We start from the raw sequence: 65,422 nt of genomic DNA, 5'->3' as shown, positions 1-65,422 counted from the left end.
AAAAAAACACACATATATATAAACATTTTTCTAGAAATTTAGAACAAAATTTTATCATTTATTAAGTAATTTGAAAAGAAAAAAATATATTCAACAGCGAAATTAAGATTGAATCAAACTTATTTAAGTCATGTAAATGTTCCATTAATGAGCCATGTAAATGCTCCATTAATATAGAGAGAGAAAGAGAAAGATTGTTAAAGATATTGGAGAGATGTAGGGTATTTTTGGAATAAAAGAAAATAGTAGAAAGGTGTAAAATATTTTTGAAATAAATTAAAATAGTAGGAGGTGCAAGACTCGTTTTGGGAGGTGAAGAGAGCAACATCCACCTATGAGGTAGGTTTTGTAAGGTGAAAATGATGAACCCATGCGTGCTCTTTCTAATCTACGTAACTTTCACTTAATTACGTGTTTTATTATGTTATTTTGTGAAATTCATTGCTAATATTTAATTTTAAAAAAGTACTATCTAAAATTTAAAATTAGTAATATTATTTTCAACTATATATTTTACTACAATTATTTTTTATTTTGTGAATTTTATTATGAATTTTCATAAATTTTATGAATTTGAACTTTCAACTTTATATTACCGAATAACTTAATTTCATGGGCTTTACCAATTCATTTCCTATTTTCCAAAAAAAGCTATTGTTTTAACTTTTATTAATTAATGTCTATTAATGATATCATGATTATGCTATATTGATAAGAAATTATGATTTGAGAAATATAACTTTTTTAAATAATAAATACAATATACATAATTAATGAAATTTTAGATTTCTGTAAATTTTATGATTTGACATAATTTGTATAGTTTAAATTGTTGTAAATAGTTAAGTAAAAAAAATTTAAAATAAAACTTTTTTGTAAGTTATGAATAAATTATTTTCTATTAAATATAAAAGTTCAAAAATATATTATTTTGAAAAGTTGGATTTAAGAAATGATTAATTAGATATTTCGTAAAAATGGTTGGATATCATGCTTTGATTATGGATAAGACGAAACAAATTTTAATAAAGATTGAATTTAAAATTAACTTTTTAAGATTTTAATAAGGATTGAATTTAAAGTTGATTTTTTAAGATAATATCATGTCTATCTTAATAAAGGTTATATCACCCATTATATCTTTTACTATTGGATAACTCAAACATTCAAATTCACATTGAAATATTTATCCATTTTCTTGAAGAAAAATAATTCCTATAAATATTAGTAGATAATAAATATATATTGTAACATATTCACAACTTCAATGTTTATCATATCTATAACACAATGTCATTTTTAGAACACTACATAATAGACATAACATTTGATTGGTTCATGTACTAAGTTATGATGTCTCATTTAATAAATTGAGTAATAATCTTCAATATATCGTTTCACATGTTAATATCATTCTAAATATTAACATTCTCGTAAGAGGTCACATATCAACCACACATATATAATATACTTATCTTAACTTCTCTTTCTCACTTAAAATATAAACTTTTGTTTAAATGTCCAAATTGTTGTGTCAATGATGGTAAACAATGAAATAATGAATTTTAATATCATCACATAATCTTATTCTAAAACATGCTTAAAATTATATTTTAATTTACATACAACCATAAAAAAACCCACATATGTCATTCATCTAAACAATCAACACATTAAATAAATGGTTATTAGCTCTCCTTACTTATTTATGGTGCTTACAATCTAATTTATCTTTCAATCAATTTTTACCCTAACTACATTTCTCATTTACCAAATATCAAAAGAAAAAGAAAAACCTAATATTTAGTATAATAATATAGTTTGAAATTCTATATGAAATGAAATAATATATAATAATAATAACAATAATAATTCTTTTTGTTGAATTGGGACGAAGATTACTGCCTGTATGTTAATTTTGTGTCGAACGTTTTTTTTGTTTTGTGCTCCAACCAACAGACCTGTTCAAAGGGGATGACCTGCAGAATACACTTCCATGTTAAAGTCAGAGTTTATATATAAGTCTTTAGTAATTCAATAGTGAGTCAAAATAAGTCTACCTTAAAAATAAATCCTTATTTATAAAATTTATAAGAATATGACTAATTAATTTTATCTTTTAATAATTATTAATGCAAACTTTAACCGTTTAACCTGATAGAAAAAACAAAAGTTATTATTCATTCAAAAGTTCTTCATTCTCATTATTCAACACACAAGAAAAAAATACTGTGTCATGACAATATATATAAGAAAGGACGATTCTAAAAAAATAAAAGTGTCCGCTGTAATAAAATATGCAATAAAACAAAATAATATCCTAATAAACTAACAATAAAAATAATAAATAGAATAAACAAGGATAATGGTGCCAGCTGCAATAAGAAGTAGAAAACGTGTCTTTCTCAAATGATCTTATCACATTAATTACACATTAACTTCACTCAACCTATATCGAGATTAAACAACTTACAAGATGCTTTCTAACACATTTCATAATATATATTGTTAGGCAATTTATAATTATTAAAAAAAAAACTGTAACAACTGGTAAATAGCGATGAGATTGGAACTACACACCCACACCAAACACATAATGGTCGGCGAGTTACACACACAGGACATTCTCTCACAAGATTCACTTAAGAACGAAATACCAATTCCATATCTTCTTATGTTATTATCAAATTTAACACTGTTACGAAACAAAAATATTATTAGTTTTATTGAAAATATTTAAATATTTTTATTTAATTTTATTGTGATGAATCATTTATAAAATATTTACCATAGAATATTATAAAATAAAAAGATTAAATATGTTAAGTTCCTTAACTCTTAATAAAATTGAAATTAGTTTATTTTTAAAATTTTGATCAAATTTAATTTTTTGACTTTAAAAGTACAAGATTTAATTATTAATTAATTTTTTTTATTAAGTTTAATTGATGTTTTAAATACATTTTTAGTTAATATTATCACGTGATTTAAAATGTAAAATAAATTTAAAAAATTTAATTAAAAAGATTAAATATACACAAATTTAAAATTAAAAAAATAAATTAGATTAAATTTTTGAAAAATAATTTATTTTAATTTTCATTAAAGTTAAGTAATTAAGTATATTTAACTAAAAATAAAATAAATATTTTTGTGGTAAGACAATTATCACATTATAATACAATTATTTATTTATTTATTTATTTTTATCTCTGACATGAATAAAAATGGTACGTATTTTGAGGTGTTGTGGCTATTAAAGAATACACTGGTGCGGTTGGTGCGGTTTACCTGAGACTACTAATTCAATGCTATATTCAATGAAGGCAAAGTGAAAAGAAAAGTCAAAGGGAGAAGACAAAAATATAGTCAAATTCGTGTCTGGAATTGACACTCATATTTACATAAAAACTGATAAATTAGTAGAAGGATAATGATAATTTTTTTTATAATATTTATTATTATTTATATATTATTTTGTAATTGGTTCAGTTTTATATTTATAATTTTTATTATTGATTATAAAATAATTTTGAATCAATTATATAATTATACGTATAAAAAAAATGTTACGAAAATATTATTATCTTGAATAGATTTTGTGATTTATTTTTTCAGTCCGTAATTATGATGTGAGTGCACTTTTTCAATCACTATGTGAATAAAGCAGCACCATCCTTTTTCATTCCCACCATACTAGTGGAACCTGCATTTCTAATTATACTGTATACACCTCTAAAGCTACCACTACTTTCATTTATGATTAGATTTATCATTTCTTTCCATTTTCTTTTAATTTTAAAAGGAAAATAATAGTTGAAGAATTAAATATTCAGAATAATTAAGAAATCTGATTTTTCTTCTTTATCATTTTAATTTTTATTTTTATTTTTTTAGAGACATAGATAATGAAATAAAAATAATATAAACGTTTTTATAAATGAAAATAATGATTCTTTATGTAATATCTGTGAATTATTTTTCTTAATATTTTAATTTGATTCTTTAACAAATTAAAATATTGTTTATAATTTTTATAAAATAATCATTTCATAATATGTTCTTAGTTATATTTACTTAATTCAATTATTTTATAATTGAATATATATATATATATATATATATAATTAATTAATTAATTTATCATAAGTATGTATACATGTAAACCAAACATATATCACACTAAAGTGATTAACTTTCACTAAACCAAAAATTCCTCCAACTGTAGAACAATCATATGAGTAATATGTTCATGAAAAACCTTAGATGTAAGAGTCTTATTAAAAAAATATACCATCAAGGAGTTTCTCTCTTAGTGTTTTATGTAAATTTATTCATTATGTACTCTTTTTTAACAATTGATTTCTTGTCATAGTTAATCTAAGTGGTTTTTCAATTTCTTTCATAGTACATAGTCCTATAACAAAAATCAAACATCTACCTTGATTTGATGCCTTATAAGATGTTACAAATTCTGCAATCATAGTGGATAAAGCCAAGTTTACTTGGTATTGAGCCAAGAAACCATGCCATCAGTTAACATGAAAATGTAACCTGAAATGGATCTTAAACTATTTTGCCATCCTACAAAACTGTTTCAGAATACTTAATGAACTCTAACTGGTCTGACCCTATATACGTGAGCTTATAAACCTTTGTTCTCTTGAAAAAAGTTCATAACTTTATTAGCTGCTTTCGAATGATCCATTCATGAATCACTTAAATATTTTCCTAAAATATCAACTATGCATGCTATATCTGAATGCGTACATACTTGGGCATTCATCAAACTCACTACCGTTAAAACATAGGGAATATTATGCATTTCTTAAATTTCTAAATTTCATTTTGGGCATAGATTGATATTGAACTTGTCTCCCTTAACAACTGGAGAATCTCCTTATTTACTATCCTACACGATAAAACCTTTAAGTATGTCATCATTATCAAGTCCCTTCCTTTTGAGTATAGTTTTTTTGTCATAAGACAAACTTTATACCTCTCCACATTATCATCGGGATCCCTCTTGATCTTAAATATTCATTTATTACCAATGGACTTCACACCTTCTGGTAATGGAACAAATTCCCAAACCTTCATACCTTTTGGTAATAGACAAGTTCCCAAACTTTATTGTCTTGCATAAATTTATATTTCTCATGAAGCACAGGTTTTTCAAGATCTTGAATTTGTTTTTAAAGAGATTATGAATTTGTTAGAGGTTCTAAAGTTGCTTAATGATATCACTTTCATTGATTCTTCCTCTAACCTTATTTTTCCTCCCAAACTCAATATGGTGAAAGAATATGATTATTCATATGTCATTGTAAATTTAAGAGAAAAAATCACATTGAATTTATTTAATTTATTTTAAATAAAAATTCAATTGAGTAAAAAAAATAATATAAAAATCTAATCAAAAACCTTAAATACATAAATTAAATTACTAAACCATCTATAAACACGACCTATAAACAAAAGAAATTTTTTAATACAAGTTTATGAGTTGCTTAGTGGGCATTTAAGAAAGTTAGTCATAAATAAATGGAAAACACAATTTTAAATAACTTTTCTTAATTTTAAACGACCGTTACAAACACTTCTGGTTACACAAGTAGTTTTCTAAAATCCTAAACAAGTGAGAAACATTGAAATTAGATTGTTTCAAAAACAAAAAGTAGTGAGTGAACTTACTTATCACAATCCAACCTCTTACATTTTTGTGTGCTTGTATAAAGTTGAACACAGCAAATAATACAGAAAGTTGATGCCTCCTATGAAAACCATCATCCAGTAAAAATGATCTAATTTCCCATCATTTATGTTATCAGGTAGCCAATCAGTACTCTTCTGCACTTGATCGATCAAGGCTGTGCTCAGATAAAAAGATATTCCTATAATCATTGAAATCATAGCAGTTGATGTGCTTCTGAGTGACTGAGGAAGTTGCTGGTAGTAGAATGCAACTTGTGCAGGAAAATGAAAGGATTCTCCAATGCCAACTAACACCAGAGCTGGAAGCAACCAGAGTATAGACATAGTGGTTGAAGGGTTGGAATGAACCATCTTCAGCCTCTTTGATTCAACAAGAGCAGAAGCAGCCATTCCAAGCACATTCAACACATGCCCTGTTCCAATTCTTTGGAGAGTGGTGGGAGATTTACCACTGAACTTGTTCCATGCAGGCCAAACCACCCTATCAAGAAAAGTGAGGAAAATCGATGTGGAAATTAAGGGTATAACACTAATGGAACCTGCTGGAAAATTGAAGTACTGTCCTATTTGACGATCTGTGGCTAGAGCTTGAAGAACTGTCATGCTTGCTTGAATTCCTATTGGAACTGATAGGAATATGCTTGAACTCCATAGTGGCAAGATTCCAATGATAGCTTTGAAATTTTCCACTTGCTGAACTGTGCACAGTCTCCATGGTTTCCCGATTGAACCATCTGATTGAAGGTCTCCATCAGTTATCAGAGCTGCACGATTGAAGAATCTGCATTTCCATGTACGACAATGTTGTTACTGTTGCTAGTTCAAAACTCACTTTTACAAATTAAAAAAAGTAGCATGATCTACCGAACTATTAATATTAAGGTTTTCTGTTTCAAATCTTATCTTCAAATATATAATATATTGGATACACATCAATCTTTTAGATTCATTTTACACTGTTATTTCTTACTTTTTATTATATTATTTCTTAAAAAAAATACAAAAATCATTTTACTTATACTATATTTTAAATTAATGTAAAAATATCTCATAATACTGTTACTTTATTTTGATCTACATAAAATTTTTATATTATCTTTTATTATTTCTTACTTTTTAAAAAAAAAATAAGACAAAAATTTACTTTTTCTTATATTCATTTTATCTTTATAATATATGTTAAATAAATATAAAAATATACAATCTTATCGTATTATTAAGTTTTCTTTCAAATTTTATCGATAATTTTTTCTCTTTGATTTAATATTCATAAACTTAGACATTAATAAATTATCTAATAAAATAAAACAATAAACAATAAATTTTATTAAAATAATATCTAATTTATAATTCTTATATAATAATAATAAATAAATTTTAAATTGAATTTAATTTTACAAAATTAACTTAATGTTTTCATTGTTTTATATATTATTTCTAGGTTGTAAATTGATTTTGTCTACATAAAACCTTTAACATAGTCAACAAACTTGAATAACTTAGTACCTTAATCTTTTTCCAGGAGTTGTAGCAGGTTGTATTGGAAGTGTCTCATCCTTGGCGATATAGTAATCCTTTGCTGTGGAAGAAAGCTGAGATTTCCATTTACGGATAGATGCAACAAGAACACGAGCAAGATCCAAGAACGCGCTTCCTTGAGGTTTATGAAGACGATAAAATCGGTAACCAAGTACGAGAATGATTAGGCCGATGAAGGTGGCCACACTACATATGCCAAAACCCCATGCCCAACTGATATTATCTTGGATGTAAAAAATGGCAGTGAAGGATACAACAGAAGCAATGTACAAAGTAAGAAAAAACCAGTTAAAGAATATGTCATGATGCTTTGTCTCATTAAATTGATTTGCTCCTAATGATGCTGTTGTGAAGCGTGCACCTCCAAAACCAAGTGCACACAGCGCTATGCCTCCGTATAAGATTGCATATTGAAACTTTGAAGGAGGCTTGCATGCGTTTGATCCATTGTTACAGGGTTTAGGTTTCAATGAACCTATAATTGTTGTCAAGACAAAAATAACAGTGCCCTGAAATTATAAAAAACTATTATGTTTCGTTCATTTTATTTAATACATCAATCAGTGAGTAGTATTTAAAGATCACACAAATGTCTGCCTTTATGTCACTAGTAAAAAATAGGAATTATACAGCGCACATTATGTCACGGTTCACCAGAAACCGCAGCATAATACTGCGCGGTGATAATTTTGTAAATAAATCGAACTTATATGTCGCGGTTCCCCACTTAACTAAAATGCATTACGGTTAATATTTATAAATATTTATTATTAGTTAATAATAGATATTTTAATATCTGTTTATAAAAAATAATCCAAGTATACAGCGGATGAATGCTGAAAGCATTTAAGTAGCAAACCATTTAAAGATGAGTGTTTTCTTATTCCGAGTTTTCCAAAACCTCTAGTAATACAGCTAATACGGTTATAGATTCTCTGTTCGAGCAGGAATGGAGTGAAGGAAGTTTTGAAAACTTAAAAGAAGGTCACGACAAGACGAGCCGTTTCTAATTAATGATAGGTGTTAAGTGAAAGTGCACTGATGTATGCAATTGAGGTATCTTGATAGATTGTTAGACTTGAACCTTGTTCCTACATGATCCGATTAGGCACTATTCATTCATTTTTATTGTTCAACTCTTTGACAACATGAAAAAACCCAAAATTCAGTTACTTCTCTCTATCTATCCAAGGAATGGAAGGACAATGACCTTTTAACAATATCTTTTAAATGATGGCTAGTCCAAAATGCTTAACACCAAAAAATGATTGATATTTTAATCCTATTCGACAAGAAATGAATCCTAGTTTTATAATGATTGATTTTTTTAATCAATCCATATAATGTTCTTTTTGATAGCTAGAGGAAATGCAAGTATACCACTTAGACTAATTTCATAATACTTATACATGCAAATATTTATTACGGTAAAAAATTAAAATTAAAATTTAATTTATATTTTATTAAATTAAATGTAATTAGAATGAAAATTAATTTATAATTTATTAGATTAAATTTAATTAAAATTAAGTTTTAATTTATATTATATTTTATATTTTTTTTGTAATTTTATTTTAAAAAATTATAAAATATATATTTTAAAATATTTACATAATATCATAATTTTTAAAATATTCACATATACTTTTTAAATAAATATTTGACAGATAATAAGAGAATAAGTGAAAGATGAATTTTTTGTAATATGAAATAAGAAATAGACACTAATATGTAACTGTCCGTCCATTGTTATGGTAGCAATAAATGCTACTATTAATAATAACAATAATAATCATAAACAAATAAAAATAAAAAGCTTAGTCTTTTTATTAATAGACTTATCATATGCAGTTTAATTATTGTATTCTTATAAGATTTTCATAATTTGATTGAAAGAAGTATAAGAAAATAAGATGTTTAAGGTTAAGTTTTTGGAGTATTGATATAGATGCAGAGAAGAGATTACCAGGAAAGAAAGAAAGGAAGAAAGCAAGGCAACAGAGAAAGGTCCAAAGAAAGAATCAGCCATGATAGCTGCAACAATGGGAAATAAACTGGAGCTTCCATTTGCCACGTTTCCGACCTGTGCAGCATTGATGCTCTTTACATTGAACTCACGTATCAGATACACAATCAAGTTTCCAATAATACCTGCACCACCAACTGACATGCCTGCGGTTGAACCTGTTCCAGTTTAACCATTAATTAACTAATTAATATATATATCATCGATTAATATATAATGCTCACAGTCACAGCCAAATAAAGAGAGAAGAAGACCGACCAATTATGAAGGGAAAACTTCTCCAACCACCTCTGCTCCTGTCACTGTTCATCTTCTCTGTTTCACTTACACTTCAGAATCAAACCACAAAACCCATCTGCTCTGTTTTTTATAGGACATGTTTGTCTTACACGTTTTTTCTTTTCTTTTCTTTACTTAAATTCTATTTCTTAAAATAGTTGCCATAATCGCACATGCACTACATATTTCAAACTCTCACTCACACTGCATAATCGATGCGATTTTCCTTTTTCATATTCTTAGTTTTTTTGTTTCTGTATCTCTATTTATCAGATAAAACAAATGAAAAATCATTGTCTAAGAAACATTATTGACCAAGTTTTTATAAACTTAGTTTATCACTACCTGTGATATTTATGAGACCATTGCTCCGGTGAGTTTATCACCAGCCACTATCTAGTGTATCATGAATTCGTTGTCATTCGGTGTGTTGACTTATTTCCCACCTTCGACCCCACCACTCATTTGTGGTTTTTCTCGAAGGAAAATAGTTGAGCTTATTTATGAATATCGATCATATCACATTATTAATTAAACATAAAATGGAATTATAAGTGAAGTTAAATTTCAATCCAATATATTGATCTACTTATATATTATTTTCGTGTTAATAACATTTTTTTTCAAAACTATTTTTTATTTGAATACTTTCAAACGATAGTTATATTAGTTATCATTAAAAGTCGTGTTAAATTTTCAACGAGTTTTTTTTTTTTTTTTTACTTTTTTTTTTTTTTGTTGGTTGTTCTTCTCACATGGTTTTGAAGTGCTATAAAAAGAGAAGGATGAGTGTACTTTTATGAGAAGAAGAAGAAGAAGAATGATTGTGCTTTTGCATGAAAAAGAAGAAGAAAGAATATATAGCTGGTGTTGTTGTTATAAATATTTTATTATAGTAATGAATGACAATAGTTCTTCTAAAGTAACAATTGACTCTAAAATATTTATATTAGTTTTCTAAAGTATTCCGTCTTTAATAAAATGATTAATTTATTAATATATTTTTCAGAAAGTTTTGTTTTAATTAAATAAAAGTGGATTCTTATCTCACTTAATGGGAATATTTTTGTAAAAAACTTGAGAAAAAAATTGTTTTTTAAAAAGATAGTTTCCTAAGAATATTACTTTTTGAAAGGTAAACAAAATATAAAATAGAGACGATTCTCCACTTCAGATTATCTTCTTCCATTTATCATACTTCAACCTCTAGTATGATCAATTCTAGTAATAATATTCTTTGACTAAAAATTGATATGCAATTCCAATCTCTTTATTATCTTACCACAATTTCCAGTGATACTCAAATAGGAGAAATTGGATTATATACATAAAAAATTATGTGAAATGTAAACGCACGAATTATTAATTAAATACATTAGTTATCTTAATCATTCATATATTACTTTATATTTTACTTACCCACTTTTTACCATTCATGAATATTACTTTATTGGATTTCAATCTCGAATTATATAAGCAATTAAACCTTTTTAAAAGACAATAAAATACAACCCCATACAGAAAATTTTCAAACAATTTACCTTATTCAGGAATTATTAGATAGTATAAAGTCAATAGGCCATTTTAGTAAATACCTTGCAACCAACACATAATTTCCGCTGCAAAATTATTAAAGTTGAGCATGATTGCACTCTGACCATTAAAACAATAGATAAGTTACAAGGCACAAAATCAAATCACAAATAATTTATTCAGGCAGTCAATCAATGATTATATTTAGCAATAATAGCAGATTGTTATCATTTTTATTATTCATTAAATACCTGTTAAAAAAATTATTTGTAAGTATTTTAAAACTCGTAAACACACGTAAATGCTCATAAATATTTTAAAAAAATCTTTTATAAATTTTTAAAATAAAATTATAAAAAAATATAAAATATAATATAAATATTCATATTTATCTTATTTATAAATAAATTGTTTCGGTTATGAAGTCGAGTCACTCTAAGCATCTTCACAATTTTATTTTCAAAGCCGTCCGATTTTTTTTTATCTGATATCTTCCTTTCCTTATAATGTCCCGACCTGCCAAAGGTTCTCTGCTTAACTCAGTTGACCGTCCGTTCGGGAGTTCAATAAAACAGTAATAAATGTACAGTAAACGTTCATCACCTACTTCTTACTTTTGATCTATATTTATAGTTTTCGTCATGGGCCTAAGATTAGTGAAATCTTAATCACAGCCTAATTTCGGTACAATGACTCTAATTATTTCTTATCTTAAATCTTATCCAAATATAATTACGAGTTCTCGTCAACTGTTTATCATCGACCATTCAACTAAGTTAATCTCAAGATGATTTTATGGTCGTCCAACCCATAAAATACATAAATATATTCACACATAATAAATATTCACATACACAACATACGAAAATATTTTTATCAATTTTTACAACAACATCAAAACCTCTTCTTCCCTATATTACCATAGATATTTTTAAGGAAATAATTGGAACAATAATTAAACATACAAATTATTGCTCATATAATGAACCTTAATTTCATTAGCTTCTCAGATTGAGATGTTACATGAAATGTTGATAAGGATAATTATCTACTAATGAATGGGACTTAATTAGAATTAATCACACGAAAAAAAACTTGAGAATGTGATTGGAGATTTGTCATCATTGAAGTTTTACCACAAGAGTCAAATCACACTATCAAGACTGCAAGGATAATGGATGTGGATATTTAAAAATAGGTTTCGGGAGAATATAAAAAACAACAAATAAACATGTTGCACACCAAAAATAAATTAATGTATATTACGAAGAATATGGAATATTATTAGAGCTGGCTGATAGCTTAAGCTAATGAAGAATCGAACATTATATGAGACTCACATGCATTTTTCTATCTTTCCAAGTTTCTAAAATATAATTCTTTAGCTTTACTTTTTATAATTGGTTCATATTAGGATTTAAAGCACCTGGAATTGAAAGGAAGAGGAGACAGAACATTTTAAAATAAAAGATTACTGCAAAACATCGTGTGGATGGAATGAAGGGAATATTTTTAAATAGTTAAATATTGTTATCATTTAAATAATTAATATTGATACTTTATGGACTAAAGGTTTATTTTAGAAGTCTGAGTACTCTGGAGTTAGATCATCTATGAAAATGTAATGTACTTAATTAACTGATAATTTTTCATTTAAAGTAAACTCATATTAAAAAAAAACGACAGTCTAAGAAAAATATATAAAAAACTCATTTATGTTACTAATTAAAACTAAATACTTAAGGATTGATCGTATCAATTTTTCAATACTTATATTGTCTTAGCAGAATCAAAACACCTAAATTTTATGAATTTTATAAAGGATTTTTCTATAAATAGGAATGTAACTCAAAACCACTTACAGTTAAACTCTTTACAACTTTAAACCAGATCATATTCACACGTCAATATTAATAATTTAATTATTTTTATGAGAATAAATAATTGATAGATTGAAAATTTAAATCTTTTTGAATAATGTGCTGGTATCCAGAAAAAAAAATGAAAAATTACACGTATAAAAAATGCATTTTCGGGGTTAAAATTATATATTTGAGTGTTACTTGAATTTAGGAGAAATGTGATAAAAATAAATTAAATACTTATTTCCTTTAAGTATTTCAAAATAAAACAAAAATAAAAGTTCTTGAAAAGAAAGAATGGTGTTTTACCTTGCACCTCCAAACATGAATGAAAATGAAAATCCAAAAATGCACACATTAGCTACTGAGATCCGATGCAGGCCTAGTCAGATGTAGAAATCCGATGTAAGGAGCTTCAAATATGAAAATTTGATTGACCTTTTATCTTTTGTCATGTTTAAATTATATTCTTTTATGTATGAATTAGTTGATAAATTAGTTTATAATTTTTTTAATTTTATGTATAACTTTATAATGTATTATATAATTTTTAATTATTATAAATTAATTTATATGAATTTATTAAAATTAATAAAACTATTTTTTGATAAAAATAAACTTAAGATGAGTCTATCAAATATGAAAATCCAAATCTACAAAAATGGAATGTGGATATCTGATGCTAACAACTTCATATGTCAAAAAAATCCTATTCGAGTTTAATGTTATATAAAATTTTGTTATATTACTTATTTATTATTTTATTAATTTATAATTATTTTGAAAATTATGTATGATTTTGTATAAATATATAAGGTATTGTATATGTTTTAATTAATATAATTTAATTTCTATAAATTTATTAAAATTAATAAAACTTTTTTTGAATAAAATTAAAGTCAACAATTTATAATTTAGTTAATTAATATGTAATTGTTAAAAAATAATTCATATGAATTTTTCTGATTTTTCCATGTTGTTTTATTAATATTATATAATCAGGTTTGTTTATACAAAAATTTAATAAAATGAGTTAACTTAATTTTTATAATTATTAATTTTTGTTAATATAAACAATGCATTTTAAATATTTAACTTTTATAAATTTGTAAATAGAAAATTTGATATGAAAAGACAAAGAAGAGGATGGTGTCTGTATACTTGGAGAAAGGAGACGAGACAGGGAAGCACGGAAGGGAGATAAGACGGAGAAATATAAGTGTGCGAATAATTCTCTACACGGATAGTATGATAATCTTTGACCACTTTTAATTTTTTTTTTAATATAAAACCTTTTTAATTATGGATTGTGTAGGTGTTTTAGAAAATTTTGGAGGTGTTAAATGAAAGACTTGGAGGTGCATAGTAAAATGACCAAGAAAGAATAGCATGGTCCAACAAGTAGAAGAATAGCATGGCCCAAAACCTTCTATTGCTGGACCAAAACTTTAAGTATAAAAAAAAGGGTAGAAGAAAAGTTTGAGAGGAGGTTTCTCCATGCACCTCCAAAGTTTATTTTTTTTACTTCTAAACTTTTTCTTAATGCTTAAATTATCCTTCAAGAATAAATTATTTTCCTCTTTCTTATAATTATTCTATCCACCAACCACTCACTTTTACTCCCACTTTTGTTTAGATAAACCTAATATCTTACCTCGTTTCTTTAATTAGATTTTAAAATTCAGTAAATTTTTTTTATCAAATTTTAAAATTTAATTCAGAGTTTATTAGATTTTGAAATTAGATTTAGATAATTTATTAAATTTTAAATTCAGGTAACCGGATTTTATTTTAGTATAATTTATAGTTAACTAGATTCCATTTAAGTGTAATTTAATATTTTAATATAATTTAATATATGTTAATTGGATTTTAAAATTTGATTAAAATATTTATTTAAATTTTATTTTAAATTAAATTAATTATTTAAAAAATATAATTTAGTTTCACTAATGAATTTTTTTATAATAAATAAAAATAGTAAAATTAATATATTATTATTATAATAATTAATGATGGAAAAATTATATCATTAATATTATTATTCTGATATTTATAATATCAATAAGAGTATTATATCACTTATAATACCATTAATAGTGTTATATAAGTTATAATATCATTAATAGTTTTAATAATAAATTATTTATAAATTAAACTACATAAATATATCATTTATAATTATCAAATGTCAATATCTTTGTTCATTGGATTTTGAAAGTTTGAAGAAATAAGTCTCATTTCAAAACCCAAGAGAAATAAATACTTGATTTTGAAATTCAAGACAAATAAATATCGAAATTTGAAACTTGATAAATAAATACCAAATTTTAAAATAAGATTTTTATTTCTTCGTAATTTCTATAGTTAGTATTAGTTTTTATCAAATTTCAATTCTGAAATTTGAGAACAATTAGGATTGAATTTTGAAATTATTTTAGTTTTCTAAAGGAGTTTCCAATTTTGACAAGTTTCTTATTTAAATTTTGAAATTTGATAAATATTATTGTAATATATTAAATTCTTCAATTAGATTTTAACATTTAGGGTGTTTCTCAATCAAATTTTAAAGTGAGTTTTTCAATCCAATTTTAAAATTGGATACTTTTTCAACTCAATTTTAAAAATTGAGAAGTCTTTTGTTAAATTTCGAATTTTGGTAAGTTTTTAATTGAATTTCAAAATTCGGTGAATTTCTCAACCAGATTACAAAATCTGACGAGTTCTTTAATTGAATTTTGAAATCTAGTTAGTTTCTCAATTGAATTTCAAAATTTAATGAATTCTTTAATCGGATTTCAAAATCCGATGAATTATTTAATCGAGTTTTGGAATTCGGTGAGTTCTTATGTCGGATTTTGAAATCAAATGAGTTATTCAATTGGATTTCAAAATCTAGTGAGTTCTTTAGTTAAATTTCGAAATCCAACTGAGTTTCTAGATTAAATTTCAAAATCAAAGTAATTTCCTAAAGTGAATTTTAAAATTTGGTGATTTTCTAAAATAAATTTCTAAATTTAATAATTTTATAAATTAAGTTTTGAAATTTGATACATTAGTAAATGGGTTTTGGGTAAGCTGTGACTGATCTATTTTTTTTTATATAAGGCAAAAATAATAAACATTAAATCATTTAATATGTAATTTATAATTTGTATGAGCAAAATGAAAATAAAAAAATGAGAGGGATAGAAAAAGTTAGGGGTGCATAAAGAAACAATGGAGCCCTCTACAATGCTACTGTTGGACCTAAACTTTAATAGTCTCTGTCTGAAATATTTTCTAAGTAAATTCAATATTTGCACAATAGAACACTACAACAAACTAAATTTTAAGCTTTGGTTTAAACATTTCCTTTCATCTCTTTATGATGATAAATTTCTTTTTAACGAAAAAGTGTATTCGATGTTGATAATCAACGAGTTTCTTCTTAACACCAAAATTTCATTTATTTTGTTCATATTTTATTATTATATTGTTGGTATGAAAAATTAATAAAGTATCATGCTCTTTTATTCACAAAATTTTGAATCCAATATCCTTTTTAAAAGACTTAATTCGGTATCTGTTAAACTATTTTGTTTATTATTATAATATAATGCTATAATTGTCAATATATTTGATAACAAAAGAAGTCCACTTTGTTAAACTTCATTGTTTTTTCAGTCAAATATATATCCTCATTAGACTTATTGCTTAATTTGAATATATCTAAATACTACATCGAATTATTTAAGAATAAAGAGATAAAAAAGGAACTTAATAAATAAATTGAGAAATAATAAAATATTAATTTAGAAGATTTTTATTCAGTATTTCTTAACATACTGTGTTAAAAATAAAATATTCCAGTAGATTGAAAATTAAAATTTTAATGCTACAAGAACTGAAATCAAACTTTTAATCTGCAAGGAGTAAACTGGATTTTTAATGTTATAAGAACTAAGTTTAAACTTTTAAAATTTACAGAGACTAAGATCAAACTTTTAATTTTTCAAGAAGCAAAATAAATTTAGACCCATCCCATGTAAGAGTTTTAAAGGAATAAAGTTATTTATTTTTCTTACTTTATTGCAAGATATTTTTCAATTACTTGATGTTCAAACACTGTTATGACACAGTGAAAAAAAAAATCAGAAACAACATTCAAGGGAGGACTAGTTTATAACTGAAACCTATAATTAAAAAAATAGTTAAATATGTTTTTAGTCCTTATATTTTGGGACGATTTTGGTTTTAGTCTCTCTTTCAAACTAAGGTACAGTTTAGTCTTTCAACACTCTGGTTTTATTTCTTTTTACCAAATTTTTTTAACTTTATTTGTTGTTTCAAAGGCGTTTCTCAGTTAACATTGAAGCAAAAATGTGTCAAACAATGTAAACAATCCAAATGCTATAATGAAACGTGCTTGAAATAGCAAATAAAGTTAAAAAAATTTGATGAAAATGACTAAAATCAGAGTTTTCTAAAATTGAATGACTAAATTGTACCTTAGTTTGAAAGAGAGACTAAAACCAAAATCACCCCAAAGTATAGAGACTAAAAACATATTTAACCCATTAAAAAAACAGATAATCTTGCAACATATTTCTGTTTTTTTAATAATGCCCAAATATATAGACAAATTGCTTTTTATAATAAAAAAATTTTGGAATATAAATATTTTTTACTTGTTTTACCAAATAAAATGTAAAGAATTATCTAAATTTTTGAATTTCAAATATTTCATTCTATTGAATATATTTATGGAAAGAAACAAGTAAAACTTAAAAGAAAAAACAAAACTTTTTTCTTAACTTTACCAAAATTAAAAGAATTTTTTTTTTTATCCAAATATCCAATATTTTGTTTTTCACGATTTGTAGAAAAAAGACCAAACTTGATGGTGAGGCATTGGTTTAGGTGTTGTATATCTGATATCTATAGTTTTCTTCTCTTGTGCATGGTTTTTCTTAGAATTTATCTTCCTTCTAGGTCTATTGTAACACATGAAGCCTATGAAGAAACTAACAAAAGTTGGCTAATGATTTGATGCATACCAAGCTTGATAACTTGCTGAAAATTAGGTTTTCTATATCTATATGTTGGCCATTCTTTCACTTTTGGTCTTTTGGTATACCACATGAGAGTGTTATCCTTTCATCCAAAACCATGCAAGTTTCGCACGCAAGTGCAAAACATCTATTTACTATGAGAGTATTTTATCAACACTCCCTGTTCTCTCTATTAGCCACTGTTCAATTACTCAATCATAAACATCAATTTTGACCATCAAAACCTTCTAATCTATGTCAGCTAAAATACCATCATCAATCGGTCCAAAATACTTTATTATTAGCTTATAAATAAATAAATAAACAAATGAATAATTCCAATCATGATTGGCATTGACTTTTATAATCAAGGTCATGATATCTAATTCGAAAAGAACTGGGGTTTCTTTTGATGATGAAGAAAGGAGCTTTTCACCAAACACGGTCGTGATATGAAAAGGTGACCACGTGTCTCACACACAAAGTGCCACGTCAAGATACGAATAAGGACTTAGGACAACAGGTTTGTAGAGAATCTGAAAACTTTTACAGTAAAATCAATAAAAAGAGGGTCAACAGGGAGAAATGGCATGTGGCAGTAAATAATTAAAAAAAGAAGGGCAGGAAAGGGAGCTGAAAATGGAATACTTGGAACAACAGGGACGCGTGAAGGAGAGAGAGGCAAATGCCAAAATAGCCCATCCAAACAAAGCCTTATTCTCTCTCTTTTTAAAACACACCTTGTGGTTTTCTTTACACTTTGCTCGCTCTTGCTCTCTCACCCTGCGTCTTCCTTATCGTTCCTGCGTCGCTTCTCGAACAATCTCCTCTTACCGATCTCATCACTGTAAGCTACGGACTTCCATTCCGTCGCCCTAATTTTTCGATCGAATTTTACCATCAATTATTATATAGATCCCTAATGCGTTTGAGGATTATGTTTTGCTATTGATTTCCAGGATCATTGCTGTTGTCCATCAATTTGTTATCTCTCTGCTGGTTTTCAATTTTTAAATTCATAATTTGTCTTTTTCTTTCGCTCTCGGATTTTTTCGGATTCGATTTTGTTAGCTTTGACAATTGTGATTAGGTCTTCAATTGCCAATTATTTCCTTTCTGCCTGTGTAATTTTATGCTCCGTGGTTGATGTGAGGTTTCTCAGCTGTTTACTTCAGTCTATTTACTTATTTTATTTGGATTTATGTATAAGAATTAAAGCTGTGATTTATGATTGAAGCTCACTTTCCTTATGCCACCATAGCAATTTGTATTTCGAACTTTTCATATTATCAAATGCTTCACTTTTTTTATGATATCTATTTTTTCATAGTATCTTAAAGTGACCGTGTAACAGTGCTAAAAGACGTTATTATGTTGTTGCATCAAGGGGTCGATGATAACTTGCACCATCATAGTTTTTGTTGAGTTCCTGAGGCAAAATAGTATTTAGTTTACTGAAAGTAGGCTTTTCTGCGTTTTTTAAACCACAACTCGGAAGATTTCTGGTTCAAGTTTGATCAACATTGTTTGCAGTATCATAGTGTTTGTTTGACTGTTGACAATGACTTGCCTTCCTCGGTTTGAGGATTTTTTTTTCCAGGGCAATCATGAGTGACGAAGGTGAAAGGACTTGTCCTCTCTGTGCGGAAGAGATGGATTTGACAGATCAGCAGTTGAAACCATGCAAATGTGGTTATGAGGTTCGATTCTATTACTATTATTTTGTCATTAGACAATAATCTGTAGATTTTTATATAATATCCTGTGTTCACTAGAAGAATGATTTAATTTCATAGTCAATCTGGCCACTAATTATATTCGACTATATATTTTACTCTCTGTTCATCTTTTTACATTTGGCATTCTTCAGTGTTATTGTTCTTTTCCTACTGTAGACTCTATTTATTGTTGCATTTTATTCAGCTTGTAATTCTGCCAGATGACATTGGTTATTGATTTGAGTACACCATTTGTTGCTGATTATTGGTTAGTGACTAAATACTGTGGGTTACTCTCTAACTATTACTGTATCAATGATTTTTTCTGTTTAGAATAAAGTGCCACTCATTTTTTTATACCAACATGTATTTAAGATACTGGTTCCGTTGTTTACTTTGATTCTGTTTGAAATTTTTATATCTGACTGTAATGATGAATAATGTCTTTTAATCTACACTTGACCGTAGATATGTGTCTGGTGTTGGCATCACATACTGGATATGGCTGAGAAGGATGACACAGAGGGACGATGCCCTGCGTGTCGTTCTCCGTATGATAAGGAAAAGATTGTTGGGATGGCTGCAAACTGTGAGAGGTTATTCTGTTAACAGTACATCTTTGTAGGCTTGAAATGTTGTAATGCTTTCATAAGCCTTTTTTTCCCTTTTTGTTAAGCATGTGCGCATTTGCATAACCATTCCAACACTCTAAATAAGCTATCTCTTTAATATTATGCTATATATTATGCAACATACAATATGTCCCAGTTATCTTTCGTCTTTATGATCAAACAAAAGAAAATACCAGTTATAAGAATTTTGTTTCACAAATTTCTGCCTTACTACTTCAACTTATTTAAGGTACCAAACTTGGCCATTTTGTTGAGTTTTTCTTCTTAATTAATTCTTTGCTTAGATTGGTGTCTGAAGTTCATATGGAAAAAAAGATGAAGAACCAGAAAGCAAAGTCTAAATCATCTGAAGCACGGAAGCAGCTCAGTAGTGTGCGAGTGATTCAGCGGAACCTTGTTTACATAGTGGGCTTGCCTCTCAATCTGGCTGATGAAGATGTAAAATTTTTCCTCATGTTTTCAATGCTTGTTATCCTGTGTATCTGTTTTCCGTTTTGGCCACCTTCCCCTCGCATTGTCAATTTTTCTTATTCTATATGTGAGTTTACTGATATTTTATCAATGTGCAGCTTCTCCAGCAGCGAGAATATTTTGGTCAGTATGGGAAGGTCTTAAAAGTCTCAATGTCTCGTACAGCTTCTGGTGTTGTTCAGCAGTTTCCAAACAGTACATGCAGTGTGTAAGTTTGTGCTGTCCTCAACTTTGTAGCTTAGCTTTTTTTCCTTAGTGGTACTTTGCTGGATCATTAGTAGCAGCGGTGGTGACTGCCATAGTGGCACTGAACAGAATGACTCATGGATAATCCTAAATGTTTGTAGTGGAGCACTTTGCTGTTGTGGTCCATAGTGGCCACTACTCTATTAGGAGTCATATTCCTTGTTTCAACCTCTTTAAGATTCACCAGAACGTAATGGTCTTCACAAGTTTGACATTAAAAACATCATTTAGAGATCTGAAACCACTTTAACAGTGCATCAAACATGTGTCTGTTTGAGTTCTTGTACTCATATTTAAATAGTGTGCAATTAATTAGACGCCCCCCTGTGCTCCTCATTTATGCAGCAGGTCTACCTGTCTTATATCCATCTGACTAGCCTCACTCAGTTCTCTAGCACCATCTCCAGTCATTTCTATTGTTTTCCAATACCTTCCTGTATTTCCGGCTTTATATGTTCTCTTGAACCATCTTTGACATTATGCTCCTTTGTTGTTTAATCAGTTCTCTCTCACCGTTCCCTGTTCTCTCTTACAGTTTGGTTGCTGTAACGTTCTCTCTCACAGGTCATTCAAGATTTCATCTCTGTTCTCTATTAGCAGCAACATATGAATGACTCTCATTTTTGGCGATTTTTTATTTATTTATTTTTTATCTCTTTGATAGCCATTTTGGGGTTGGCTGCTCTGTGATGATTTATAGGATTGATACTATGGTACTCTTTATTTTGTGTTATTGCTAATTTGCCATTGACTTCTTCTGCGTGATGTATTTGTGATCTATTTTTATTTTCCTTTTTTTAATAATATAAATTTTTAAAATACTATGATTATTGATTAAATGATTTTTGAAGCTTTTCATTGCAATGACTTCCTTTCTGTAGTTGCCACTCCTCAATACGCTATTCCACCATAGATTTTTGGAGGGTGACCACTATGCACCCCTTTCTGCCATAATCTGCCTTGTTATTATGGTTTTTAACTGGCTAGCATCTCATAGATTTCTATGGTAAATTCTAGGTAGACCTTTTACGTTTTCTGGTTTCTTGTCATTCAGACTAACTGGATGGTATTGGTAGATGCATTTTTTTTTTCTTTCTCTTTTTGATATTTCTCTTTTGTTAGTACTGGATGGAAGGAAATGACCAGCAAAAGGACTGTACCAAAGCAATTTCTTTTCTTGGAAATGTACTAGAAAAGCCAATTTACCCTTTTTGGAAAAAGGCCTTTTACCTTCTAAGCGCATTCTTTAATTTAAAGAAGACCAAAAATAGGATTTATGGCTTTCACTCCCTCCATGATATTCCCTGTTACAGCTGCTTGCTTACCTTTATAAACGAAAATATAGCAGTTCCTGAAAGATTTTTTGCCCCCAGATATATTACTTATTCAAAGGAAGAAGAAGCAATTCGATGCATTAAAAATGTACATGGATTCGTTTTGGAGGGTAGACCTTTAAGGTACCTACATCGGGATTTATTGAAGCTATTCATGTATGGATGACTTGCCTATGATAGCCTAATTCGCTGTATTTTTTGTTTTGTACATTTGCAGGGCTTGCTTTGGAACCACTAAATATTGTCATGCATGGCTCAGAAACATGGTATGAAATTTACTAATTCCTCAGATTTTAACTTTTACGGTTGATTGATGATTAAGCTTGACTGGAGATAGATGTTCATGAACAGCCTTGCAGCAATCCGGATTGTCTATATCTGCATGAAATTGGCTCTCAAGAGGATAGTTTCACTAAAGATGAAATAATTTCAGCATACACTAGGTACTTCTTTTTTCTAATGAATTTTAAAGCAAGGCTTATTATGAATGTGTTGAAAGATAAAATCTATTGTTTATACGATCCCATCATGATTGGATGAAGTAAAGGATAGTACTTTACCTTTTTCTTGTTAAGAAGAATGTTTTATTTCTTGGTCATATTAGTTTTCAGTTTTAAATTAACATTGCTCTATCTGTCATACCTTTTTATGGTACTACATATATGAACATCATAGTTGAAACTTTTATTTGCTTAAGCATGTGTATAAATAATATCATGTTGACTTATTTAAATGTTAATACCTCTTATTGCCCAATACTCCTTGAAAATCAAGGAGCTAATGAATCATAAAACCAATCCTTGAATTAATTGAAACTACACCTATAGCATCTCTTATTCCAGTGGCCATTGGCAAGCTTTTTATTTTTGCGGTAAATTAAAAGCTTCATTTTTATTTTATTTTTTTATATTGATTCAGAAGGGATTCACTTAGCAGTTGATACAAACCCAGCCATCCATTTGTTTTTCTCTGTTGAATATTTCCTTTTTATCTTTTGTTATCAAAATCAAACGACCTTGTTCAAAGGGTTGAATCTGTTCATAGGACTAATCGAATTCTAGATTGCTCTGATGTATTACATTACATATAAAGGTTTCATTTGCTTTTTGACATTATAATTCAGCCTGTGCTTTGCACAGGATAAATATCCTTTTACAATTATTATTCATTATAAATAAATAGATATATTTAAATTTATAAATATATATATAAATATATATATATATATATATATATATATATATATATATATATTTAAAATTTAAGTTATGCTTTGGAGTTATAATAAATATTTGACGATATATGATTACTTTTAAATTGGCATTGGTAGGTAGTTAAGAAAATTGAGTGTACTTCAAAATATGAACAGTTTAGTTTGAAACGATTGAGAGGTTTTTTTTGTTTGGCTTGTTGCCGAAGTGAAATGCATCTCCCAAAGTGAGACGAGTGTTGAGAATTTCGTATCATGAGAGTTAGTTAGCGCTTGGAACTCCAAGTTATAAATATAGCAGTAGCTGTAGATGAATTCAAATATGGGCGTCACAATTCGTGAGTCAAATTAGATTTCCTAGTTTGTCTTTGCTTGCAAACTATATCTGCTTGCGAATTGCATCTAGTGCTTTTCATACAATGGTTTAGTCACTTGCTCTCTTGTTTTGAAGAAGTCGTGTTCAACAAATTACTGGTGCTGCAAACAACATGCAACGTCGAACTGGTGATGTGTTGCCACCTCCATTGGATGATTGCACAAATACTTCATCAGGGAAACCAACTGTGAACAATGCGGCAAGTGTAGGGTTTTCTTCATGCTTTCTTTAATTCTTGCTTTGTTATATGACCTCATTCTTTTGGGTGTGTATCTTTATTTTTGAGCTGAGATGACGTTTAGTTGCTTTTCCTCCTGTTTACTATAGGTTCTAACTTTCTGTTTTTTATCATGGGGCAGACCACTGTTAGCATTGTTAAGGGTTCACCTCCTAATGGGATTTCTGGGAGACCTGTATCTCTTTCTTCTGCTGCATGGTAATGCATATTTTCTAGTATTCTGCAGTGAAGGTTAAAATAATTTAAATTTATAATTTTAAAAATTTCAACCAATGTGTTTGCTAGGGGTACGCGGGCTACAAATTGTCAGCCAGCTGCTGGTGGTTTATTATGTGTAAATGGATTGTCCAAGCCTAAACCTGATACAATTAACAACACACTCCCCTTTTTGTCTGCTTTTACTGGCACAATTGAGGCTTCCTTAAATAGTGATGTGACAAAGAGACCACTGTCAAGTGATGGGAGTCATAGTATGACTGCCGGGGTAAAAGATGGATTATTGAAATCTGTTAAACAATATAGTACCATGGATGACAATTCCAGAGCTGGTGAAAGAACTATAGCTTCTGATGTTCATCTTTCACCTGTGAAATTGAACAACCAGTTGTCTTCTCTACCATTGCCCAAAGATGGTGATACAAGCAGTTGTACTGCTATGAATGCACCAAATTGTATTCACATCACTGGACAGTCATGCAGCTTTGGTCCTGAGGAAGCAATTATTTCTACAAGTGAAGAGATTGAGAATTTGTCTTGTAATTTGTCTTCTATTTATATTGATGGAAATTCCGCAAATGACCACTACAGTCAACCCAAACCTATCAGCTCATGTGATAACATGTCGGGTAAACCTATGCAATCTCAAGAATCACAATATAATTCTGACAAATATAGAGATGTCATGAGTACAAATGCAGACACTAAAGCTACTACCTTAGATAATGAGGTTCGTAATGTAAAGGAACAGTGTGATTTGTCATTGGTTTCTCAATCTCAAGTACTATCGGTTAATACTGAAGTGGAAGATGACGTAACAACTTTTGATAATCAAAGACTTAAGGATCCAGAAGTTGTTTCTTCATATTTGCCAAAGTCAGCCAGTTTTCGTCATGTCCCAAATCATTCTCATCCACATATCCTGCAGCATGGTGAATCATGCAATGTTGTAAATGCTGGTTCTTTAGATGCCAATTATAAAGTTGGGGATGACTCACTATTACATACAAATAACATATTATGCAACGGATATTCTGAGAAATCAATGAGCTCTAGTTCTTATGGTTTCTTCCATGATGAAAGGAATGAACAACATATTGGAAGTTTATTTAGTGAAACGGTCAGTATTGGAAGTGATGTTATGGACAAGGGTGAGAATAGTATAATTTCAAATATTTTGTCCATGGAGTTTGACACCTGGGGTGACTCGGTAACATCACCTCAGAGTTTGGTCAAGTTGTTGGGTGACAATGCGGACAAGCAGAATGGCTCACTAAAAAAAAGTAGTTCTTGGAAAATTCAATGTAACAATCAGTCCAGATTTTCTTTTGCAAGACAGGAGGAATCCAAAATCCAAGCCAATGTACATCCATCTTCTGGTGCCATCCAACAATATCCAAGCAAGGGCTCACTCTTACATGATTTTGTGGAAAGAGACTTTTCTTTGGACAAGCTGGGTATCACAAATAGCTTCCCCTCCAATAACCTCGAAGAATCTGGAAATCTTGGCAGTGGTCAATTTTTTCCTTCAAACAATAAGCTTTCTGGTAGGTATTGATAGCTTACTTAAACTGGATACCCTAGGTTTTATAACAACACTTATCATTAATTCTTTTGCTGTTCGGTCACTGCCATACCTTTTATTGTGCCATTATTGTTTGTAGATTCTTGTTGAGTAAACTGTATATTTCGAAAAACATCTTACTTTTGAAGGGGATTTTTCCAGAACTACCCAGAAGCATTCTGGACAAAAAATTTAAATATTATACTTGTGTGTACATTAAAAGAATTGTGTTTTCATTAGGGTTGGTACAATGAAAGATTTATTATAATATACACTTGTATTGCCGTTGCTTAAGTATACTTATATCACCCGAAACCTCCCTGCAGGTCAACTGTTCAGGTATAGTTGATTTTTGTTTGCTAATTTTGATTGAGTTATGTAACCAAGTTTAAAGTGCAGTGACTGCTTTTTATCTTTTTTTTTTTTTTTTTGTATAGATATGTAATGACATTCCTTTATCATATTCTTCAGCTGTTCCAAGAGCACAAATTTCAGCACCACCAGGATTTTCTGTACCAAACAGGGCACCACCTCCTGGTTTCTCTTCTCTTGAGAGAACAGGGAATGCTTTTGACTCCGTTTCTGGTTAGTTCTCGTTCTGTTCTACTTTAACATGTCTTTCTAGATATTTTGGTTTAATATCATTGTTATCCCTTTGACAGGGAATTTGGTGCGTGACCCTTCTTTCTTACTGAGAAATTCACATCAAACACCCTCAAATGGAAATATCGGTGGTCCAGGAGACATTGAATTTATGGATCCTGCTATTTTGGCAGTTGGTAAAGGGAGAATTCATGGTTCACGAAATAGCCCATTGCTGGACATGCGGTCCAATTACCCTGAACAGTTAAATTATTTGGAAAATGAGGCTAGAGTTCAATTATTGATGCAAAGATCTCTATCACCACAGCAAAACCTTCGATTTTCTGATATTGGAAATTCCTTTTCTCAGTTTGGTGATTCCTATGGCATCTCTTCTAGGTTAAATCAATCACAAGTCAGTAGTCTGGCTCCATTTCCTCAGTTGTCTCTTCAGCAGTCTAGAAATGCAGTCTTGTCAAATGGTCAATTGGATGGATGGAATGAAGTGCAGAGTGGAAATAGTTTGGGTGTGGCCGAGCTTTTGAGAAATGAAAGACTTGGATTTAACAAGTTTTATAGAGGATATGATGAAACAAAATATCGGATGCCTAATTCTAGGGATCTGTACAACAGAACATTTGGGATTTGAAATTATTGGGCTTATTGAACATGGTAAAGCAAAGTCAGAATTAGAAAAACAGAATTTTTCTGCATTGCCGAAGGTGATGAGGCAGGAACATGACATAAACTGTCTATTGGGCTTCCACATGATTAAACTATGGAGAAGTGCGGTTATAGCTGCAGCTGGTAATCATTTAAACTTCCTCTTACGCCCGGTTTTGTACATTATGCGTATAAAAAGGTGCTAAACTACTTCTCCTTTAAAACTAGATTTGAAAATATTCTCATTTTGGTAATGAAATTTTAAGTAAACTTCTCCGTGAACCTCAATAAGGGGAAGAAAAAAAAAATCTCCATAAGTTAAAATTAATTTGTGAATTTAGAAAAACTGTTTAGGGAGAAGTTGATATGAGAAAACTTCTATGGATAAAACATAACTTTATCTTTTAAACAAACTTATTTCATTTTTTCCATATTTTCTTCCCCTATATGTATTTATCTCATCGTGTATGAATGACTTTGCTGTTCAGTTTTTGAAATGTACAACACTCAATATTCTTCTCTTTTTCTCTTTTTCTTGTAGTTCTTGATATGTGGATGCAAAGCGGGGTTGAGATTAAGAAATCAATCATGGATCGGAATGTGATATATTTGGTAGGTAGACCTTAGTTGAGTGTTTTCTCTCTTGGTACAGAGCTTGGAAACCTGTTGATTGACTATCAAATAATCTCTCGTATATTTATTGATAATGTAATTTTTTCCTTCACCGATATTGTGGATATATATAGAGGTTTGATGAGAATAATTCAATGGAAATAATTTTGGCAGTGGATTTTTGTCTTGGTGTGGTGTTTAAATTTTATGTTTGGTATGAAACCCTTTTTAATTTGAAAAATCCCTTATATGTGTAATACTGACTGTTGTTTTTTTCTTTGTGCATAATTTTTGTAATGGCATTTTATTACTTTGTATATATATACATAACAAAACAGTACAAGAGTTTGGTGTTTTCAGCTATATATACACATGAATTGCCTCCGCTAATTACTTCGTTTTGTTTATCTGGCATCTTGCTGTCTTTTGATCTTGTAACTGGTTATTAGGCTATAACAGCATGGCTGGAGTGTGACCTGCCATTGATGAATGACTTTTTACATGTTTCTGTTAATGCAAGTCAGGGTTTTTACTTTTTGTTTCTACTGTGTACTTTTACGTGAGTATAGCAATACATATTTTCTGAAGGCTTGGTTTTGGGTGATTAACGTGTTAGGTTATATTTTTTTGAAAGTGTTTGTTTACTTTTACAGACTAGAACAAACTCACGGATCGAGGGACGAGTATATTTCTTACAAAGTTATTGGTTGGTTTATTTAAATAAGCAATTTCACTTTCTCGGGCATAGATTACACCGAGTTGCAATAATAATATGGTAGGACATTGTGTTATTGGTGTGAAATAATAAAATCATGTTTTGGAGGTAATTGAATGGGTCTTCGGAGGCAGTGGCAACTCTTATATTTAGTGATACCCCATTGATCCAAAATACTTCAAGCTACAATGTATGCTGGAAACAATTGCTCCATGCGCATTTTCCTTTTTGTGAAGAATTAATTACATTTGGTTTTTGAGAACTAAGTTAATTACCCTGTGTAATTCCCACTTGAGTATGAGATCGCGGTATTCTGTGTGGATGTACCTGAAAGGGTATTTCTGTGTAATTCCCATACCTCATTATTTTCTTCTTCCACATTTTTTTTAGAATAAGTATTCTGGAATGAATGGAAGTTTAGAGAAAAAAATAGCGTGGTTGAAGTTGGAGCCTGCCTGAAAATATGAAGTCTTCAGAAATATATTTCACTAGTTAAGAGAAATGGCAGAGGATATCAATGTTATTGAAAATTAGAAACGGTAATGGACATCAATGTCTATTGTAATTACGACTCAGGGTTACTGGAAATGCCGAGTATTCACAGCTTCTGTAATGCTCTGGCAAAGATCTTCTGGCATGTGTTTAGCTGTGACTTTGTCAGAGGGTCGATTGTGGCAAATGCTAGGAAATGGAAAAGGGAATCTGTTGTTTTATAGAAGCGTAATGTTACGTAGTCTGCATGATAGAGCTAGACTTTCAGAAAATTAACTATTTACGGTAGTGATTATTGAACGAATAAAGCAGTAAGGATCAATCACCTATTGGTGAACATGATGGTCATATTCTGCCAGAAGTTCTTGTCCTCCAGCTACTTTCTTGTGTAAATAGAAATAATTTGTTCGTGTGAACACTGTAGCTTCCTGCTGCATCTATGATCTGGCATTAAAATGCTAATAGTAATTTATCTGTACATTATTTGTTTATTAGCTTATCTGTACATTATAAGCTAAACAAATTATGTTTTCAATATGCAAGTGATTTTTCAATCGCTGACCAACTTCAGTGCGAAGCGATGAATGGAAATTTGTAATATTTGCTATTTATGAAAAAAAATTGTATTGAAGATTATGCATATTATACTATGGTTTTACCAATTTGATTGTAAAAAGTTATAGTCAGCTACTTGAAATGAAAGAAAGTGTCCTTGCTCAAAACCTGTCATTTTTCAGTTGCCTCTCTTAGGATGGTCTGAGTACATTAAAGTAGTCGCCAAAGGCATGTCGGACATATATTACAAGAACACTATGGACATTTTGCATGACGCTACCAACTAAACAGGTAATTTTTTTTTAATATGTTTTTTGTCGTTAAGTTATTATATAAAATTGTAAAAATTGAAATTCATTCTTAAACATTTTACATGAAAATAATATAAAATACTTTTTTCAACAAATGGTATATAAAATATTTTCAACGTGATAAATGGAATTTTACAATAAATACTATTATATAATTTACACATGCTATTTATTTTACATGGCTTTCATAAAATGTGAAAATAGAATACTCTATAATTTAATTTAAGAACAAAAGTTAATTTTTTAATAAATTTTAAGAAAATTTATTAAAAAAGCTATATATATATATATATATATATATATATTTTTTTTTTTTCGTTGATTTTATACTGCCTCTACATGTTCTGTCATAATTGTATTGTGTCCGAATAATCACCAATTTCATCCTGCTTCATTCTAAATGACTCCAAAGTAAATAAATAAATAAATAAAAATTTAAAAAATAATCACATAAGTAGTATTCTAAGCATTAAAAATCTTTCAAATTGATCTTGAATTTCCTAAAATACCTCAAGTTAAAATTCACTCTAGAAGAATTACTTATGTAATTTTCTTCTTTTTACACATAGTTTATTCAATTTTAAAACTTGCATTATATAATATCACATATTGGTTCCAACTCCTATCATATTTGTTGTTGGATGATAAGTCACATATTGTGTTAATGTATATTTAGTCTATTTTAAATTGAGAAAATTAAATAACAAAAAGAAAAAGTATATATATGAATTAAACATGAGTATAAGTTCAAAATTTTGATGACAAGTTTGGATTCCATGTAAAGGGTTATGATATTTTAATAATTTTTTTTATAATAGATTATATATCACTATTTTATTGATATATAAATTTAAAACAAATTAATCACAAACTATCACATAAACAACAATAAAAATAATTATAAAAAAAAATTACTAAAAGAATATTTTCCTGATGTAAATAGTGTCGTGCCCTTCCCTCCCTCTCTCTTAAATACACATTTTAGGGACCATTTTGTTGGATAAGACATTGAAAACGTTTTCTTCTTTTTTTAGTCTATTTTTAGTAAACGACATCTTCTTCTTCGGTTGCCATAAAAACGTTTCGCAGTAATGTTAGAAAGCCTTTATTATTGGTATGGCTGTAACTGTACGCACCGCATTATCGTCACTGGTGAAGATGCCCATGCGTCTCACTCCTGTGCTTCTGTAATTAATACACTATCTTTCCTCTGTTTTGAATCATCTTTCATTTAGCCAACTTATATTTATTAAAGATAATGATATTTAGAATTTTCTTTTTTTACAACATTTCAATATCATTTAGTGTCATTATGTAATTGGTCAATGATATTTATGATTATTATTATTGATTGTAAAACAATTTTCAATCAATCACATAATAACATGTAGATGATGTTCAAATATTGTCAAAAAAATATTGTCTAAGTATTATCCATTTATTAAAAAGCTAGTCATATATTACCACCCGAAAACCTCTTTATAATAATAATATTTTATGTGGAAAAAAAAATAATTATGGTGTTTTTCTTCACTCAAAAATTCATTGTTATATATATGTATTAAAAAATTATTTCTCACTAGTTAGCAAGTGGTGCCAGTCATCAAAATATAGTTTTCCTTCTTGAAGTTTTTTGAAATAGATACATAACCACTAGTGCAAAAACGCTGTTTAACATCATCCATCAGACGTCGGTTTCGTGATAAACCGACGTCTATTATTGCACGGTAGCATTATCGTAAATATATTGGTAAACTAGACGTCCGTTTCGATGTTAGGCGACGTCTATGACATGATAGACGTTGCACCTGTCTCAAACCGACGTCAAAATGCCTGAGATATGTAATAAGACAGACAATTCGACGTCGTCTAGAAAAGGGCATTGACGTTCCAGTCTCTGACAGGAAATCAAAGGTCAAACGGTACAGCTTCAGACGAGGAATAAACATCGGATCCCCTGAACAAGCGACGTCGATTGACGCTACAATTAATGTTGTTCACCAAATTCCCAGGCGCTTAGACGTCACGCAGTCAAACGGCGACATCTAAGGCCTATCTGGAAGGCGGGAAGACAAAAATCCTTCAATTTAGACGTCGGTTCGGAATGTAATCGACATCTACGTTCCTGTAATTGATTATTTTCACCAAATTCGAGGGTTTTAGACGTCGGCTAGGAGGGGCACCGACGTGAATTACCCTGACAGGAAATCAAGCGTCAATCTTTTCAGCTTCTTTAAGAAGAATAGACGTCGGATCCCGATCAAACACTGACGTCTATAGACGTCGGTTTCTGGCGCAATCGACGCCCAATTTCATTTTAAATAAACCGCATACCCTTCTAACCACTCAGTTTCTGATCGCGTCTTCATCTCTTCTCCTTTTTCTCTGGTTCTCCTCTTCTTTTACTCCCTTGCGCACCTCTACTTTTTATCTCTTCCGGCATTCATTGTATTTTGTCACAACGTCATTGTCTTTGTCCTCTCCTTTTTCTCTCTTCATCCCAGGTGCGTGGTTTTTCTTATGCTTACTGTTTAAACTTTCTTTAGTTTTTTATCGATTATCTTGTCGTTCAACTGATTAAATTTTTTTTGTGTTGTGTTTTAATGCAGTTTTGATCCACTCTTTCGGTAACATAGTGCAACATTCTCCCTTTGCTAGTTTCCTCACTAAAAGAGTGGTGATGTTTTGAGTTTTCTAGTTCTTCCGACTCAAAATGGAACTTGGGTCCTTGTCTACTTCTCAACATCGTAATTTTTTTCTGTTGCGATTGAATAATTGGAAGTAGGCATGGACCCAGGTTCGATTTTGGGTTGAAAGCACTAGAAGATTCAAAAGACGCAAGTTTTTTTTGTGGGGAAACTAGCGAGAGGAGAGTGTTGCACAATGCTACTGAAAGTCTGGATCAAAACTGCACTAAAACACAAAGTCGTTGTTAGACGTCGGTTAAATCCATGCCCGATGTCTATAACAACATAGACGTCGGTTAGTGTCATTTTAAACCTCTTCATATATTCAAGTTGACGTCGGTTTAATCATAGGTGGACGTCTATATAGAGTAATTCGACGTCGGTGTGAGTATAAGCAGACGTCTATATAGATGTCGGTGGATATCGTTAACTGACGTTTATATGGACGTCGATTCTGACGAATTTCGACGTCCCATAGACGTCACCCGTTTAGACGTCGGTTGTGAAAGTGACTTCAAAAGCCCAAATTAACCGATGTTAAACAGCGTTTTTGCACTAGTAAATCCAATTATAAACTAATTAATTTATTTTAAGTGTTGTTGTAACATGATTCTTACTTCGTTCCCTCTTCAAAATAAAACGAGACAGAATAAAATAAGTAATTATATAACGTGTTTTTAATTTAGTTTCTTATCTTATTTTAATTAATACAATTTAATTAAATTTAGTTTAATCTTATAAAATTCACAGGTAAGTTAAAAATCGTGTCAAAGACATAATATACTTTAATTAAATTCACATGTAGTGTTAGAAGTTCCACGTCAACTATAAACAAGGTCAAATTATAATATATATATATATATATATATATATATATATATATATATATATATATATATATATATATATATATTTATTGGGATGCAATCTTCACTTTATAATGAGGTTGAATTAGATTTAAAATCTCACTTTTTAAACTTTACTAGGATACAAACCTCACTTTACAAATCATGTAATAATAAATTTATGAGTATTTTTTATATAATATTTAATTTTGTTATTTCTGTTCAATGTAAAATTTAAATTCATTTAAATTTTCAATATAATTTAATCATTTTACAAAATAAGAAATTGATTTTATCTATAATCAATTAAATATTTCCAACCATTTTATTAGGCATATTGAATTCAAACACATTTCAAACATAAAATTATTTTATAATTTTATTAAGTCTATTGTTGTTAATTCTAGTTACCATACCAATAATGAAAATATAAAAACAAACTAATGACAAAGGTCATTTGTATGAAAAAGATGTTATATAATTTTTTTGAGAAATAAAATAAAACAAAAGGCTACATGTGAAAAGGTTGTGATTTTTTAAGAACAAAATTCGTAAGTATTCTTTAAAATAAAATTATAAGTTTATTTATTAATAAAATTTATTATTATTATTTTGGTTTTATCTTATATGTATTTAATCATAATTCATATATGCTTATTCGGATCTGAAAATTGTAAACGTCGTAACTCATAGTTTTATGTTAAAAGAATTTGGATAGATTAAAAGAGGAGAGTATTTATACACATCATCATTAATTTTGACTTATTAACAAATTTAGAAGACAAAATATTATATATATGTGTGTGTGTGTGTGTAACTTATGCAATTTACATCTTTAAAAATAGTCTGACTTTGTCACAAATCACAGTACTTAATAACAAATATGATAATAACATGCACGACGAAGCTACCTTATTAGCATGTTAATTTTCCAAACAATTAATCAAATAAACATTTTTTTATTTCACCACATAATACTTAAATATAAAAATTCTTTTATGACATTAGTTTAGATCAAATTTAATTAAGAATATTGTATGAACTAATAAATTTATATTAGTTTGCGTCGATACAATTTTTCGTATTTTTTCCAAAAATTTAAACCAAACTAATCTAACAAGTAACGAGTTAGTTCCATTGGAATTAATTGAGTCTCATCATACAAACGGGCAAAATTATAAGAAAATATACATAATTATCTTTTATTGATAAAAGGTATAAATAATATATTTTCGTCATAATTAACATAAACCAAATAAATCCCATACATATAGTACATAGTAATCAGTAATAAAAAGTGGTATTTATTTGGTCAAAATCCATAATATGTAATTTACAAAATGAATATCCAAATCAATTATCAATTAGATTTAATATTAAACATAATTGTTTGGTATGGTGAATGAATGGAATTAAATAAATAGTATCATAATTTATTATTCGATCTCTTTCAGTCTACATGATATGTGCATAAAGTAGAAGACAAAGTTGGAAAGAAGCAAAGAGAGAGCTACCATTGTTGAACAGTAGCAGCCACCCAAAGAAAGAGAAATAAAACAATCACAAAACCCAACCTTTGCTCCTTCTATCCAACAATTCTGGTTGTCGTCTTTGGAACCACTCGTTTATAATGTTTCTTTTAATGTTATGGTTGAAACTGTCGCAAACACCTTATCCAATTCTTGTCAGTGTTCAAACCCTGATTCTTTTTATATGCACTGAATATGACTACATGTCAAAACACAATCATTCTGCTTTTATCTTCATTATTATTTGCAGCATCACTCCTGTTATTTCCACTCAAAATAATGTTCAAATTATGTTGTTTTTAAACTTAGTTGTCACTTATCTTGGAGTGTTGCGTAAACATCGAAATCTTTTTAGGGAAGTTGAATTACAAATATCACGTTGTAGTATTAGGTGTCTAGTCTTGGGTGTTCATTTCCATTGATGTGTTTGGAATAACTGAGGAAGATAGCATATGTAGTGAAAAAAGTTTGATAGTGCTTTTAACATAGGTTATTCAATATGATCTCGATTAATCAGAGTCTATCATTTAGTAAGTTAATTCAACTCAACTTATTTATCAGTGAGTAGAAAAAATTTGAATCTGATTTGAGTCACCACAGATTGGTCGATTAAACAGGTTGGTTCGCTGACTCACTTAATGACAATTGTTTTTAATTAAAAATTAATATTTTTTTTCTAATTCAAATCTAAATAAATATCAATCTAAAATGATGTTAAAATTTAAAGACAATTAAAAAATATATAATACAATCCAAAATCATCTTTAAACTCCAAATATAATCTAAAAGTAAATACAAAAAATAAAAACAGGTGTTGTTGACGAGTCAATTCGGCTCACAACGGATTCAATTTAGGTGAGTCGGATTCTTAATAAGTCGTGCTCAAAACTAACCTATAGTAAAATTTTAATTTTTGTTTTTTCAATCCAATAAGATTCGAGATTGATTCACATGTTTCAATCCATTTGGAAAACACTAAATTTTTGTGTGCTTTAGAGTTGTATACTATATTATGATTTTCTTTTGAAAACATTTTAGAGATTGCATAGGATTTATCTCAGGTAGCCAAGATATTGTAAATGTTATGATATTTGTTATTGTGCTCAAGTATAAGTCAGTAATTATGTGAGATTGTGATTCACATTTTTGGCTTAATCATGTTTCATTACTTTTTTTAAAAAACATAATTTTTCATTCTGGGTATAAATGACACTTTCCAAACACAAAGGAAAGTCAAGGTGGAAAATGGAGAAAATTGTTAGTTTACACTATTTTTAAGTTGATTTATAATATGAAGGGATTGATAAAATGTTTAAAGAGTTGGGAAATAAATTGTAAGTATAAATTTCACTTGGAATAAAAAATGAACAAGTTTAGAATAAAAAAATTAACAAATATAGTATAAAATGAAATTATAAATTCATTTTCTTTGTCTTAAAATTTTTGAGTTGAATAATTGTAAATCTTTTAAATTGACTTATATTTGATTATAGTTGAATTTTACGGATGCATCTTCTTCTAGAGGTATATCAAAGAGTTGAATATTTTTAGAAAAATAAATAAATTATGTAATATGTATAAATTATAAATATATATTTCATAATTTTTTTTATTCAATTTTGATTCTAGAAAGCAAGCTAAAATTTATTTTATTTTATATCGTATTGTGATAGAGTGTTTGGAAATTTAGGGATAATGTCTTGGAAAATTCTAAATTTATATATTATTTGCTTTAGAGTTAACTCCATACTATTTGTGACTATCGTAACGTGTGATTTTCTTTCTTATAAATAAGTTAACTTGGATATATGTAGTCAGGCTATTTTGATAGGATTTTATTATTAGTTGAAAATATTTATGTACTTAACTTTCAATCAAAATTGAAACACATGCATTATTTAATATCACACAAGATGTCCAACTAATAAATTTATATCAAAATGATTTGATTATATGTACAAAAAGTTTAACATATTTATTAAAGCAAATAATATATAATAAATTTAGAATTTTCTAAGATCTTATTAAAATATCACTTATCTCCTAAGTTGAATAAATTAAAATTAATTACATATATTAATTAATATCCCCTTTCAATATTGAAATATACCAATTAACTATTATTCCAGTAGTAAAATATGAACAAAATTATATTTATATTTTATTTTAATAAAAGATTTGTGAGCATTAAAAAAAAAGGTTGATTTCAATAAACTTGGCTTAATAGTCTTTACGCATTCAGTATAATTTCTGTTATGCCTCATCAATTACATTATTAAATTTATTTAAGTTCTAATTTATTCGAGGAAAGAACCTACAAAAAATTATTCCTTAATTACTTTTAAATTGAAATTTTTTATGGATAACATATATTATAAGAATGAGAAAGACACCAAATGTTACGTATAACATAAAATACTTTAGTTTTTCAACTTTATGTCTATCGATAACTTTAACAATATTTTTAATTGCAATGAAATTCGACAAAACAAAACAAAAATGATTAAGTATATACACATGAAATATAAAGGTGGAACACAAAAATTATGAAAAAAATAAACATTGAAATGTTAATAAAATACAAAGAGACAAAATTTATTACATTCAACTTTAATGTGTAGATTATTAGTTATAATACAAATATTTACAAAAAAAAATAGAAAAAAATTATAAAATTTAAAGAATTGAAAAATGATAATCTAATGGTAGTGGTAGAATTATGCTGGGTGAAAGAATATAATAACACATCATACATCTTTGTGCAAATATTATTATTATTTTAGTTTCTTTTATGAATATTAGTAGGAAAAATCATCTCCTCAATATATTTCATATTATTGTTTGACACTAATATTATTTTCTTAATTAGTTAAACCAGATCACATATCTTAATTAAAAATTCTTTTGAATGTATTACACTTCTATATAGTAAACTTAATCTTCTTTGTTTAATATAAAATAAATTTCAATATATAATGAATGATTCTACATTTAAGGAATACTTTTTTAGAAAATTTAAATCTACTAATTATTTATATCATATTTTTTTCACCTTGTTATTTAAACATAATCTTCAATTAGTTATATTATTCGATATTAAATTACATACCTTAAAAGTCATGTTTTTTATTTTGTTTTCTTAGACATGAATTGGGAAGTACAAGGTGTGAGAGTGTGAAAAGAGATAAAGAATGATGTTAGAAAAGGTTTGTCTGGTGGAATAAATGTTGGAAAAGGAGAAAAAGAATAAATATTAGTAATTATTGTGTAGGTGGTGATGAGGGTAAACTTAGGACATCAGAGAATCCCTTTTCCCTTTTCAGTTCTTTCATATATTATTTCAGCCATATATTTTGTAATAAAAGCAGTAAAAGATGAATAGATAGATGTAAAAGAAAGTGAAAGATATTAGAGAGAAAAGTAATGTAGGGTTGTAGGTGTGATTATTGTTGTAGTACTCTGAGAAATGGAAAACCTTACGAGATATTTGACGGAAGAAATGAGGAGGAAGAGGACAAGAAAAGGTTGGTCCCCGTCTGTCTGTGTCTGAGACAGAACACAATGATAGAGGGTGTTCTGTTCTGATTGATTCTCTGCTGCTTTTGTACAATGAAACAGAGATAACACATGAACAGTAATTGGAATGCATAGCAGCTGATGCCTCTCTTCTGCTCTGCTCTGATGCATTTCCTCTGCTTTTGTAGCTCTCATTACCGGAATGAATAATGTTGCACTGCTGTGTCACTCATATTATTAAATACTACACTCCTACTAATGTGTAATCACTTGTGTCACTCACTGCTCCTTCTCATTCAACATCACCACTCCTCTTTCCTATAAAATTGCAGGTTCACTCATCATATCCCACTTTTCAATCTTTTTTCCTCTCAGCTTATTTTAATGCTGAGAATCACAGCTTAAATTAGTCCTAGAAAAATATTTAGTTTCAATTTACTTATTGATGTAGATATATCCTCTGGAAGTGAGTTTAAGACAGCTTACTTCATTTAAAATATTTTAAAATAATGTTTTTATATTAAACTATAGAAAAAAAATCAAAATTGCTTACTGTTAGAATAAAATTAGACGAATGAAGCTAAAGGAATTGGAAGATGCAAACGTAATACAAATTAGAGGAACTTTTATTGGGATCCTCTCTTATTATATTCAAAATTCTACATATGATGGAATTTTTTTCCGAAACGTTATATATTTCAGTAAATATATCATATGTAATATTGTAAAAACAGCCACTCTTACAAAGACAACTTACTAGGGTTTTTTTTCTTCCCAATTATCTCACATTAACATTTAGTATATAATAGTAGGGGCCAATAAAAGACGAAAACTAAATTGATATCCATACAAATTATACAAGGTATTGGAAGTTAAGTTATATAATGACTAAGTATTTAATTTAATAATTTTTAAATTATTATTTATCTTTTTTGGTAATAATCATTTTTAAGATGGTTATCAATTACCCAAATAATGAAAAATTAACGTTTTTTTTTTTAAAAAAAAGTCCTCATTAAATGAATGAGTATATAGATGCCGTTGGTGATTGAAAAAATAATAATTAATATTTTATTAATGTTATAATTAAGAAATATTTTAAACTAAGTTAAAACACTATAAAAGGTGAATCTGGCAGGTAGAAAGAAATAAAGGAGATTTCTTAAATATATTATTATCCATATTTTGTTTCGTTTTATTTTTTTCACAAGGATAGCATAAGCAACAAGAATGCAGCCAATCATAAACCATCCCAAAGAACAGAGTAAACGTGCGCAGGTGTAGTCAAATAAAGTTGTGAAATTTGCATACAAAGAGCCCACACTCACAAAATTGGCAGGCGAATACACTAGTTTTGAAGATAAGAGGATTCTAGTATAGAATTGGTGCTCTCGAAAATCGTTTTTTTCTTTTCTTCATACACGAATGGGCATAATGGTTCTTAACCAAGAGGAGTAATCAGTATCTAAGTATTCATCAAGCAGTAACAGAATTATACAACAAAAGGTCTGTTGCAATTTACCATTTTTACTTGCATTACTAGATAGGACGGGATGGTGCCTGAGTGGACTTGACCTCGTAATAGAATTGAGGTGTATTGCTACCTGGTGCACTGGCTGAAGTGAAACAGAGGTTCTGCGGAATTGAGTTCACTGATTTTGTTGGAAAGATGGCATTCGGTGGAAAGGTAGCTGAAATTGAGAATCCTGATGATGCTGCAGTAGAGAACGGTGGTACTGGGCTGGCAGTAACCTGACCATGTGTTTGCCACGCCCAGTTGGGGACTCCCTTTGAAGGATCTATGCCGATTCTCTCTGCTCTTTCCTGTAAAATATTTCAACAATCTTTCAAAGGTACGCATATAGTTATCTTCTTGTGCGACAAACCACACGGTAATGCTGGTATCAAGTCGTATTAATGCATGAAGTATCTCCTCCATGTAGGATACAAATTTGAAAAGGAATGTCGACGGAAATATTATTCCCATGCCGAGTTGGTTTGTCATTAAATTTTACAGCTCATTCATTACCAAAAATATATTTATGAATTACTATAACCAATTTATGGACTCACCACTTTAACTACAGTTTTTCAACGTATTTGGGAACAACTCTTCTTGTCAAAAAGGAATAAGTGACAGCTACTTATCAAATAGAGACAAATTCCTTGAAAAGTTAGATTGCACCAAAAGTTGATAAAGATAGTATGTAAACGGTAAGGAGGATTCCACAGACATAAAACTCAACTTCGAATGTTATGTCAAAATGAAAAGTTGAACGTTTCTCTTTGATCTAAGGTAGACATACACTACGAAAATGTTTGTATGGAAGCATTTAACAACGAAACAAGAAATCGGTTGCACAGGCAATTGAACTCACCAGATTGGGAAAGAAAGTGTAATGTGCGGCGTTCCATACAGAAGGACGCTCTTCAGTTACAACATGCCTTTTCAAAGAAGGATCACCAATAACTGGACTAAAATTAGTCTCCATCTGTAAATAAAGAGAATCACCCTATCATGACCATTAATTAATTACTAACATATAAATGTGAAGCAATTACCAAACAATGCCGGAAACCATGTTTCATAAAGATCAATATTGTCAAAGGAAAGCAGGCCGTAATTAACTACATGTGAACCCACAAAGGACAGAAAAGCTTTGTTTCTGTTAAAAAATCTTCCCACCATTCATGACCTATGAAGAGTGTTACGGAGCTAGCTAAAGGAAATAAAGGTTATAATGTGATATAGACATTTGCCCCCGAGCTTAAAGTAAACCAAGATGAAAAGTTCAATTATACCCTTGAAATTCTTCCGGGGTGCGTGCTGTATGGGACTTGCTGGAACTGAAGATGACCTATGTTTTCTTTGGGACCATGTCCTGGAGTTGCTATGCCCAGATTGAGATCAAGATCGTGATTGCCTCCTGTGTTGAATTTTAACATTCATCATTTAATTTTAACTCTGACAATCAATTGGAAATAAATATAACAGAAGAGTATCTTGCTATGAAGTACTACCTTCATTGATAGCTTCAGGTTTCATTTCGCTGTCATATGTACTTGGCTCAAAGTTAGTCACTGCCTCTCTTCCATTGCACTTGATTGCTGCCTTGTCATAAGCCCTGGTTTCCAGAAAATCAAAAGGGAGACATGTTGGTTCGAACCGTAATTAGCTTTGAAAATTCAGGGAAAGGGTTCAGTGCAGGAAAAATGTAATTCATGTATCATTAGGACCTTGCAGCTTCTACTTCGCTGTCGAAAAGCCCAAGATATATATACCTGCACGAAAGCATTGCAATCTCTAAAACAACAAAAACACCTCTGCCAATCGTTTCTGTGAAACAGGCATCCTAGAGAAGTTTCTCCAAACATGGAAAAAGCCCTATAGAGTAAAGACCGATTGACTACCAAGCTGGAAACAATTCCCTTCGAATTCGTACTTCAGTTATACCAACAGGTACAGCTGATTGCAATAGGAACTTAAAATCGTACTAGTAGCTTTTTCTCGTACAACGTATAGATTCCATAAACGTAGGCATGCTGCTACATCAGTACACAAAAAAAAAATAGATACTCACTTTTTTCCAAGGAATTGTCCCATTCGAGCTTCCCACCGGCCACATTTGTGAAGTGTCACTCCCCGGTATTTTGAACTCCCCCTTGAGAAACCGGTACTGTGACGGCGGAGTATGTGCACGAACTCCTCCTTGGAAAGAGTTTTCATCTGTTCATCATTAATAACTAGTGAAAAACCAATCGCAAGCTCCACTTAGATTCAAATTCACAGAAAGCTTATGCGTTTTCCAACCTGTTTTAAATCCTCCTCATAATCAACAAGATTAAAATTGATATCCGCATCAAGTCCCCTGAACTTAATTGCAGCTCGATCATAGGCCCTAAATTTGAACATTCCGAGTCAATTAAGGAAGACACCAATCAAACAAAGGAAGGTTTCATTAATAAAGAAAACTACGACAAAGGATATTAAAAAATGGGCAAAAAGTTTACCTGGCTGCGGCATGAGCGGTGTCAAATCCGCCTACAATGAATAACAATCTAATCAAAAGAAGCTAAAAATAGCAAGGAAGCATCGAATAATAAACTCAAATATATATCTATACGTATATTAATAAAAAATAATATATGTAAATGAAAAAAAAAAAACTCAATTATATATATAAATGGAAAAAAAAATCAATCAAAAATACAAATCCATACCCAAATAGACTTGTTTCCCGCAATCCCTACATCAAACAAGAAACTAATTTAGGTCAATTATGTTGTACTTTCAAATTCCACCATGATTAACCACATTAAAATTTGAAAGCAAATAATTAGAGTTACTTCAACTCAAACCCTAATAAAAAGGGAATATAATATATAATAATCAATAATCAAGAGATGCTAAAATGAACAATGAGAACTGCACGAACCAGATATGCGATTCCCATCGTCCGGTCCTTCTGTAGAAGGTGACTCCTCTGTACTGAGAGCTCCGAGACCGTGGACCTCTCCTACTCTTCTTCACCTGAGGTTGTTGCTGAACCTGAACCACCTTCACCTCGCCGTTTTGGCGATCCAGCGAGAGATCCACCAAACTCTTCCTATCCTGAAAAGACGACGTCGAACTCTGTCCTTGCCAATTCTCCGCGCTCGCGGGAAACAGCTCCTTCGTCGCTGAGACGACGACGTCGTCCGCACCTTCGACCTTAAGGATTCCGAAATTGAAGGTGAACACGTCACCGGCGCGTGTCGAACACGAGTCCTCGTTGCTCGAACCTTCGGCATTCACCACGGAGGAATTCGAAGTTCCCGAAGAAGCTTCGGGAAACTTGTCCAACAGCATCACCGAGTCTTGGCTCTGAGTCGAGTCGGCATTCAGATTAAGATCCAACATGACGCTAAATCTTCTTCTACTAGGTATTTTTCAACTCTGATTTTCTTTCTATTTTATTATTTGTATCACTTACGCGCTTTATTATTACTATTAATTCGAACTACAACACAGCAAACTAATATTTCTTCAACGTCAGCGGAGAATCTCTTTTTCTCTTCAACCGATGGTTACAACAAGGAAAATCGATCCAATAAAAGGAAACGACCAATTATTACACGTAAAATGTAACCTAAACGGTTGAAGACGCGATATCTGAGGGTATATTTCGGTGTATAAAGAGCTTCTTCGACGAACAAGGAATCTGCAGTGGAACAGAAGAAAAGAGAGGGAAAAGAGAATTAGTAGGTTCTCCGGCAACTGTGAGTTCGACGGAGAAATTATCCGGCGACCGGAAGAGCGGAGGAGGAGGAAGAGAGGAAAACTCACAGAAGGCGTGAGAAGGAAGCACTGCGAGGTTTGGTAGTTGCATTTATAGTTCCCTTGCGATGATTTCAGAAACGGAGAGAATAAAACTTTGGGGGCTACGGGATTCCATGGCACCGGAGAGAGTGAGAGGTAACAGGATCCAAAACGGAACACTTAATATAAAAGCTCTGACCCATTTTATGAGATGATGGAATATATAAACATTTTCTCTCTCATGGTTCCAACTTCTAACCGGTTGGTACGGTCACCGGTCAAGCGAAGGAGATTTATTATTTCATTTTTTAATTTTTATTACTGTGTAACACACAGTCCAGTTGTGGTCTCGTCGACGGAAACAGCCATCCACCACTAACGGCTGGGTTCCTTGTTATACGTATCAGAAAGAGGTAATAAGGGCGTTTTTGGTACAAAGTATCACATGCCCAAATTTTCTCATCTCTCTCACCCACTAATAACTAAATACTGTTGTAAAGAAAATAATTAATGTAGTATATATAAGAAAATAATTAATGTTCGACCATATAACATTTTGATATTATTACTTAATTCTAATTTAGTGATAATCTCAATACATTGTTAGTTAATAATATAAAAGTATTTATATGTATATTTTATATAGATTCTAATCATTCTTCTATTATTATGTTAGAAGTGAATTTTTAAGTTTAATTTATACATATACGATCTAGTTAGATAGATTTTAATCAATGATTTTAATATTATATTAAAAATGAATTTTAAGTTTAACTTAATTCTATAAAATCGATTTATAAAATAAAATATGTATTTATTTATATATTGATCTAGTAATATGACTTCCAACTATTAATTGTATAAAAAATTAATTAAAATAGCATGTCTTGGAGTACTTTTGCGTTATTTGTATTTTTCAAATCCTAAAAATTAGAGAAAAAAAAAATCCTGTTGGGAAGATAATCCTTCCATGTTGGATGAATAAAATAATATCACCGGATACACATGCACACAAAATATTACGATAATAAATCCATTGAAGAAGTACAAGAAAAACATATGATAGAAAAGTCAAATTGGATGTGTATACTAAATAAAAAGTAAACGTTTACATATGAATATTGAAAAAATACTAATAAATGACTTTATTTTATAGTTGTAAAAGTATAGAAATATTTTAAAGATAGATTTTAATTGAATAGAAAAATAAAGCGTACAAATAAAATTTAGAATTTTGTTTTTATTCTATTTTAAAAAAAAATAGGTTTCAATTATTTCACTTAATTCTCTCTGTAACAAAAAGAGTTTTTAATTGTAGATTTTTTATTGGAAGTGAAATTCTAAAAGAGAGATGATATTACTGTGGTCAAGATTTAGATAAATATATCATCCTTTGGAATGATGGATGTTTAAGTGAAGATGGATTCATGAATTACCTTTTAAAAGTTTATATGAAATATTTGGAGTGTTAAAAAGATTTGAAATAAATTGGCGTTTAAAACTTGCTTCAATTTTTGTAAGTGAAGTTAATATTATATATTTATAATGTAATGATTCTGTACTTGAAACGTATTGAAGAAATAGAATGACTGAAGGTTACAGAATTTTATATTTGACATCATGGTTATGTGGAATTTGGATTCATTATATATGAAGTTAGTATTTATACTAAGATGTAAATAAGATTTAGTATTTTGTGTACCTATAAAGAATGAAAGAACATCAACAATAATCACAAATTTACTATGGTAGCTTATTTGAAGATGTAACAAGTTGAAAATTCGATCGGCGAAATATAAAATCAATTTAAAATATATAAATCAATATAATCTTGTTTTATAAACCAGTTTGAAGAATTAAATTAAATTTAAATATGATAATTGAACTAATCTTACTTAACATAACACAGTAGAAGCTTTAGAATTCCTAATCTGTTTTATGAATTTGAAGCCGCCATGTTGCACTTTCTCTTTACGACAGAAATTCTAACCCTATAAAAAATCTCTTCTATCAAAAAATCTTGAAAATGTCATATCAAATCAATCTCTTTTATCAAAATAAGTTTAATAATCAAATCGATGTTTTGCTTTTTCTTTCTCATTTCATGTTTTTTCTTTAACTTAAACAATTTATTTCAATTATTATTTTTTATTTATTTCACTTTTTATATATAATATTAATTATCATTCTTTATCTTGTTACGAAAATTTATACTTTCATACACTATTATACTATTATTTTTCATTTTTTTCATTATAAAATTTATGCCAAATGAATATAAATGTATCTTTTTATCATTACCCATATTGTTACATTACAGCTTTTCAACAAATTCGTGTAACTTTTTTTGTGTATTTTGTGTCTAACAAGTTGGAGAAGCAAAATATAAGTTAATCTATGATATCTGGATACTGACAAGGGCGGGGAGTGATTGCGTGCGAGAGATACAAAATGCAGCTTCTGACAGACTTCAAGTGGAAGGGACACGTGGACGAATCGAACATACACCATAATAAGAGGGATTTAGAAACTATATAGGCATAAAACTATATAGTTGAAGGATAGCTTAAAGGAATTGATTTCACTATTCATATCAATAAAATGCATTTGCTTTTTGGTAGTGTAACTCATACAACTCTATAGTTAAACTGGAATAATTTAAGAATGGATAATTGAAGATGTTACACAAGTCACTTAAAAAAAATTAATCCAATTTTCAAAATTACTTACAAAAAGTAGACACCGAATAAGAATTTAAAAACAATACCAAAATAGTACAAACACACGTTTATTTTATTTTTCATTAAAAAAATATTACTCATTTTATTCTTTGGCGCTTGTTCAAACCCTTGTTTATTTCTTTTTATCACTCTACTAGTTGGTGAGTAAAGAAGAAAAAAAAGTAATATGATAAAGCACCATAATCTATTATGAATTTTTTTATTATAACATTGATGACTGATATAAATTTATATTAATGAAATAAAACAATCTCACTCATTCACTCTTATCAATTTATATTGACAACTTGATTTTCTGATTTATTTATTTATTTTCAATCTCTCATTTTCCTTTTCCATGATCGAAAATATGAAATAACAGTATGGATTGGATTTACGTGATTGTCGTCAAAAAAATTAATGGCCAACAGCTTGTCACTTCATTTCTTGTCATTGAAGGCATTTGCTATTAAAAAAATAGAAACTTTAAAACTTACAAAGGAGACTTGACAAAGAAGCTGATGAAAAATTGTAACTGCTTCTCATAAATATATTCAAATAAGATAATCCCTTTGAATAAACTAATAATGGAGTTAACAAATATATAAAATAAATTAAAAGAAAAAAATATTTTTAAATGAGTTAGTCTATTTAATTTATCTATTTGTAATACATCGAATAGATTATAAAATTTATAATTTACCAAAAAAATGAACTGAATTAGTCTAATTCATTTTTAATTAACCAACTCATACAAACTAAATTAATTAGTCTAGTTTAACACATATATTGAATAGAAGTTCAACACATCCGTTCAATAGTAGTCATTAAGTATTTCTGAAGTCCAAATTTTATTAAGAAAAACATCTGCTAATTATATAACCATATAAATTAATATTTTATTAAAAAAGTAATTGTATTGGGTAGGGAACCATGAACATAACTTTTTGGAAGTAATTAATAATTTATTTTGGACATAATGTTGTTAACTTTGAAAAATCATGAATTTTGTTGCCTAAGAATTCAAAATCAATGAAGAATAATATTAAAAATCACCACAGCTTTAAAAAAAATAATATTAAACTTGTATTTTTTTTTTTTTATGAAATGAGATTTGTTCGCCCTTTCTCTCAAATATTAAAGAAACCATAAAGAATGAGAGACTCTTCAAATATGGAAGGAAAGTTGTGATGTATTGTAAGATGGAATTATAACTTTAAAGATGACACATTCAAATCTAATCAGTGAGATAACATGGTAGCTTTTGAAAATAAAAAATGACAACAATATGTTATACATCGTGTGACAAACTTTTAATATGTTATTATTTTATATATATATATATATATATATATATATATATATATATATATATATATATATATATATATATATATATTATTTTGATAGTTATATAACTGTGGTTGACTATGAGAAACTAAAGCGATGTTAAATTGACAAATCAACTTTTAAAAATGTCATTAAAGTATAAAAACACTAAATTATTAGCTAAAACATCAATTTTCAATCTATATCAGCACAATACTAAAAATTCCATCGAATCCATACTAACCTGTCTTTGCTTTTACAACTACATTCCTAGGTTAAGTATCTAAATCATAACCTCTATAACAATGTTATATATTATTAATTTACTGTTCTATCCTTCATTTCCTTATTAAAATATTAATTATAAAGTTTGGTTTTTAATTATATTTTTATCATCCAAAAAGTTTACATTTAAATTTATATAAAAAAATAATGTCTAATTTTGCTTGAACTAGTAAAATATTAATTTATTAACTAAAAAAATAAAACATTTGTACAGCCAATAAAGTGATGCTAAAATATTAAATTTAACTTATTGCTGAAAACTATTTCTTTTTAAACAAACAATATATATATATATATATATATATATATATATAAAGGTTTTATTTTAACATATATAAAATTATCATAAATTTGAAATTAAACAATAAAGTTTCAAAGTTAAACTTTGTATTACAATGAGAACAGACTCTCTATGCAAGATGAGACACAAACGTATAAATATAACAGTATTGAATAGTTATCTAATATCATTCTAATGTCTCAGAAAAATATAATAATCTATTTGTCGATGTCTGGTCCCTAGTTAAGCTCTATCAACATTGACTTATCAAATCAAATCAAACATTATCAATCAAGCGTTATTGGGAAGAAAGCACCACTTAATTAATATTAAAGTAATTATTATTATTTTTTACCACTCAACCTAATTTTTAATTTTAATCGTTGTTTTAAACACGTTTCATCGTAGTATTTGGATTGTTTATACCTTTTAACACATTTTTGCTTCAATATTAACTGAAAAACACGTTTAAAATAACAAATAAAATTATAAAAATTTAGTAAAAAGACTAAAATCATAGTTTTCTAAAGTTGAAAGACTAAATTATATCTTAATTTGAAGAGGGACTAAAACCAAAATCATCCCAAAATATAGATACTAAAAACATATTTAACCCTATAAAATTTAATTTTATCACACTTTTACAGCAAAAGGTGGAAGAAACAAATTCTGAAACAAAAATAAACAATTTTTTTTACACATTTATATAAATATACAGTCAAAATTGACGAGAGATGTCTGTTTTTAAAATGGGTTTTACTAATTTCAATTCTTTAAATATTATGGAATAAAATTTATTTATTTATTTTATTATCTCTCATCTAGTAAACTATTACATGTTTATTAATGATTTAACTAATATATTATATAAAAGATATGTTGATTGTTTTAAATTTAAAATGTAAAATAACACGTTAGAGATGCTATATAATGTACACTGGAGAAATTATTCACATATATTTTTAATAAAAAGGTAAAAAAACAACCATTATTTTTATAATTAATAAAATAAAAAATATTTAGAAACTTATTCTCAATTAAACTTTTTTTAAGCATTTGTGTACCGACTTGAACATGAAAAGATTGGACATCTAAATAAACTTGGTATATTATAAATATATATATATATATATATATATATATATATATATATATATATATATATATATATATATATTTAAAAGATAAGGTTTCTCTGTCATAGGAAACATCAAAAGTAGAAAACTGCAAGATTTTTGTTCAGAAGGGTAGCTTTCTATTGTGTTATCCAATTAGTTGACCCATATTTCAATAAACTAATTCTCAGTTTTTCATTACAGATCCTCTGATCCAAGCAACAGATATTAGTAATCTACTATCACGGGTCACATTTATCACTATTTAAAATTAAATACTATATAAACCATATCTTAAAAATTAGGGTAAATAATTGAATTCGTACTTTAAAAATTAATATAATAAATTACAAATAAGAAAAAGTACATATATAAATTTCAAATTTTAAAGAACTATAAAACAGAATCTATATGTAGATTAGAAATGGTATCACAGAAAGATAGTAACAAAAATTATTAATTAAGTATTTATTAAAGTTGAATAGAAAAAAATAAGCATGTTTGACAAATAGTAGATCCATTAAATAATAGTAATGGGATATTTTTAATTGTTGGTAAAGAGGAAGGGTGAAGTATCTAACTATGTATGACTTACCAATATTTGTTGATATGATAGAATAAAGTACTGTAAGGTGTCTTGTCTAATCGTGGAAGAAAATAATGGTTGAAAGGTGCGTTTGGCCCCACTCTTGTTTCATGAACTTTCCATGGGACTAAGACGTAATATGGCCAAACAAGACCTACTTGGCAATTACCCTTTGGCAGGGACAATATATAAAAGAGTAAGACAAGCTCACATAAAAAAGAGAATAATATAAATGAAGCACATAAATAACAATCTTTTGTTAGTCACACAATTAGTACTTCTTCTTAGGGTAATCCTCCAACCTTAGAATAACCTTTTCCAAAACAAGGTTTTCCAATTTCGGTAACTTTACTATTATAGTATTATCACACAACCCCACCAATCTCATTTCACGTTATATACAACCGGTTATCTCCGGTTTTGGGAAACCAAAAGAAAAGCTACTTTTTAGTTTGTCTCTAACTAATTATCAGATGACACGTGTCCTTGTTTCATACACACGTTCCTCATCACTCATGGCACCTATCCTTCATTGGTATTGACATAGACATAAATTGTGTTTTTCCACGCATGAAATTGTTGATTTTTTCTATATGCCAATGAGAAAAAAAAGTACAGTACAGAGTTGAATTAGAACGTGAATCGTAAACTGCAGAAGGTCAGAACCTAATTAAATACAGCAGCTTTTTTAAAATTAGTTTAATGTATTTTAAGATCCCGTTAGATTGCACCCATTTAATGACAAATATTTTGTTTGTATAATATACAATTTAATTTTTAATTTAAATATAAAAATATTAAAATTTGTTTTTGACTGTTAAAGTTTTAAATTTGAATAAAAAGAAAGAAAATAAAATCGAAACAATAACGTGTGTTAATATGATGTTAGTGTGGTGTTCATATTGAAATAAGAGTGTGTGGTCAATTAGTAAATTATTGACTGATCTGGTGCAAAAGTGGACATATTTGAAATAAATATCATTTGTTTATAAAATAAAATAATGAGGACAAATGAATAATATTAAAAAAAACAGCACTTGTCAAATTGCTCCAAGTTGCGTCTTGAAAGTACAAACACTGGTATGATAATAATGCAACCATTTCTATTTATTTTAATATATCTAGAATAAAATAAAATTAGCATACCAACAAGTTTATAATAAAATTTAGTATTATTGTTTTGTTAACATTAAACACTCAATTAATTAATAATAAGAAAGTATAAAAAATAAAAAATATATATTTAAATGTTATATTTGATTGGTTCTGAAACGGTGGACCCTCTTTTTAGACGAGAAACCTCGGTTTCCGACCTCTTCTTCAGCGTGAGTCTGACCCATAGGCTGCAGCAGTAAAAGATGCCTCACGCGGTATCGTTGGTCTTCGCTACAATACAAAGTATAAAACATTGTTTTTCATTTTGTGTGTTTTCAATTAATACTTGTTTTCAATGTTTTGCTTCACAAAAATGTTGCTCGTTTATACTTTCCTATCAGGACAAATGAGTACAGGTATGAAAATAATGGCAGCATATCGACCTTCAACTATAAAATGCATAAATAAATTATGTAATTAATAATTATACACAAATGGTATTTTTAATTAATTGAATTTTAGATGATGTAATATATATTTTTTTTAAAATAAATTTTCTTAAAATTTTTTCATTCATTAGAACATAATACAGTGTATAATATATAATAGAAACAAATATTTTAAGCACCTACCACTCAAGTTTGTTTGTAGAGAGCTATAAAGAGATACATCTACAAAATGGAATTGAAAAGGTTATTGATCATATTGATTTAATTGTATGGAGCTATTTTATATATATATATATATATATATATATATATATATATATATATACTATTGAATGACAAATATTAAATTATAAACATAACTTTTTTATTTATTCTAAAGATTTCTATCCATGTCCAAAAAGATTTTTAAAGAGTGGTAAAAAAAATACTTATTCAATTTTTTCATTTAATTCTTACTCATATCTTAAGATACTTTATTAACTTGGTCTTTGCATAAGTTTTGTTGACGAATTTATACATTAGTAACTCAATGTTCAATTTTTAGAGATGTAAGTTCAGTTTCTCAAAAGCACCACTTTTTTCACCTCATTAGTACTTTGCTAAATTTTGATAAAAACATTACGATACTTTACTCAACATATTAAAAGCCAAGAAGGTTTGCCAACAAGTTTACACTAACGAATTCCTCCAAGAAGGTTTCTCCTCCGTATTGTTAGAAATATTTAGACAATAATTGTAAAGTATGTGTTAATTAAGCTTCATCAAAGGAACTCAATATATGACATTTTAGGGTTTAAGAGTAGGTTATCAACCGCTTCAAAAGATGATTGTATCCTTATAGAAAGATGTCACAAATGTAAGAAATTTGTCCATCTCAACACATTACTTCCATAAGAATTGTAAACAATAATAACTCTTGACCGTTTAAATTTAAATAGGGAAAACATATTTAGTTTATTCTCATGTGTCAAAAGAAACATAGAAAATTTATTAATGACAATTGATAATTTCACTAAAAGGAAGTTGAATCGTTGAAGACTACCACTTTTGATGTACACAAATTCTTTTGAAATAATATTACATGCAAATATTGTCACATTTCATTGCATGAATAATGGTTGATAAGTCAAAAACAAAATATTAGAACAATTTATGTAACACCTCTACTTAAAACATCAAGCTTCATTTATAGAGCATCCTCATATTAATGACATAAATAGCAAAAAATGTCATATTAAATGACCTTAAGATGAAAATTGAATAGATTAAAGGTTTTTCAGTAAAAAAAGTAGCTAACATAATATGAGGATACCACTCTACTCCTTAATCATCCATACGGAAACACCATTATAATTAATATATGTGTTTGATGTCATGTATTGGTTTAACTTGAAGAAACTTTGTGACAAAAACAGACTTTGAACGAGGACAATTATAATAACAATTTAAGGAACAAGTAGCATCTCATACATAAAATACGAGAAAAAAAAAACATGAATAGGGAAGAAAGTTGCAAAAGATATGATAGTCCATCACTACAATATCCGCGTTAGAAAATGACTTTTTCACAAAGATAACATAATATAATACAAAATCTATAAATTTGAAAATACAAACACGAAGAAAAACTAACATCTAATTTGGAAAACCTTAATATAATACCAACTTTATAAATTTGAAAATACAATCAGATAGAAAAACTAACACCCAATTGGAAAGGACTTATAACATGTAGTTTTTTTTTATAAGCAAATCATATATAAAGGTTATGATTAAAAAATAATGTATAAAAATATTTTGTGAATAACTAAAAACAGTGTTTGATATCTCAGAACAAACTTTTAATATAAATTCTTATATTAAAAACAAATGTTATGCTTTGTTTTTAAATAACAATTCACAAGACTCATTCCAATAAAATAAAATACTATGATATAACAATTTTGCAAAAAAATTCCGCTATATTTCCAAAAATACAACTAATACTAATCGGATAATGATACTTAGACAATATTTTTTTAATAATATTTGAAGATCATTTATGTGTCATTCTGTGATTGGTCCAAAATTACTTCACAACCAATAATAGTAATTATAAATACCACCATAGATTAATCATAGATGACACATATATAATATTTAAATATTGTCAAAAAAATATTGTGTAAGTAACAATGTTTAAATAACAAGGGTTTAACATGCATAAATAGTACCAATGTTTTCGAAGTAGAAAGAGGCATACGTTATAATGTACAATAACAAAACAACCATTTATAAATTATTATATTAATAATTCAACATCATCTTTCACTTTCCAATAAAAATTATTAAGATGGTTATAAATAAAATTTGATTTAAGAAATGGCGTGAAAACATAATTATGATAGAAAGTATGGATTAAAGAAGTAAATAAAAAAAAAAAGTAATGCAAGAGAATTGAATAATAGTAAGTGAAGAGTTAGGTTTTGGATGGATACGTTGTCGGTAAGATGTACGAGGTTTAAGCATAGGGAGACGTGGAGGCTTCTTCTCCATTCATGGAAAGCCATTTCTTAATATCATATGAACTCGTTTTGTCAAACTTTTCCATTTTTGGATTATTTTACTTCAAATTATTCCTATTATTTTATTCTGGTTTTCCACTTTAATATGCAGGTAGGGCATTTCTTACATATTTTACTCCAATAATTTATTCCCTTTACGTAACCCAATTATTGGCTTAAGAATCATATTGTTTATGTGCTTTCCACTGTACCTTATATTAATAATAATTAATAATTAATAATATTTTATTTTTGATTGATTGATTTCCATTTTTGTGTGCCTTGTGCCGTGCAAAGAGGAGAAGAAGATAAGGCCCAGTCAGTATCAACCTTCCAATTAAGGGTGTGTTTGGTTGAGCACAACAAAAATACAATTTGATGAAGGAGAAAAATAACTTTTATATTTTTCATAAACGCCTTTTTAACCAAATTTTTTTTTGTATAATTAGGAGTGGTGATGAAATTTCATACTGTTAAATTTTCAATTTCTTGAAAAAATTTCCATTATTATCATCGAACCATGGACGATATCCTGAATAATTTTTGTTGTTGTTTTATTCTGCACGTCACAACTAAGGAGATGACCTTCATAAATATCATTATTTGCACCAACCTAACAAACTACAAGCAAGTTGCCACCTCTTTAAATGTTATTTTTATTATATCCAGCAATAGAGTGGTACAAGTAAAGATGATGAAAAATAATAAAAATTGTTAAACAGAATGAATATATTTCAAGAATTAAAATTTATTGTTATTAATATATATTTTGGTTTTTATATTCTTTCATTTTATTCAGAGTGTTCGTTGATTTTTTTCAATGTTAAAAATAATCTTAATTTTTGTGATTTTTGTTTAATTTGATCTTTTTTTCTAATGACGTTTAAATCGTTAATGTCATAGTATTCACGTGAACATTAATGAATGATGTGACTCTTTTTTTACGTGGTTGTCCATTGTCTCTATCCACCTCATTATCTTCAATCTCTCACCACCCAGAACTCCATCCACCACCGGATTACAATAGTTTCCTTCCACCATCGTCAACAATTTGCCATCTTTGTGCCTTCCATTTTCGTCAACCACCACACAGCAACACATAGCCATCACAAGTCAATATTGTTCATCATCATGTCACAAAAAACCAAATTGATGTAGCCACCACGAGTTTGCTCTTCTTAATCAAACACCGTGAACCACAACACTGCCTAGAATCACACCACCAACAACAAACCACGTCGAGGCAGCGCCACAAGACACTATTGTTTGACCACCACAATAACCATCTGCATCTCATGCAAGAAAAATCGCAACATCATTATCTAAATTTGAATATGTTCCTGGTTATGGTCAAATATCACTGTGGTGTAGAAACTACAAATATAACAAATAAACAAAAAAAAGAGGAAAAAAATTGTTTTGGTAATGGAATCTTAACCTTGTGGTTGTGAGATCGAAGTCAATTATTTACTATGTCACGCATGTCCTCAAAGTTTGAATGTTCACCTTTGTCATCATTTGTTTGTTCAGTCAAATTTGAATGTTATGTGTAGAATATACTTTGATACCAAACTTAGTAAATATTCGACCGTTCTAGCAATTAATATGTATAAACTTATATTTATAAATTTTGTAATGTGTTTGGGATTGACATCAGTCTAATTACAGTCCAATTAATTATAATCGTGTTTTGTCTCAAACTGATATGTATTAGATTTAATATTTTTACAAGATGATCATTCAACCTTCATCTCAACTGTTTAGTTCAAGTATGATCATGCAGTCGTATAAAAACATACGAAGAATCGTACAAAATAATTCAAAAATAATGATTACTTAAAAACACAATTAACAATTATATCTTTTAAAAATTAATTAATAATTATATTATAAAGAATAAATTGAAAATAAAAATCGTTCTCTTTATATATAAATACAAATTATTATTATTTTTAATGTGTAAAGAAATAATATAACATTTTACTTTAATAGAAAACTGAGGTTGAGTTTGTTTTTAGTTTTATATATTCTGAGAAATTATAAAACTAAAACTACATGTTTCAATATTTTAGATTAATTTTTGTGTGAATAATCACAATAGTTATGCCACTAATAGAGTTGACAATAATCATGATTAACTAGAAACAATGAGGGTAGTAATACTATATAACGAGGGATGATAAAAATAGTGGTCATATTTATAATAATTGATATGAGGTGACATCATTAATGACATCAATGGTTGATTAAACTTAAGGGTTAATGAAAATGGTAACATTAATTGATTAATGGTGTATTAGTAGATAATGGGGAGAGTCTTTGGAAATAAATAAAGAATTTTAATGATCTCTCTTTGCATTAAAGAACCTAATGTTACAATACTTATTTTTAATTGCAAACTTTAATTAATGTTTGGCTAACATTTAAAATCATTAGGTAGTGGTCACATATAATATATTCAACGTACATGGAACATTAAAAAATCATTTATAAGTTAAACTAGATTAGAAAAACTAACTAATATGTGTGACCAATATTTTATAAGTTAAACCGTATGCTTTTTACATTTACGGTTCAAATTGGAAAACAAAAATTGATATAAGCTATATTAGAAATACAAACGAACCTTAATTCAATTTGCTTGTAGTGTGTTATTATATTACTTGAGAAAAAATATATATTTATAGAATTATTGAGTACATTATTAAACTAAGGTTAACAATAACGAAGTTTTTTTTTTTTCATCCAATACTGTAAATAAACAATAATCATGAATTAAATAAACATTTAAAATGATATATAATTTTGTATTCTCTAATTTATGATAAAATCATCAAATTGTTTTTTCTTTAAATTTTATCACAAACAATTTTTTTTTTTTGGAATGAACATGACATGGTGCTGCGATGTGAAGATTGAGTGGTGAGTACTAATAAATGCTTTCTACTATTTATAAAGATCGGTGACGTCATCAGAATATTTTCATTTTCGATGAAGACTTCAAAAAGGTACAAAGATGCGATCTTCTAAAATGTTAAAACTGAATTACTTCACTGATTTGGAAAATAATTTTTTTAATAATGATTTCTTTAATATAAGTTGAGATAAATTATCACTTGCCTAATAATTAATTATAGAAATATGATTAGAAATTTCACGTCAACAAAAAATAAAACTAAATTATAATATATAAAAATGTATATTTTATGTTAAAATTTTATATTTCAATGTGAAAAAGAGTGTATTAAAAGTTTTACTACAAGCACATATGTGTGATTTTAAGATTATACAAACATAACAACAACAAAAATTATTATATTATACATTTTATAATTAGGTCCAGATTGTATTATATTTCTTTAATGAATTTTCTTCGTCAAACCTAACATCTTATTCATATTTGGAGACATTAATATTAAATATTTGTCTACCAAAAGCAGCTCTTTCATTTTTAATTTTTTAATATGTGAATCCTAAGAAATCTCACGACTATAGGATCGCTTAACACCTGTAACATGCTTAACACAATAAACAGATTTAATTATTTATTTAACTATAAATAAACTTTATCTTTTCTTCTTTATATTTTAAACTTATCTACTTTAGTTTGTAAGCATGCCATTTTTTATTTCTCTTTATCTCTATCGTTTATATGTGCAGTAACTAAGAAAAGTGTTTATAAAAACTAAAAAAAGATTATTGAATCATAAACAAATAGATGTTGACAAAGTTTGATAAAGTTATTGGAAAGATATGACATTAACAAGTAAATAACAAACTTTTATATATATATATATATATATATATATATATATAGATGAATCATGTCATAATTAAATTATAATGTTTTAATTATTACAGATTTTAAGTAAAAACAAGTTATTTTGTATTATAACTTTTATAACTTTTGGTGTAATAATAAAAGTTCAATCCAAATCATAAACTATTTCTATTCTGTATTATTATTATTTTACAATAAGACACAGTTTTCTAAAATAACACTTTTAAAAAAATTATACTTTTGACAAACATGATATTTTTAAGATATTTTTACCTTCATTTGATATTATTCTTTTTATCTTTTATTTATTTTTTGAAAAATTACAAAAATTTACTTTTTTAAAATCATTTTACTTTTGTTAAATGTGTCAAATAAATGTCAATATGTATTATGATATCCTTCCTCAACTTCCAATATAAATAACTTTTAGGATAATGATACTTTGACAATATTCTAATATCATCTACGTGTCATTTTTTGATTGGTTTAAAATTATTTCAAAATCAATAATAATAATCATAAACACCACTATAAACCAATCACATAATAATACATAAATAGTGTTAAAATATTGTCAAAATATCAATTATCCTGACTTTCAACTTTAGAAATTTAGTACAGCGAAAATGCTGGAAGCAAAACAATATAAAAGTGGAAATTTGAGTTTATTTTATTTGAAACGAGATTCTTTGGGGAAAGAAAATAGTAGAAGAGGTACGAAATTGCAAAGGTACGCACACCAAAAGTATCACCAAGTTTGACAAAGATAGTATAAAAATGTTGATCATGCGAGTGGGAATATTATAGTAAAACCGAACAACGTTGCTAATGTGCATAAAGTATTGAAAAAACATGAAGATTTCGGAGAGATTAAGATGCTACATGTATAAACAAAGAGAAAGCCACGTCGATTAGAGTATTAATTAATGAATTGTAATTAAGAAATTAAACAAGATTCAGAGACACATTACACTTGTTAAGGTTCAGAAAATCATTAGCTTGTTTTTAAAATTCTGACCAAGTCAGAACAACGTTGGAGAGGCGTCACGGATGATGATTCACCTTTTGCAACAACAAATAAAATAAATCATAGTTTTATTTAAATCAACCAACTGAAATCATGTGACATAATATTATAAGCCTAATGAGAGAGATGTAAAATCCAGTGGAATCTTGCTGTCTGCTTCAAGTACTATATATGCATGTCTCAACTATTTTTCATCATTCTTAATATCTTATATAAGTGCAATTGTTTTATTGGTAATGTTTCATGAAGTCGAGGTTAAATTTTTTTATAAATTTATCTTTTAACTTCAATCTAATGTTAGTTATGGAAAGTATTCTGATATGAAACAATTGACAATAAATATGTAATATATCAAATATGTATTTATAAAGTTTTGTGATAAATTTTTGATTAGGATTGATTTAATTACAACCATATACTAATAACTTAATTTAGAATGAACCTAATTACTTTTGATAACTAATTTTATTTATGGTCTGATATATTGATTTAACGATAATTTTGTTGCATGATGGTTAACCATTCGACTAATGATTGATCGAACGGTCATACACTGACTAATATAACCAGTTTATTCAGTTTCTAAAGTAAAATATTTCGTTTTTATTTCTAATCTTTATAAAATTTTTAACATATTTTTTATACATTTCAAATTTAACTCAATGTAATAAAACTATTTTTTGAAAAAAAAAAAAAACTTCTACTCGTTTGTATATTATATACTTATACGATATGGAATCTTAAGATGTCAACCTTTAAAAAACTCCATGATTGAGAAGGTTGATTTGTACCTAGGATATTTAGAAATGGTGAAAGAGAGAAAATGAATGGAGTAGATGGGAAGATATTATTGTTAATAAAAATGAGACATTGTGATGAGTTATTATTATTGAAGAAGAAATTGCATTATATATAAATATGGTGGATATGACCTTTGATCTAACCGAGAATCACATGGTGCATCTATTTGTTTATTGACATAGTCCTGTTATAGGGTTGTGTATTTAGGAATCCGATATCTATCAATCTTAAATCAGATGGCATTTACTTTTCATAATCGATTCATGCACATTTAAATAGTAATCATCAATCAAACATCTACTGTCATCTTAATTCTTTTATAACCACTCATCATCATGCAAATTACCTTTACATTAAATCAATTTCGACATTTATATAGTAGATAGTGTTTTCCAAAACACATTACAATGAATATTAAAATATATTACAAAGTATAAATTTAATATTTTCTTTTCTATTTTATGATTTAACTTTGCATGCTATGCTAAGATTGATATTTTATATTAATAAATTAGATTAACCTAATATTATCTTTCACAACACACATATTATATTATATCATATTATATTATATTATATATATATATATATATATATATATATATATATATATATATATATATATATATATATATATATATATATATATATATATNTATTATATTATATTATATATATATATATATATATATATATATATATATATATATATATATATATATATATATATATATATATATATATATATATATTTCCGATTTGTAATCGGATAAGATTAGAATCCAATGAAATCTTGAAAGAGACAGAGGCACAAAGATAAATCCATCTCTACCAATCTCGCACAAAATCCTAGAGACAACCACAAATTATTTCTTGCATTTCATGTTCTTTTTTTTATATATATATAAATAACACTTCATTTACAAAGACACGCAAGAATTTTTATAAAAAGAAAAAGTGTGAAATGCTGAAATTTTGGTATTTTTTTGGGCGACATGCACCTTCTATTGAAATTAGTGACCTTAGGATAGGAAACATTTTAAAACTCTATAAATATCTGATGTGGTTGTAAGTTTATAGTTTAAAGACCAAATTGGTTTTAAAGTAGTAACTGTTAACTTTTGAAATACTTATATTGAGAATGTGTTAAAATTAGAGCTGTCAAAATGGGTCATAACTCACATACCAATTTGGTCCACTACGGGTTTGAGTCAGATTAAGTTTAAAAAAATTGTATTTTTTATGCGGGTCAGATTTCAATCCAACTCATTTAAATTCGATTTATGCGGATTGAACCCGTGGTGGACCGGATTGACCCACCAACCCATCTACCTAATTTTATTTTATTAAAATTTAATTTTAATTTTATAAAAAAATATTTAATATTTATTTTTGCTTGAAAAAATTATTTGGTTCTTTAATTTCAAAATTAATTAAACATCCATGTTGGAAGTGAAATGTGGGAATGAAATTTGTTTAGATTTGAATTATAGAAACTTTGTAATTTTTTTGTTTTAAAAAAATTGTAATTAAATGGACTAATGAGCTTTACTCACCAACATGTGGTGAATCGGGTTGGGTTCAAATTTTTCTGATTCGTTAATAAATGAGTCGGGTTAAATTGGCTCACTAAGTGACCAACCCATATTAGACGGGCCGGATCGAACCGATTACCGTTTTGACAGCTCTAATTAAAATGGAGGTAAGAATAATGATATAGAATGTGTACATAGTTTAAGTTTATGAGGTTAGGATAATGAGACCCCAAATTTTGTTGGGTATTTCCTTCTACATTGGTGATTAAAATGGTACGACCCAATACAACGTTCAATCCTGCCCTCCCCATCTCAAACATCCCTCAAGTATAAGCTGCTAACACTTTTTCTAATAACTAATACAACGGACTTTCTTCCTTTCTTCCCCCACCTCCAAGTTTTCTTTTTACACCTCCAAGTTTTAATATGACGACAGAAATGACCTTCAAAAATATATATATAAAATATATAAAAAATTAAGTAAATAGCAATTGCTGCATACCAAAATTGTATTAACTGTCGCTCTATATTTATTGAAGCCATCAATCCCCAAATCATTTCTTAACGTTTTTTCTGTCTTCTCTCTTATGTTAGTTTTCATTCGCATTTCTTTTTTGTTGGTTTTCCTTCATCCTTCATCATTTTATTTATTGGTTAAGTTTGATTTGAAATTTTATATTTATTTCTTCTAAAATCTATATTCATTTATTACATTTTGTATATTATGGATTTCAAAATCTATTTAAAAAACTTACCAGAATTTAATTTATGAAATTAAACTATTTCATTAAAAAACTCATTGAATTTCGAAATTAAATTTAAAAACTCATGAATTTATAAATTTAGTTTACGAACTCTATGAATTTATAAATTTAGTTTAAACACACTGAATTTCAAAATTCAGTATTCATTAAATTTCAAAATTTAATTTAACAAACTCATCAGATTTCAACGTCTGATTTAAAAAAATCACACGATTTCAAAATTCCATTCAAAAATCCACTAGATTTAAAAATTCAGTTTAAAAACTCATTGAATTTTAAAATATAATATTTTTAACCATGATTTGATATAAACTTTAGTTGATCACAAAAGTTAAATTTCACTAAATAATTGTTAATATGACTAAAAGTCAAATAAAACCTATAAACATTCTTTTTACTCAAAGAAAATAATGATTATAATCAAATATATAATGCAAGATATACTTCTCAAATCTTATAATAAAGACAAAAAAAAAATCAAGATATACCTAAATGATATTGCTAGTTGTCATTAGGCAAGAGCAATATCATGATCCTTAAAAAAAAAAAAAAAACCCACAATTGCATTCTCAACTACTAAAGCAGAATATATAGTTGTAACAAGCTGTGTCAATATGAATAACAAGAATGCTTGAAACGATATGTCAAAAGCAAAATTCTCTCACAATGATATTTTATGATAACAAGTATATAATTGCACTCCAAAAACCCAATCTTTCATGGATGATCCAAGAACATAAATATTCAATTTCGCAAGATTTAAGAATTGATAACCCAAAAAGAAATAATAAAGTAATGTCCCACTGAAAAACAAACTGCCGATATTTTTACAAACGAAAAGTTGAGTTATTTTACAAGTTAAAGAAAATGTTTGAAAGGGTGGAAATTTGATTTAAGAGAGGTACTATTAAAGTTAAATCAAGTGCAACATGACAGGTGGTACAAACAATTGCTTTAAGAAGAAGAAAATTGGTTGCAAGTGCAATTTTCAACACCAACTAAAGTTTGTACAATCGGAGAATGCATTACCAAAAGCTTGTGTTTTGTTTTGTGCACTTTTTTCTTTCTTAAATAAGTCAAGAAGGTGATGCATATTGTATGTGTGAGCAACAAAAAATAATAAAAGGTCTGGGTTTAAGATAGAAAGTGAGTTCTTAAAAGGTCTGAGTTTAAGAGACAAAGTGAGTTTTTTGTGAGTTTTTATATGTCCCAATGATATCAAACTAAAAGGGTAAACTTAGAATTTTAAAATGTATGAGTGCAAGATGAAGTTATGGAGGTGCAGGAAGAAGCTGCCTTCTAAAATTGATGGTAATTTTATCGAAGCGCAAGAAGGAAAAACCCTCTCCATTGTTGGCATACATTCAAACAACGTTTCTATTTCAGTAAGACCGTATGCTTACATACTCCAACTAGGCTCCACCCATCTTATCCCGAGTTTAGCAAAGGAATAAAGGAGGACTTGTGTAGTTACTACTGTCAGTTGTGTCAACAGAAGTCTGTTATTAGTGGTTCTAACAAATGTTAGTGTTCTAACAAAACGTAAGAAACTAAAAAGTGACTGTGTGTGCCTTACCCTTTCGAAATTAAACAAAGCATTTCGGCTCTCATGTTTTTCATTACACTTGGAAATAGGCAAGTAAAGACTTCAACTGTAGTAAATTAAACCAACAAAAGACAAATGAAAACCTAGGGTGGTAAATGTAACTTAAAATTGCATATTTTTCAACATACAGCGACGACATTACAAGGTAGGCAGTGCGCTTTCACCTAATCATGCACAATTAACTAATGCAATCATTGAACAAGGTGATAGTATCTTTTATTATATATACCAAATTTTAGATAATTTAGACATCCAAAGCTAGGTATTTATTTATGTTTTTAACAGAATAGTACACAATCAAAAAGACTGTCTGATGACTTATAAATTAATTTTGTAATTATATGAAATTCGTAACTTTATTTATTTCACAATTCAGGCGCATAAGAATTTTAAGCCCCCAATTAGATTGACAAAATTTATCACACAAAAAAGTCTATCAACCAAAGCAAGTATACCAAGACCCTATGTTTGGCACATTTGATACTTAAAAAGAACTTCTTTTCCATGACGACAAAGCATATAGAAAAGAGGCTCTAAGTTGTGGATGCCATTCAATACATAAGGTCTGGCTTTAACCGTTTTAAGTATTTTTCGTACACAAAACATATTCCGTAGAGTTAACTGCAAGAGAGCTCATTGACAAACCTTGGCACTGAATAGTGTTTATTTCTGGCCCTTTCATTTCTATGCCATCATCATCCAGCAGAACCACACCTGATGAAGTTATCTTAAAAGGGAAAGCCAGAGGAGGTGATATGGGAGATTTTGCCAACTTAATAAACCTTTGACCTGCGAGGATTTAACTTTTCAAAATTAAATATTTGACACAGACACAGAATCATATATTAAGATAAATATATGGTGGTTACTGAAAGTTGTTAGAAAGTAAGAATCCAAAAATAATTGTGTATTGCTTCTGTTAGAGCCAATTGTATTTGTTGACCATTTAGAAATTGCATTATACTAGTACCTGACCTAGCGACCCATACAAATTTGATTTTCATCTTTTTTATTCCAAGATATCTTTATAAGTTGTTTAGAAGCTAAAATAAGCTAATATAAACGACCAAAATCATTAATATAAATTTGGGTATCCGGTCGTCAATGTTGTGTCAAAATTATTCAGACCCTCTATGGTAAATTCTAATATTGTGCGGCATCCCTAACTCTTTCTCCTCCAAATGCTATATTTTGCTTTCCTGAAGCTTCGATCACTTAAACATTTTTAACCAAAACTAATCAGAATTTCGACTAAGAATGGAGACATTTAATAAAAACATCTGCATAGCATTCTATTTTACATACATATTGACGGGTAATTAAAAAATGATTAATCACCAATTTATATAGATTAAAACAAATAATAATGTAGAAGACTCCAAAGACAACTGAACTTGTTATCAAGAGTGATTCGAGTACACTTGCCGAGAGTTTAACAACTAGGTGTCTTGGAAGTAATTCCAATTACTTGAATTTACAACCTCCACTGTAATTCCCATCCTCTCCAACAATTTAAGTCCAGGTGGTATCTACATAATCACTTACAAAAAAAAAAAACAAAAAAAAATCAAGAGGACTCAAATCATTGCAAACTAACCAACCTGATCTGGCTTCGAGTACAAGACGGATGGTCACAGCATGAGCCCAGTTAATTCCCAATGCAGCAACCAGATGAGAATCATATGTAGCAGGGTTATCTTTTATTATC

At 28.3% G+C, this 65,422-nt stretch overlaps 4 protein-coding genes across 20 annotated transcripts in view; 1 reads left to right on the top strand and 3 right to left on the bottom strand.

Annotated features, from left to right (window-relative positions):
• Positions 1 to 5,573: 5,573 nt before the first annotated feature.
• Positions 5,574 to 9,916, bottom strand: LOC106758744 (protein NRT1/ PTR FAMILY 2.6). The gene is made up of 4 exons (XM_014641720.2): positions 9,539 to 9,916; positions 9,221 to 9,438; positions 7,222 to 7,763; positions 5,574 to 6,496 (listed from the first exon to the last, which is right to left on the bottom strand). Exons 1-4 carry the CDS (start codon positions 9,588 to 9,590, stop codon positions 5,713 to 5,715), a joined length of 1,596 nt encoding a protein of 531 aa, XP_014497206.1. The 5' UTR covers positions 9,591 to 9,916; the 3' UTR covers positions 5,574 to 5,712.
• An 8,755-nt stretch (positions 9,917 to 18,671) lies between these two features.
• On the top strand, positions 18,672 to 35,092 carry LOC106759176. Of its 11 annotated transcripts, XM_022779667.1 has the most exons (16): positions 18,673 to 18,834; positions 19,588 to 19,687; positions 20,174 to 20,301; positions 20,622 to 20,775; positions 20,907 to 21,016; positions 22,428 to 22,511; positions 22,606 to 22,654; positions 22,740 to 22,831; positions 24,050 to 24,179; positions 24,334 to 24,410; positions 24,498 to 25,975; positions 26,464 to 26,577; positions 26,655 to 27,381; positions 27,779 to 27,849; positions 29,794 to 29,902; positions 34,909 to 35,092. In XM_022779667.1, the coding sequence occupies exons 2-13, from the start codon at positions 19,595 to 19,597 to the stop codon at positions 27,221 to 27,223; spliced, it is 3,078 nt and encodes a 1,025-aa protein (XP_022635388.1). In that variant the 5' UTR covers positions 18,673 to 18,834; positions 19,588 to 19,594; the 3' UTR covers positions 27,224 to 27,381; positions 27,779 to 27,849; positions 29,794 to 29,902; positions 34,909 to 35,092. The 11 variants fall into 11 exon arrangements, with proteins under 11 accessions (XP_022635392.1, XP_022635388.1, XP_022635387.1 ...); XM_022779666.1 differs by lacking the exons at positions 29,794 to 29,902; positions 34,909 to 35,092 and adding an exon at positions 28,503 to 28,886; XM_022779669.1 differs by lacking the exons at positions 29,794 to 29,902; positions 34,909 to 35,092 and adding an exon at positions 28,503 to 28,886 and having other exon boundaries at positions 26,655 to 27,436.
• A 4,663-nt stretch (positions 35,093 to 39,755) lies between these two features.
• LOC106759345 (ethylene-responsive transcription factor RAP2-7) lies at positions 39,756 to 44,004 on the bottom strand. 2 transcript variants are annotated; one of them, XM_014642480.2, is made up of 11 exons: positions 43,826 to 44,004; positions 42,936 to 43,700; positions 42,721 to 42,746; positions 42,511 to 42,541; positions 42,311 to 42,398; positions 42,081 to 42,226; positions 41,737 to 41,781; positions 41,521 to 41,624; positions 41,302 to 41,426; positions 40,878 to 40,991; positions 39,756 to 40,323 (listed from the first exon to the last, which is right to left on the bottom strand). In XM_014642480.2, exons 2-11 carry the CDS (start codon positions 43,397 to 43,399, stop codon positions 40,039 to 40,041), a joined length of 1,428 nt encoding a protein of 475 aa, XP_014497966.1. In that variant the 5' UTR covers positions 43,400 to 43,700; positions 43,826 to 44,004; the 3' UTR covers positions 39,756 to 40,038. The 2 variants fall into 2 exon arrangements, with proteins under 2 accessions (XP_014497966.1, XP_014497967.1); XM_014642481.2 differs by lacking the exon at positions 41,737 to 41,781 and having other exon boundaries at positions 43,826 to 44,003.
• Positions 44,005 to 62,663: 18,659 nt separating this feature from the next.
• LOC106758616 (DNA repair protein RAD51 homolog 2) overlaps positions 62,664 to 65,422 on the bottom strand; it is a 5,545-nt gene continuing 2,786 nt past the window's right edge. The window contains exons 9-12 of one of the 6 annotated variants that reach the window (XM_022779664.1): positions 65,316 to 65,422; positions 64,360 to 64,503; positions 63,685 to 63,760; positions 62,664 to 63,584 (exon numbers count right to left, since the gene is read on the bottom strand). The exon at positions 65,316 to 65,422 is cut by the window's right edge and continues 13 nt beyond it. In XM_022779664.1, coding sequence (XP_022635385.1) covers positions 63,548 to 63,584; positions 63,685 to 63,760; positions 64,360 to 64,503; positions 65,316 to 65,422 — 364 coding nt within the window. In that variant the 3' untranslated portion in view covers positions 62,664 to 63,547. Of the gene's footprint in view, positions 63,608 to 63,684; positions 63,761 to 64,359; positions 64,504 to 65,108 lie in introns of those variants that run through there. The other 5 variants (XM_022779663.1, XM_014641545.2, XM_022779665.1 and 2 more) reach the window with 5 other exon arrangements.

This window comes from Vigna radiata, chromosome 4 (genome assembly GCF_000741045.1).
Source record: "Vigna radiata var. radiata cultivar VC1973A chromosome 4, Vradiata_ver6, whole genome shotgun sequence".
NCBI classification, from domain to species: Eukaryota; Viridiplantae; Streptophyta; class Magnoliopsida; order Fabales; family Fabaceae; genus Vigna; species Vigna radiata.
The sequence above is the reverse complement of the archived record's forward strand: the minus strand, read 5'-3'. Positions and strand labels throughout refer to the sequence as shown.

Bases quoted from the DNA above. Each gene is read 5' to 3' on its own strand.
- LOC106759176 (XM_022779667.1), top strand. From the start codon at position 19,595: ATGAGTGACGAAGGTGAAAGGACTTGTCCTCTCTGTGCGGAAGAGATG. The intron at 21,017-22,427 runs GTAAGTTTGTGC...TTTTGCCCCCAG, and splicing joins CCAAACAGTACATGCAGTGT to ATATATTACTTATTCAAAGG. The intron at 26,578-26,654 runs GTTAGTTCTCGT...TCCCTTTGACAG, and splicing joins TGCTTTTGACTCCGTTTCTG to GGAATTTGGTGCGTGACCCT.
- LOC106759345 (XM_014642480.2), bottom strand. From the start codon at position 43,399: ATGTTGGATCTTAATCTGAATGCCGACTCGACTCAGAGCCAAGACTCG. The intron at 42,399-42,510 runs GTAAACTTTTTG...GTTCAAATTTAG, and splicing joins ACCGCTCATGCCGCAGCCAG to GGCCTATGATCGAGCTGCAA. The intron at 40,992-41,301 runs GTATAATTGAAC...CTTTATTTACAG, and splicing joins ACCCCGGAAGAATTTCAAGG to ATGGAGACTAATTTTAGTCC.
- LOC106758744 (XM_014641720.2), bottom strand. From the start codon at position 9,590: ATGAACAGTGACAGGAGCAGAGGTGGTTGGAGAAGTTTTCCCTTCATA. The intron at 7,764-9,220 runs GTAATCTCTTCT...TTATAATTTCAG, and splicing joins CTTCCTTTCTTTCTTTCCTG to GGCACTGTTATTTTTGTCTT. The intron at 6,497-7,221 runs GTACTAAGTTAT...ATGGAAATGCAG, and splicing joins ACTCCTGGAAAAAGATTAAG to ATTCTTCAATCGTGCAGCTC.